This window comes from Aethalodelphis obliquidens, unplaced genomic scaffold (assembly GCF_003676395.1).
Source record: "Aethalodelphis obliquidens isolate GAN/ISIS:26980383/991018 unplaced genomic scaffold, ASM367639v1 scaffold85, whole genome shotgun sequence".
Lineage (NCBI taxonomy): Eukaryota > Metazoa > Chordata > Mammalia > Artiodactyla > Delphinidae > Aethalodelphis > Aethalodelphis obliquidens.
In genome coordinates, this window is record NW_020838029.1 from 6,955,153 (window position 1) to 7,025,182 (window position 70,030).

The 70,030-nt window shown below is 43.5% G+C and overlaps 3 protein-coding genes and 1 pseudogene across 12 annotated transcripts; 3 read left to right on the forward strand and 1 right to left on the reverse strand.

Annotated features, from left to right (window-relative positions):
• LOC113613151 (60S ribosomal protein L35a pseudogene) overlaps positions 1–234 on the forward strand; it is a 333-nt pseudogene extending 99 nt beyond the window's left edge.
• Positions 235–1,119: 885 nt separating this feature from the next.
• On the reverse strand, positions 1,120–16,454 carry ZMYM3 (zinc finger MYM-type containing 3). Of its 7 annotated transcripts, none has more exons than XM_027093637.1 (25): positions 16,426–16,454; positions 13,936–14,621; positions 12,909–12,952; positions 12,512–12,584; positions 11,788–12,082; positions 11,377–11,554; positions 10,805–11,023; positions 10,362–10,512; positions 10,013–10,128; positions 9,759–9,845; positions 9,481–9,631; positions 9,056–9,228; positions 8,688–8,853; positions 7,941–8,038; positions 7,696–7,858; positions 7,307–7,419; positions 6,992–7,166; positions 6,661–6,807; positions 6,115–6,218; positions 5,617–5,785; positions 5,180–5,331; positions 4,471–4,585; positions 3,629–3,883; positions 2,722–2,839; positions 1,120–2,605 (listed from the first exon to the last, which is right to left on the reverse strand). In XM_027093637.1, exons 2-25 carry the CDS (start codon positions 14,600–14,602, stop codon positions 2,413–2,415), a joined length of 4,122 nt encoding a protein of 1,373 aa, XP_026949438.1. In that variant the 5' UTR covers positions 14,603–14,621; positions 16,426–16,454; the 3' UTR covers positions 1,120–2,412. The 7 variants fall into 7 exon arrangements, with proteins under 7 accessions (XP_026949438.1, XP_026949440.1, XP_026949437.1 ...); XM_027093639.1 differs by lacking the exon at positions 16,426–16,454 and adding an exon at positions 15,827–15,991 and having other exon boundaries at positions 12,512–12,578; XM_027093636.1 differs by lacking the exon at positions 16,426–16,454 and adding an exon at positions 15,827–15,895.
• A 10,744-nt stretch (positions 16,455–27,198) lies between these two features.
• Positions 27,199–40,931, forward strand: NONO (non-POU domain containing octamer binding). 4 transcript variants are annotated; one of them, XM_027093642.1, is made up of 12 exons: positions 27,324–27,410; positions 28,093–28,149; positions 32,827–32,986; positions 34,123–34,316; positions 35,551–35,852; positions 36,746–36,841; positions 37,037–37,233; positions 37,577–37,661; positions 38,091–38,193; positions 38,774–38,813; positions 39,042–39,151; positions 39,886–40,931. In XM_027093642.1, exons 3-12 carry the CDS (start codon positions 32,836–32,838, stop codon positions 40,018–40,020), a joined length of 1,413 nt encoding a protein of 470 aa, XP_026949443.1. In that variant the 5' UTR covers positions 27,324–27,410; positions 28,093–28,149; positions 32,827–32,835; the 3' UTR covers positions 40,021–40,931. The 4 variants fall into 4 exon arrangements, with proteins under 4 accessions (XP_026949445.1, XP_026949444.1, XP_026949446.1 ...); XM_027093644.1 differs by lacking the exons at positions 27,324–27,410; positions 28,093–28,149 and adding an exon at positions 27,199–27,260; XM_027093643.1 differs by lacking the exon at positions 28,093–28,149 and having other exon boundaries at positions 27,290–27,410.
• A 111-nt stretch (positions 40,932–41,042) lies between these two features.
• Positions 41,043–45,338, forward strand: ITGB1BP2 (integrin subunit beta 1 binding protein 2). The gene is made up of 11 exons (XM_027093646.1): positions 41,043–41,629; positions 41,887–41,936; positions 42,026–42,082; positions 42,160–42,305; positions 43,183–43,277; positions 43,384–43,442; positions 43,585–43,655; positions 43,775–43,874; positions 44,145–44,258; positions 44,507–44,569; positions 44,931–45,338. The coding sequence occupies exons 1-11, from the start codon at positions 41,566–41,568 to the stop codon at positions 45,156–45,158; spliced, it is 1,047 nt and encodes a 348-aa protein (XP_026949447.1). The 5' UTR covers positions 41,043–41,565; the 3' UTR covers positions 45,159–45,338.
• The last annotated feature ends 24,692 nt before the right edge of the window (positions 45,339–70,030 follow it).

Here is a 70,030-nt window from a genome sequence, read left to right on the forward strand (position 1 = left end):
TATGCTCGAGATGAAACTGAATTCTATCTAGGCAAGAGATGTGCTTAGGTGTACAAAGCAAAGAACAACACAGTAACTCCTGGTGGAAAACCTAACAAAACCAGAGTAATCTGGGGAAAGGTAACTCGCACTCATGGAATCAGTGGCATGGTTCGTGCCAAATTCCGAAGGAACCTTCGTGCTAAGGCCATCTGACACAGAATCCGTGTGACGCCGTACCCTTTGAGGAGTTAAACTTATTGAAAAGTAAATAAAGTGTGGATTTGTTTTCTTGTTAAAAAAAAAAGTATCTAACTTTCCTAATCATCAAGGCTAGAAACCTTGGTTTCATGCTCGATTCCTCCCACTCCTCCATAGCCTGCAGACTTGACCTTCACAATGTCTGAAACTCATTTTGAATTCATCCTCTCTTTTGCTTCTCTATCCCCATCGAGGCTTACAGAATCTCTTAGCCACACTCCTTTCACTGCTGTCCTGCCTTTCAGATCTGCCCCGGCTTTCAGATCTGCCCCACCTCCGATCCTTCATATTGTCCTAGGGATCTCCTCCCTAAAGCAACAGATCTGATCCTGTCCCTCCCGGGTTAGAAAATCGCAGCCTTTGATTGTGCTGGTCCCCCAACCCCTCCTACCTACACTTGGAGGCCCAGGTCAAATGTCACCTCCCTTCGTGAACTTGCACACAACCCCCCTGTAAACTTGAAATGAGTTCCTTATTCCTCTGCTCTCCCATAGCACTAGGTATTTATTTCATTCTGCCGGTCTTGCAACTAACTGTGCACCGTTCTGTCTCCCCTCTAGCCCGGGAGCCTGCTGGGGATAGGATCCCGGTCTAGTTAATCTCTGTCTTCTCTGAAACATGGAATCTAGGTCCTTAAACATAGTAGGTCCTTAATAGACAGCTGCTGAATAAATTTTTCCCTTAAGTGTTTGGAAATTTGTTATAACAAGGCCCATACTCCTAGTGGGGCCGTTCAGTGAGCTGGGTAAAAATGATTCTCAACCTGTGGTGGGATACCTCACTTCTTTATACCTTGAGAGATCTGAAGTGGTCCAGCATTGCTCCTCTATATCCCTCACCTCTCCATACACTGCTCTCCCTCCCCCAGTGAAGGCAAAAGACAATTTTAACTCTTTATTTGAAACAAACAATTCCAGAGACAGAAGGTTAGTCGTGACAACAGCTTCTCACTACAACACAAGGGCGGGCATGGCTCACTGAAGGGACAGGCCAGGCGCCTCAGAACAATATATACAATTTAAACAGTGGCTAAACTGGTGACAGTTATAAAAACACAAAAAGGAGGCGGGGGAACAGCAAAGCCAACAGGGAAAGAACTGGGTACCCCCTTTGCCAGGTGCTAAGAGTTTTCTGGAACTACAGAGGCAAGATGGGGAAGAGAGGAGATGGAGGCAGTGGGGGCAGGACCCACGCCCACAGCTCCTCACCTATCCTTTGACTACAGATCCCATCCTGCATGACCCAGGGCCCCCACAGGCTTGGCCTGGCTCTCACGATGGGGGAAGAACAAGAGTGGGGAACCCAGCCCCAACCCAAGTCACAAGGTAGTTTTTGCCTTGGGAACTCTGTCCACTGAACTAAAGGGAAGCAGTTACAGAAGGGGGCTAAGCATGTTGACACCATGGCTCATGCCAACCTAAGATGGCAGAGAGAGACAAACACATAAACCAAGGGGACAGGAGTCTGCTCCCCATACTTAAAGAGTCATTCTCTGCCTTTGAGGGAAAGAAAGCATTTGGAAGATTTTTTTTTAATCGCAGCACCAAGGGTTGATGCTTGCAGGGGTGGAGAGGGGGAACAAGGTGGCGAGGAGGTTCCAACCACCAGTTATCTCATGGGAGGGGAAGAGTGCCTAAGCTCTGTGTTTTAGGTAAATGGTCCCCTCGTTACTTTCATGCTTTCTCTCGTATCTTTCATACAAGACCCTTTAGCTTGGTACCGGGGAAGAGTAGAGAAGGGGGTGGGCACAGGGCAGAGAAGGCAGCTGGGTTCTTCCCTTGGCCAAACCTAGGAACAAGGGCCTTTACCTATGTGGGATGGGTCAGGAAACCCAAAGCCAACAGGATCACCAGAGCCATTAACACTCCACCCAGAGTCTGGCCCCAGGAGAAGGGGTTTACTCTGAAACATAAAGAAAATGGCCTAGCTGGTTTTTGCCCATCACTGGGAGACCAGTCCCTCAGTACAGAGAACTGGGGCCCTGCGGTTGTCAAGTGGTTTGGGAGAAGACAAAAGCCAGGGATTCCTAGGGAAGGCAGGGAATGGATGAGTAGAAAAGGGCAGTCAGGGCCCTTCAGAATGAGTAGCATTGGTTCCTGGGCCAATCGCCCTGTGGGACGTGGCCACGGGACAGACATTGGTGTGAAAGATGGATCCGGGAAGCACGTGGGCTTAGTCCAGGTCTTCCTCCCCGGGACGACCCAGCTCCTCATAAATCTCACGCACAGCCAGAATACGATTGAGCATGCTCTCCAACATGCTGCGGTCCATGGGGATCACAGAATACCAGAGAGGTGACTCGGCGATGCAGGACCGCTCAGGTTGCAGGTAGAACACATCGTTGCGAGTCCGGAGGCTTTCGGGACTGCAATGGTGGGGGTGGGGGTGGGGCGGGAGGACAGAGATCAGTTCCTGGGCGAAGTAGAGCCTGTGGGTCCCCCCGCCCCCGCTAATGCCATTCCTGCGAACCTGCCAACTCACCATTTTGAGAGATAGAATTCATAGAACTTGACAGGGCAGCGGAGGGGATTCATGCGGTTCTCACGCTGCTCTAAGATGGGGGCTTCGTCTTCTCTCTTCCGTTTCCCAGGACCGGTGTCTGTGAAGGAGACGAATGAACCAGACTCCTTAAAAGTGCAGTCTCAACGAGGCACCTCCAAGAGCACAGTCTAGGGCACAGGGGGAAGGCCTCAGGACACAAAACAGTCTCATGGAGAAATAAAGGCAGAAGAAGAGTCTGTCAGTCTCTCTGTACCAACCCAACGCTCTGCAGGGTGTTGCTCTGCAGTGTACCCTGGTTTTCATTGCTAAAGTCTCCATCATCTTCCCCAAGTTGATTTCCTGAAGAGGTGATCTCAGAAGTTACACGGAAAAACTGACAAAACGACCCTACTGCAAGATTGGGGTTGCCTTCTGGGATAAACAGCGATGGCCCCAGCCCCTGGCACATTAGTCCTGGTAGAGGCTCAGGTTCAGAAGGGACCTTGGGAACAGATTCCAGGGCCAGAATGGAAACCAAGGTGCTGTGGCAGTTATGCCCACTAGCAAAGAGCGATGCAAAGGCTGTCATTCACTCTTGTCAACTTTTCCCCTCAGCCAAACACACCTAACAGTTTCCCACCTGTCCAACACCCAACCCCCCAGCCCCAAAAGTAAACTGCCCTGAAATGAGGAAAAGTGGGAAACAGGCAGCTTGGTGACCTCCTATTTATGCAATAGCCACTGCCCATCGGATTGAAGGACTGGCTGTTTTCATCTTTTCTGCAAACCCAGGAACGGAAGGATAGAGAAGCTAGGGGCAATGGAGAGGGCCAACCTGGTGGCACGGTGGGGCACGGAAGGGGAAAGTAGAGAGGGGGGAAAAGCAAAGGAGGGGGCAGCTTCGTACCTCGCCCTTTCCTCTGGCGGACAGGGGCGTAGTAGCGGATGCTCACCACCTTGGTGGTGCCCCGAGGGGTGGTACACTTGCGGGACTGCCGCACCACGTTGGTGAAGGAGAGCTGCATGTGTTCCTCAGCCGTCTGCAGCCCAAAAAACTTAGTGTTGAAGAACATGAGGGTGTTGAGAAGGACAAAGGGCGAGTAGACCCCCAGCTGCTTACACTCCCAGAGGTGCTCTTCCTCCACTCGGGAGAACACCGTATCTGCAATGGGCAAGGGGGAGAGGCTGGTCAGGAGGGATTGACTACACAAACCCAACCACTTCTGCTCCCACATGTCCGGCTCACAAGCACTGGGCACGCCAGACTCATTCGGTGAGGGACCAGAGCACGTAAAACCCTGACGCCTCGCTATACTGCACAGGAGGGCTGGATTTTGGGGTTTGTTTTGGTTCGGTATTGGGTGGGGGGTTTTTGGGGGGGATATTATTTTTTAACAGTTTCCACCTGCATTCAGAGCTTTGCTCACCATCCTCAGGTTACAGGCAGGTCGACGTAAACCTTGAGGAGCCCCACAACTTCTTCCTTTTTTTCCTTCACTTACCACTCAAACCCTGGTCACCATTTTGGGTCCCAGAGATAGCTCTTCAGACCTAAGTCTTCATCCCCTCCTTATGTTCAAGGACAGGGGCTCTGGCTCCTCTAGCTCTTAACCCTGAGGGACCCCACTACACACGTCTATGCTCAGACCCTTCTGTGAAGAGTGGCAGACCCAAGAGCCCTGGACTCAGAATGGTGCACTGGAAGAAAGGAGGAAAGGGCGGAGGGGTTGCTAAGTCCCTGTCCCTTACTGTTGGGGAGGAGTGTGGGCTGCCAGGTACTCAGAGACTTGTTGAGTTCTTGAACAAAAGTCAGGTAGTAAAGGTCCGTGAAAATGTTCACCATTCGGTTATTTTCCAACAAGTACTGGAAAAAGAAAAACAGACACACATAGAGCTAGACTCTAGGCCCTAGAGGAAAGACGATGAGACCGAAGGCCCCACGCATGGCGACCTTGACCGTTAGGAGCCCATGGGAAACAGTTGCTGGATTTAGTGATCCAGAGTGGTTTTCCCCAGGTATACCTACAGCTCTGAGGAGCTGAGGCCTTGCTGGAAGAGGAGGAAGTCTGGAAGAGATGTGTCACAGCCGCTTCTTCACAAGCCCAGACCCCCTTGTCAGCTGAGGCATGGCTGACGTCTCCCAGTGGGAACCAAACATTACCCCACCACTCAGGGAACCCAGCTCTGCCCATCCCTCCCCTCCTAAAGTGAGTTTCAGGATGACAAAGGGACCCGCAGAGCAATGAAGACTGCTCCTTGGTCAAAAGTCCTGGAACACAGCTTTGATTTTAGAAGAGTATTCTCATTTCTTGTCGTGTCTAGAGTAGGAGATGAGAGGCAAGCTGCCTGTTCAAGGCAGGAAACAAGGTGAGGAACAGGGAGTGGGACAGGATCATTTCTGGTGGGACCCTGCCTGCTGTGTTAAGTGACGGCAAGTGAGGCAGGGCGCAAGGGGTACCTGTTGGATGCCAAGACACAGATAGTAGATACTGTCAGGTTCATATCGTTCACCGTTGGGTCGAGTGATTTCTCTCACAAACTGGGCCAGACCGTAGTTGAGCTCAGCAGCTGAGCAGGCCAGAATATCCTCTTTGATACGCATAGGTTTGGCTGCAGTGATACACAGTGGAGGTGGCTGGCATTAAGACAACTGCACATTAAGAATTTCCTTTAGCTCCACCATTAACCCCTTCACCCCTTAGTCACGTCCAGCTCCAGAACAAACCCACCAATTACACAAAGAGCCCTCAGCCTTGAAACCTAGATGGCATCTCCCCTTATTCTGCAACTGCTCCCCATCTTCACAGGATACCCTTAAGTGATCACAGCCTTATCACTTGTAGACATCTACAGCTGAATCACAGCTCTGCCCCTGCTCCCCGCCTGGGTACTTACGGCCAAAGCGCAGCTCATCACCCTTGCTGGTTTCTCCATTGGCGTATTTCGACTGCACCCAGCACTTCCAAGCATTGACACCATATGAATAGTTGAGTCCAGTACAGCTAGGCTGGCTGCTCATGGAGTCCCGGGAACAGCTCTCTGAAAGCACCAGCCGCTTTTGACCCTGGAGGGGAAGAGAAAGGAGGGAGTGGTGGAGGTAAGGCCAGGGCACCATGGAAGCTAGTCAGGACAGTGTTCACCACCAGGGGAGGTGGGGACTGATGAAAGAACACAGCAAGCTTCCACAGCGCAGAACCCCAGGAACAGCTCTTATAACCTCTGATGAACTGGGGAGAGAGCAGAGTTTGGCTGTACCTTAGCACTCACAGTGGTGGAGAAAGGAGGCTAGGGAAGGCGAAACTAAGGCTGCTGACTTGGCTACGAAAGCCACCCCCCACCCCGCCCTTTGAGCCTCCATCCCTCTTTTGTGGATACAGCAGCCCCAGCCCTCACCTTCCTCATGGTTCGGGGAAGGTCTTGTTCAGTAGACACGTCCTCAGGCCCTACCAGGCCACAATCAAACAGGAAATCTACGCTGGGGTTAATATCTAAAGGATCTAGAGGGGAAAGGAAGAAGAAATCAATTTTCTAAGACCTCAACCCTGTAGTCCTCCCACCCCACCCCTGCTACTTGTTCACCTGACTCGAGATGAGCCTCCCAGACAGCTTCATCGTGGTCACCAGGACAAAGCTATATACTGAGAACGTGCTCAGAGGCACATACACACAAAAACTCACAACAATGGGAACGTTCCTAGCACTACTGAACTGTAAACTTTTAAACATGGTTAAGATGGTAAATTTTATGTTATGTGTTTTACCACAATTAAAAAAACAACAAGATTCAAGCATAGAATAGTCTGCCTGTCCCGGTATCTCTGGCACCACTCCCTGTGACAGTCTTCTGTTTAGGGTCATGCTCGGGGTAACAAGGAACACTCCTTTCCTGATAGCGCAAATGCTACTGTACACAGCGGGCACACCCTGAATCCTACTCACTTTTGGGGAAGTCCGCCTCCAAGTCTTGCCCAGGCTCATCCAACACATTGGCCATCTTGACGGCCATGGCCAGGACATCATCCCGAGCTGGCCCAAACAGGTCGCAGTCTTCCAGAAGTCCCTCTGCACTCTGGTTGCTCACGAGATCTGGGAGGCAGAGAGGTTGGCTTAGTCCCTGCAGCTCCTACTTGGCGCCCTCAACTGGCTTTCAGGGGCTGATCCCAACTATTCCCCCATCCCGCCAGGCACCGAGATCACCACTCTCCGCCCCCTTAGGCAGAGACAGACTGGCAGCACCCTGTCTCCCTCACCGCCGCTGTCCATGGCATACCACAAAGGTCAGATGAGGCCTTGTCTAACTCCTCGGCCTCTGCAATCATTTCTGCCATAGCCAGGATGTCGGCCTCCAAGGGGTTAGAAGGGATCTTCACCTTCAGCTCCTCGATGGTCTCCACAATCTTGTCTGTGCTCTCCAAGGTAGTGGGCAGGAACATGGGCACAGGCACCTGGAGGCACGAATCCCAACTAAACGCCAAGAACCATACCAGCAGATGAGAGGAACGGCTGGTGAGAGGGAGGGGGCAGGGTGGGTCTCAAGCCTGGGAGGGTAAAGGAGGCCCCCACCAGGAAGGGCAGGAAAACTTACCGGGATAGGCATTGAGAAAGGCACCGGGACTTTCTGGCAGTACAGATGCATAGGCACTGGCACAAAGATGGGCACTGGGATGGGCAGCACGATCACCTGTGGCTTCCACTCTTCTGCTGACAAAAAAGGGGTCTTCTCAGAGCGCCTGCCAGATGGGTCACATCTGACCCAGGACCTGGTGCTTGTTACCCCCGCAAAGCTCTAACACGTGCTCAGTGTCACAAAACTGCCCTTGAACCAAATGTTGAGAGACAACTCTGGGATTCTAGGACGACAATATGCAGGACGCTTCGGCCACCTAAGAAACCCCCTTGTCCAGCTCCCAGGCACAGGGCTGGAGGCCCAAGACCATGGAATACAGCCTGTGGCGTCTCGGCACCCTCACTCACCTGTCTGACTCCCTTTGGACTTCATTTCCACCTTGCAGGAGACCCCCCGATTCTGCATCAGTGGTTTACACATGGCAGCTTTGTTTTTGCGGGGTGTTGCTGGGGGCGGTGGGGGTGGAGGAGGGGTGGGAGCAGCGGGGGCTGTTCGGATCTTCACAGGGATCTGCAAAGACAAAGGAATTTTAGTGCTGCTGACTACGGTACCCTCCTCTGAGACCATCCTACCCCCTGGCTTTTGCCCTGACCTTGCCCAGATTCCCATTTTCCTCTGAGGTCTTTACAGTGTTGCTGTTCTCCACTTTGGTCTGAGAGGGTGTCTGGGGCTTCGCCTCAGAAGACTGACCTGTAGATCAAAGCAAACGAAAGCTCTCAGCTGAGGCACTAGCTCTCCATTTTCCTCACCCCTGCTCCAGGAGAGCTTCATTAAGAGAACACCAAATACGAATGGGAAGTCTCAAATTTTCCCTCCACCCCCGCCCCCAGGTCTAGTCTTCTCTAGGTCCCAGCAATAGTGGCCAAAAAGATTCTTTGCTCCTGGATGCCAAGGATGAAAAATAGTGTCCCCCCAATGACCCATAATTTAAGGCCTTCCATTTAGATGGCCCTCAGGAGTTTAGTACCCCTGGAGTGCGGAGGGGCCAGGGTAACATTCTAGAAACAACAGCCTTCACTCTCACTAAAGGCAGAGCTTATGCCAACACTTCCTTCTCTCTTAAAACTAACCACAGCCCCCATATGCCCCACCCTACCTGGGCAGGTACCCATTCCCTACAATAAATCCTTTATAGAAAATCAGTAGGATCTAACTCTCAGAACCTTGAAACGAGACTCCTCTAGTACCTCTACAGTCCGGAAGCTGAAAGAGAATGCAGTACCAGGACCTCTGGCCAGGGATGAGGTGAAAGCGGGAGAGGAAGAAGAAAGGGGCCAGGCCCAGGATCAGAAGAGTCCAGGCCAGTTCTAACAGACTGTGCCCCCTGCCCAGGACTCACTGTTCAGGAGGCTCTCGGGTCCACTCTGGGTATCCAGGTTGGGTTGGTTCTGCTGGCTGTAGAAACGTAGCAGACATTGTTGGTTGCAGAAATGACGGATCTGCCCACGCCAGTGGATGGTCTCCAGCAGCTTCCCCTGGCGCTTACAGGCATGGCACCGGGCAGCCTGAGGGTGTCAACAGGATGGTCAGACCTGCCTCCCTAAAATGTGCTGGGCCCTTTGCCCTGGGATAAGCCGTGCTGCTCCCCTTGGAGGCTGGGTAAGCCGGAGCCCCCTCCCTGGAGATCAGCCCACACCCTGATGGCAGCACAAGAGCCCATGCTCCCTGCCACCTTTTCCCTCCTTTGTAACGTGCTGCCCCCCTTACCTTGCAGTACCACAGCAGGTACTTGCTCTTACAGTCCTCGCTGCAGAAGTCCCAGGTGCTGCCGTCCAGTTGCTCGGTGACTCCGCGCTGGCAGGTCTGGGAGCAGTAAGTACAAGTGATACAACACAATCCCAGCTTCTTAGTGAAGTCCTGTTTGTACAGCAGCACACAGCCTGGAAAGGGGGCGAGAGGGAAGAGTCCAGAGACGCAGAAATCTCCATGGCCGTGAGACCCAACCTTTTCAAGGCGGTGCACCTGAAACCTCTAACAACCTCCCGTGCCCAAAGCCTGGGGACAGACGGGGTAGAGCATCCTGAGCAGAAGGCCCTGGCCCCGCAGACCACACTGCAAGCCCTCCTTACTTAATCTGCCATTCTCCCCAGCTGTGAGGTACAGAGCCCTCTGCCCCTTCCCCATCTCCTTACCTTCGCTGCAGAAGCTCTTCTCCACCCCACTGAATCGAAGCTTCTCATGCAGGAGTTTCTCCTGCCGGCAGTGCTCACACTGGGACACCACACCCCGAAGACGCTTGAAGTCCTCACAGCAATCACGGCAGCAGAACTGGAACACCTGGTCCTGGGACAGGGGCACAGGGCGGGGAGGACAGGGCTGTGACATCTGGACCTGGCGAGAGCCAAGTGGAAGGACCCCTTCAGACAGATGTCTCTGTGTAGCGAGATGTGGGTGGGGGTGGGGATCTTACCTGCCAGTCCAAGACCTCAGGCTTGCCACTGAAGAGGCTGTGGCAGTAGTGACAGCTCAGGTGAATGCCCCCCTCGGGGCTTGCGCGCTGGAGGGAAGGAAGACAAGTAAGGGAGGGGCAAGATGTGTGTGGTGGGCGGGTAGGGGTAGGGGAAGTCAGGCTTGTTCTTTGCTCTGCCCAGGCCTACCTACCCCAAATCTCATACCCTCTCTACGTCGCCACACCCTTTATCCCTGGTCCAGGGTTTGGAGTACCTGGAACTTGGTCCAGCAGCTGGGGCTGCAGAACTGGTAGACTGTGCGATCAACCTTGTTGTAGTAACAGGGGTCAGAGAGGCTGCGGCGGCAGAAGCTGCAGGGTCGGGGAGGGCCTGGGGCATAGAGAGAAAAGGAGAGAGAGAAAGAGAGAGAGAGAAAGAGAGAGAGAGAGAAAGAGAGAGAGAGCACACAGAAGGTGTAAGGCAGTGCAGAGATGGAACAGGAAATCCACGGGAAGATGTGGTTGGGGCTGAAGTCGGGCAGCAGGGGTTACTTTAGAAGAAGGGAGTATGGGAGGTGGAAGGAAGGCCAGCAGGGGTCTCAGAGAAGAGGGCTTTGCACCTACCAGTGAGCCCTGCCTGCTTCACTTTGTAAGAGGTGGTACAGCACAGGGAACAGAACAAGCTGGTCTTGCCATTACGGTCCACATGGGATAGCATCTCAAAGTTCTTACACAGGGTCTTGCACCAGACACATGGGTACACCCGTGTGTTTTTCTGTGAGGATGGGGAAGGAGAGGCTGAGGCTGGATTTGTCCCTTCACTTTTATTTTTTTAAATTTTTAAAACATGAAATATTTCAGGCATACAAAAAAAGTATAGATGATGAGATAACAAAGACCTGTGTATCCACCAGCCAGCTTCAAAAATAAAACATAACAGATACAATTGAAACCCCCTTTATTCGTTTTATTTCTCCCAGCCCTCGACCCATCAGGCACCTTTATTTCTCACCCAAGGACCGCACCCCCTTCCACAGCCCTCTAATGCACTACTCCCTCGGCCCCACCTTCTTGTACGCCCCCAAGCAGGTTGTGTTGCAGAACCGCTTTTGTTGGCCCTCGTGGAAGAGGAGCTCGGGGCCAGGGCTCCCGGTCTTGGTGTAGATGTAAGCCCCACACTGGTCACAACAGTTGGTTTTCAGTCCCTTGTTGGCCCGGAATTTGGAGAAGCAAGAGTCGCTGCAGAGCCGGTGCACCACGCTGCCATTGCTGACCTCGTGCAGGACCTGCCACATACACACACACACATACCCTGAGCTAGGGCCTGGCCACCACCACCCACCCTAGTGCAAGGACGGCCCGCCCCGCCTCACCCTAGACCTTCACAGCAGACAGTGGGCCCAGGGACCCCCCAACCTGCACATCGGGCTGCCGACTTGATGGTGAGGTCCTGGGAGGCAAGGAAGGCCAGCTGCACACATCCTGGAGAAGCTCTATCCTTGAATACGCTCCCTCACGATGGCTGCTACCCCTCCCCACTCCCCTCTTCCACAGGGCCTGGCCCCTGCAGCCCCAGGATTGCAGGGGCAGCTCAGGGCTGGCCAGGCTCTGTAAATTAGCCCCCATCGAGCTTCCTCACCTCTCCAGTCTTCTGGCATATACTGCAGCGAGTGGCATCGGCGGGATCCCCAGACTGGGGGATTGGGCGCTGCTGCTGGGCCTCATACAGAGAGAGACAGACAGACGTGCAGAACTCATGGAAGGAGCCTCCTGAACCAGTCTGCGCCACAACTGAGTCCTTGGTGTTCCAGATCTCCCTGGAGGTGGGGACAGGTTTGCACATTCACTCAGTACCACCCTCTCATTTCATCAGCCTCCACCCCCCTCCTCTGGGATCAATGACCACAGAACCAAAATACTCTCGGACCCCCTCCCTAAATCACCTCTCTCCCAGTTCCACTTTGCTAGGTTCTTGCTAACATAGTCTCTGTCTCACCCTTTACTCCCAGCCCGATCCCTGCCCTCCCCACAGCCCGGGACCCTCACGTACTTCTTGCAGAAGGTACAGGTCTTTTTGCCGGAGGGCTTCTTGGAGAAGGTGGTGAGACAGGATGAAGAGCAGAAGAGCTGTGGCAGCCCCTTGCGCTGGTAGGCCGTCTGGCCCTTCTGCAGTGGTGTCCGGCAGTGGGCACAAGTCATCTTGGTGCCTACCGCTGAGCGCCCAGTCCTCTGTGCCACGCTTGAGCGTAGGGACATGCGAGGAGAGCGCCGGGGCCGGAATGGCACAAAGTCCTCATCGTTGGGGTCATCTACCATGGCATCAGAATCCTCATCTGACACTGGAACTGAGGAAGAGGGGGGAGGGGCGGGGAGAAAAGGCTGAGGGACCAGGCCTCCAGCCATCACCTGACCAACAGGTAGCTCAGCTGATCCTGGGATCCCCAATCCCTGTAGTTCTTGGCTTTATACCCCGCCCCTATTACATTGGAATCTCAAGCCACCCGGTGTCACTCTCCCTTAGTTACTCTGTAACCTCCCAGGGAGGGGAAGGAAGGGATCCAAGTGAGAAGATTCAGGGACAGGGATGGCAGAGCTGAAACAGGAAACTCCATTCTCACTGCTCTTGTTTTCAATTTCCCCCACTGCCCCTGGTTCCCATGCCAACCCAGAGCAGAGACAGGCGCTTTGCACTCTGCAGAGTGCGGCACTACAGGAGCCCTGAGATCCGTGGCCGCCACATCCCACTGGGTCACACTTCCTCAAGGCCTACTCACTGCTCTCAGTGGAATCCACAACCTCAGGTTTTGGAGGCTCTACTCTTCTAACGCGCTCGCTTCTCTTCTGCACCTTGGAAACATGGGGAGGGGAGGAAAGCTGACACCAGGGCCAGGCTAAAGGGCCAGCTGCACTAGTACAGGGTTTGGGGGGGGGGTACAGAAATAGGAGGGGGAAGGGAGAGTAGGGATCCTTGGCCCTGCCCTTAGGAGGAGGGGAGAAAAGGAGGCTGGACCTTCTCCTTAAGAAGCAATAGACACAAGCACTCCCTCCCTCCTCCTAACTCTCCTCACACACACCCTCCACAGAGCAACATCTGGGAGGGAAAATGAAGGGTCTGTCCTTCCCAGAGCTACAGGGGGAACCAGACTCCTTCCAATCCCCTCCCCCCCTCACCCTCTCAGGCGGCTTCTCACTTGCCTTCCCAGTCAGGCCATCTCCTGCAAAGGAAGCAGAAAGCAACCTAAATCTTGAGCCTGCCTTCACCACCCCCCCCCCGGCCCAACCCCCACCTCCATTCCTGGGGAAGAACTTACTCAAAACTGAAAGGGAAAACTCGAGTGCCTGTGGCTTCTTGGGGCCCCTCTCAGGGTTACCTTGAGCTCTGCACTAAGGAGGGGGGGCGGCGCGCAGCTATTCTCCATGAAAAAAATCCTACCTTCCCACCAGCTTTCTGTCCCAATCATTGGGAGTTAAGGAAATACAAGTAACACACCTTTCATCAAGCATTTATAGTTTATCAACAAAAACAAATGCAACCACCCAAAGGTAGCAAGGGAAAAAGGAAGCATTAATGTATGGGGAGGTTCCCCTGGACTCAGGTGGTTATATAAGCCCTAAGACCCTGGTCACAGCCTGGGAGAGGCACAACACTAGGCAGAATTGGGGAGAAATGAGAGCCTCTCAAGTCTAGGCTGGCCCTCCCCTATCAGAGACACAATCCTAGGCCCTGCATGTCTACCATTCCTCTGAAATCACTATGCACTTGGTGGCTCCAGAGCCTAGTTATCATTCATCAAACCCAGAAACCCCAGTCTCATTTAGAACAAAACAGCTAGAAAGATCTTAGAACCAAGAAGCCTGGTGTCCTCCCCAAATCCCGAAGGAAGGAGGACCCTGGTACCAAAAGCCCACTGGGGGAAGAAAAAGGGAACCTCTGCCACCGAACCCAGTCTTCTCAACTCACCCCCTGAAAACTCACTCCTATTTCTCCTCCACAGCCACTGAGCTCCCCCTACCCCTACTTTCCTTAACCTTCTTCACCACACCCCCACTCCTCCTTCCAAACTCCCAACTCCTCCATACACATCCCTACGCTTATCTCTCCACCCTCCTCCCACAACTTCTTCCCCAAACACACAGCCACCCTCCTTACCCCCACCCTCTCCCCATCCTTGATTTTCCAGCTGATCAGGCAACCTACCTGGCAAGGAAGGGTGTGCAGGGGGGCTAGGGCCCCCAGGTTTAGTCTGAGAACTGTTGATTCCATCCCCCAGAGTCTCTCCCACTGAAGGGCTGGGGGGGCCATTTGGGCTCTGTGGCTGCCCTTGGGGAAGCTCCTCCTCCTGCCCAGGGGAGCCCCTTCGCCCTGTAGCTATGGAGGTGGTCTCCTCCTCTTCAATATGTGGGGACTGCAAGGTTATTGGAGAATCTGGAGCCAAAGGCTCTAGTAGCCCCTCAGGTGAAGAGGGATTTGCCCCAGCCCCTGGGTCAGGTGGCACGACCTCAGGGGTCTGGCCCCCTGGTCCAGGCTCTAGGGTCTGATCTCCTGCATCCCATGCAAGGGTCCCCTCAGGACCATGGTCCACCTCTGGGGGGGAGGGGGCTTTATAGAGCAGCCCTCCCAGCCCCAGCAGCTCAGTGGCTCCATCCAGGACTCCAGGGTCTTTTTCCAGGCCAGCAGGGGTATCAAGCAGGTCCAGGGTTCCTGAGGATGGAGAAGGGCCAGGGGGGGCCCATCCTCGAGTTGGGGCAGTCTGGGATTCCAGTAGATCCTCTCCAAATTCCATGTCAACTGGAAGGTCTCCAGCCAGGGGCTTCTCTGGCAGGGTCAACGGGTCAAACGGACTGGGGAAATCACTGGGGTCCATGAGGATGACTGGATATAGGCTGTAGGTTAGGGGTAGAAAAGAGGACAGAAGAGGTGGTCTTCGCCAGAATTCCTTCTTATATAGGCTCTGGGACACACCCCATCATCCACTTGGATTTCTCTTGAATCGCCCCCACCACAACAGACAAGCATTTCCACAGGCTTTAGTGCAAATGACCACTCCCCCCACCAACATACAGCGCCCCCTGTGGGGAGAGGCGTTCCCCGCCCTGGCCCTGTGCCCCACTCGCCAGGCAGTCCGTCGTTCCACCCGCCCGCCTAGCCCCCGCCACCCCACTGCAACTCCCAGTTCCCCTCCCCCCTCACCTTTCACTCCCCCCCACAACGCGGGCTGAACGCCCCCTTAGAGTCTCCCAGGGCCGCTGCCAACAGGAGCCTTTCCCGCCCCCGCGTTCTCAGTTTCTATCCCCTCCCCTCTCTCCTAGAGACCCCCAGTTCCCCAGTCTTTACCCACCCTGTCTGGCCCCACCCCCCCTCCCCGCGTTGCATGGTCCTCCCTCAGCCCTTCCCTCGCCCCCACAAACTGCCCTTCCTAACCCCTCCCCCCCCAGTTACCTTTCAGGGTCGCCCACTTCCTCAGCCCAGTCCCCCTTTCCTATTGCTCCCCCAGTCCTCCTTCTCCTGTTGCCCACCCCCCACCTCAGGCATTTACAGGAAGACATTTTGGAGCTACGATCTCTCCTTAGACCCCCCTCCCGGCTACTGCGAGAACCCGCCTGCAGGTTCGGTTCGGCTTTATCAGGCTCGACCCCTACCTGCGGCAGGGTTAGTGTAAAGGCTACAAGCCTAGAACTGCAGACAGCGACGGCCCCGCGCTCCTTCTCCACCTCCCTCCCTAGCAGCCGGGACAGGGGTCGCGGCCCCTTTAAATGGCAGCGCCGCTCACAGCGCCCAGCGCTCTGCACCAGGCGGGCGGGCGGCGCCAGCAACCAACCCCATTGGCTGGCTCGAGGAGGGGGCTCGCGAGACAGCGCCGGCCCCCGGCGCGAGACTCCCAGCCCAGTGGATGCCTGGAAATTGTGGAGTGGAACGTCGGCACTGGAGATGGAGCTTGAGCCCCCGCCCGGGGCCCCGTTAGTTGAGGAGGAAAAGCTAGCCTCCGGAGCTTGGAAGCCCGCCCCCGGGGAAGGCGGCACCCCCTCTCCACCAAAGGGCCGAGTACACTAACCCACAAAAAACAGATCTACGCACCTGCTTCCCTTACCTGGCTTGAGAGTCTGGCCCCCGTCAACACCCGTGCCCGCCCTACCTCCTGGAGCCCACTCTACCCGTGATCCCCTCCTCTCATTCAAATGGTTCCCGGTCCCCTCCCCCTCCCCGTGTCTCTCTCTGCTTCCCACTCGTGTTCAACCCCCCGGCGTCCGCCCCCCTCAACAGTCCCTACCTACGCCATGCCGCAGGCGCCTGCCAAGATTACCCTCCCCCCCAACCCCACCTCTCCGGGGCCCGCCCCCTGGGCGACTGTTGGGGTAATGAGTGACAGCGAAGGGTGGGGGGAGGCAGTGACCCAACCCTCACGTGCCCCTCCTCCCCTTGTCTGCAGCCTCGGGCCCCCCTAACCATTCTGAGACTCAGAGTTGTGGGGTGTCTTAAGCCTGGTCTCCAGCCACCCAGGGCGAGTTAAATGGCTCTGGCTCAGTGACAACGCCTATGCAGTAACCGTTACTGCCTGATGACCCCAAAACCAGGTCCTGCAAAGACATTCCCCCACTCCTTCCACGGTCTTAGGGTAAGTTCTGAGATCTTCTCCCTGAGTCTTCGCGCAGGAGCCCCCAGCGTTATCTCTTCAGTAGTTTTCCTCACCGATGCCGACAGCTCTCCTTCCTCCTTTCTCTGTCTCTCTGTCTCTGTCTCCCTCCCTCCCTCTTTCTGTCCTTGTCCCTCTCTCTCTCCCCCCCCCCCACTCTGGCGCGCACTCTCTCTCTCCCGGTCTCTTTTTGTCTCGTCTCTGTCTCTCAGGCTCTCTTAGGCACGAGCACGCACGCGCGCGCGCACACACACACTCCCTCTCCTGGATGGTCCTTAGCGTGTGGGTGTGGCTGGGGTTGAAGCTAGGGAAGTGGGGTAGGGGGAGGAGGCATTAGCATTAGGCCTACTGGCTTTAAAAAATGTGTGCCAGGATCCATTCTCAGTCCCCATTAGAGTTAGGGCACTTTACAATCCCCGCTCTCTCCACTTTCCCACTCCGACCCCTAAACGCTGGAGGGTATTTAGTATCTGAGATACTAGAAGAGGCTCAGGCTGGAAGGGAGTCCCATCACATTTTTAGGTTTGGTGTCTAGTGCCTGCTCTGGCCTGCCTCTTTGACCTGGGCCTTTCTTCCTTCCCACACTAAGCCTCTGCTAGCCTTGTAGTCCTCCGGAGTTTTATCCTCCCTTATCTCATTCACTTTCTCAGAAACCTTATCCTTCCTGGCTCCCCCCATGGCCTTGAGGTTATCTTTGCTCTCTCCTATATACAGAGATAAAAGCAAGAGTTTTCCCCTTTAGGTTTCCCAAACGCAGCTTTCTCTTTATCTTAACCAGTATACTGTGCACCCATCTCACACCTTCTGCTTATTTCTGTGTCCCTGTACCTCCTTTTGCATTTTCAATTTGTTCCATCTCAGTTGGGTCACGTCGTTCTTTTGTATTGCCTGCCCTTCTCAACACATGCTTGGATCCTTGACTGCTCTGGTTGTGGAGAATGCCTGGTTTCAAACTGAGGGGAGACAATCTAAAGGGGACTGATGGTGTATTCAGAGGCAATGTGTGTGAGTTCTGGAGACAGATAGACCAGAATTCTAATCTCAACTCTGCCTGCTTTTTAACCAGTTGACTTTGGATTTGTCTCTTGTCAAGTCACCAGGTCTTATTTTTCTCATCTTTAAAACAGAGATAAGAAAACCATCTAAATGTACAATAGAAGATTGGTCAAATCAATTTTGGTTATATTCATACAATGGATGTAGTAATTAACAACCGTTACTACAAATTACTATTTTGCTGCAAACATAAAACTACTCTAAAAGATTAAAGTCTACAGGGGCTTCCCTGGTGGCGCAGTGGTTGAGAATCTGCCTGCTAATGCAGGGGACACGGGTTCGAGCCCTGGTCTGGGAGGATCCCACATGCCATGGAGCAACTAGGCCCGTGAGCCACAACTACTGAGCCTGCGCGTCTGTAGCCTGTGCTCTGCAACAAGAGAGGCCGCGATAGTGAGAGGCCGGAGCACCACAATGAAGAGTGGCCCCCACTTGCCACAACTAGAGAAAGCCCTTGCACAGAAACGAAAACCCAACACAGCAAAAATAAATTAATTAATTAATAAACTCCTACCCCCAACATCTTCTTTAAAAAAAAATAAAGTCTATTAAAAAAGCAAATGAGACATGAAAACGCTCCAGATACAATGTTACATTTTTTACAGGAGTTAAAATATGATACCAACTTTGTAGAGAAATTCTATATACATGTATACTTAGAAAAAGACTGGAAAGAAATACTGGGGATAATGATACCGCATAGCAATGCTACTAAGATTGAGGTGTGCACTTGCCTGACATATAGCAGGTGTTTAATAGATACTTGTTACTATTATAAGAGAAATAGAGCTGACTTATGAAAGGTTTGGGACTTCACACCCTGGAACCTTCATGTCCTTAAAATAAATATCTACTTTTTCTCTTTGAGTAAGCCAAGAGTGCCCATAGTTGATAGGTTTGAGTATGTATCAGCCACAGATGAAAAGCTCTAACATAAATGGGCTGATGGGGGATGACAGGGAAGGTGTTGAGTAAGAGTATGGCCTGCAATTCAACACTCTCATTTTCAGCCTTGTTACATTTATGGCATAGTACTCAATTCTGTTACTTGTTATTCACCATTTATAAAGCACTCCTAAAGCTCTGTAATACTATAAGACAGGTAAAAACTCAGTCCCTGTCTTCATGAGAGTTCTTTCATTTTAATTATATATATACTTTTCTGATTACAAAAATATAAATGTTCACTGTAAAAGTTTTGGAAAGCATAGAAGATCTGAAGAAGAAAGCAATGATCACTTTTATCCTATCCATCATACCTGGAGATAACCACTACTCTTTTTGATGTATATCCTTCCAGTCCTTTGTTTTCTTTTTGCATATTTTTTTTTACAAAATTGGAATTATCTTGTACAATATGTTCTACAACATAATTGTAATGGCTGTATATTATTCCATCATTTGCATGTGCCATGCTTTACTGAACTACGCTGGGTGTCAAACTTTTATTATTTTTTTATGACAGGCAAGGCTACATGTAACTTGATCAAACAATTGGATCTATTCTATTTGGCAGCCATTTGATTAGAGTGAAGTTCACTCTTTAGAACCGACTCTGGAAACATATGGATTCTTATTTAATGTCTTATACCATTCTAAATTACCATGGAATGAAGAAAAGGAAATATCCATTTAGAGAGACTTTGGGGAACTGCTAGACCGTGAGCTCCTCAACAATAGGGACCAGTTCTTACTCATCTCTGTCTCCAGCATCTAGCATAGTCCTTGATATGTTTGTTGGATGAATGAATAAGGGAGAGAGAGGGGAAAAAAAGCCTCAATGAACTCAAATTGTAGTAATATTTCTATGATATAAGGAAAGAGGTAAGAGTGAAGCAAGAGGGGAGCAAAGGCAGGCAGGCAAAGATAAGGAATCTTCATCTTTATCTTTAAAAAGAAGAATACTACTCAGCCATAAAAAAGAATGAAATAATGCCATTTGCAGCAACATGGGTGGACCTAGAGATGATAATACTAAGTGAAGTAAGTCAGAAAGAGAAAGACAAATACCACATGATATCACTTATATGTGGAATCTAAAATATGATGCAAACAAACCTATCTATGAAACGGAAACAGACTCACAACATAAAGAACAGACTTGTGGTTGCCAAGGGGGAGGGGGTTGGGGGAGGGAAGGAGTGGGAGTTTGGAGTCAATGGATGCAAACTATTATATATAGAATAGATAAAAAAGAAGGCCCTACTGACTGTACAGCACAGGGAATTGTATTCAATATCTTGTGATAAACCATGATGGAAAAGAATATAGGGACTTCTCTGGTGGCACAGTGGTTAAGAATCCACCTGCCAATGCTGGGGACATGGGTTCCATCCCTGGTCTGGGAAGATCTCCCATGCCTAGGAGCAACTAAGCCCGCAAGCCACAACTACTGAAACCCACGTGCTCTAGGGCCTGCGTGCCACAACTACTGAGCCCGTGTGCTGCAATTACTGAAGCCTGCGTGCCTAGAGCCCATGCTCCACAACAAGAAAAGCCACCGCAATGAGAAGCCTGTGCACCGCAACAAAGAGTAGCCCCCGCTCACCGCAACTAGAGAAAGCCTGCGCACAGCAACAAAGACCCAACGCAGCCAAAAATAAATAAAAATAATTTAAAAAAGAATATAAAAAAGAGTGTGTATATATGTATAACTGCATCACTTTGCTGTACAGCAGAAATCAACACAACATTGTAAATCAACTATACTTCAATAAAAAATTAAGCAGAGAGTCAATAACACTGCTTCAGTGAAAATTATCAAACGAATATTCTATTGAGAGCAAAATTCTTTTTGTATTGCTAAGAAAGTTTTAAAACACAGTATTATTTGAAACTTTAAAAAAAATGAAGAAAAATCAGTGAAATGTAGTAAAAGCGCGCCTATTCCTCCTTATCAGCAAGTCCAACGGTGGCAGTCTGATTTAGTGTGATTCTGACTACACGCCACTCTTTAACATTCACTCTCTCCTGTCCAAACATCTCTCCCAATTTGGGAGGCAACATATCCTAATTCACTCCACAGGAGGTCAACTGACTTTATGAGACACACACCCTAGGGTCTATATGGGTTCCAGGATCTCTACAGGACTTTCTGCTATGGTGCTGTCCCTTGGGAAATCAACTTAGGTTATTATTACTTCTTTAGGTCCCACTTATACTTTCTTTTTTTTAATAAGAGCTTTATTGAGATAGAATTCATATACTATACAATTTGCCCATTTAAAGTATACAACTTAATGGATTTTAGTATATTCACAGATATGTGCAACCATTAATGACCACAGTCGATTTTACATTTTCATCATTTTAAAAAGAAACCTTGTACCCTTTAGCTATCTTCCCCCATCTCTCCATCTCCCAAAGCCTTATGCAAGCACTGTTCTACTTCTTTTCTCCATAGATTCCCCTATTCTGAACATTTCATATAAATAGAATCATATAACATGTGGTCTTTTGTGACTGGCTTTTTCCACTTAGCATGTTTTCAAGGTTCATCCATGTTGTAGCATGTATCAGAACTTCATTACTTTTTTATGACTGAATAATATCCCATTGTACAGATATACCGTATTTGCTTAACCATTCATCAGTTGATGTACCTTTTGGCTATTATGAATAACGCTGCTATAAACATTCACTTTTACAAGCTTTTATGTGAACACATTTTCAGTTCTCTTGGGTAGGTAACTGGGAGTTGGGACTTCCCTGATGGTGCAGTGGTTAAGAATCCGCCTGCCAATGCAGGGGACATGGGTTCGAGCCCTGGTATGGGAAGATCCTACGTGCCGTGGTGCAACTAAGCCCGTGCACCCTAGAGCCCTGTGCGCTGCGACTACGGAGCCCACGCACCTAGAGCCCATGCTCTGCAACAAGAGAAGCCACTGCAATGAGAAGCCCACGCACCTCAACGAAGAGTAGCCCCCACTCGTCGCAACTAGAGAAGGCCCGCGTGCAGCAACGAAGACCCAATGCAGCCAAAAAAAAAAAAAAAAAAGATAACTGGGAGTGGCATTTCTGGATCAAATGGTAACTTTATGTTTAATTGTTTGTGGAACTGCCAAATTGTCTTCCAAAGTAGCTGCACTATTTTATATTCCCACCAGCAGAGTTCCAGTTTCTCCACATCCTTGCTAACACTTATTTGATTAATCAAAGCCCATTTATTTAGCTCTTCTTTAATTTCTTCCAACAATGTTTTATAGTTTTCAGAGTATATTTTTGCATTCTTTTGTTAAGTTTGTCCCTAAGCATTTTATTCTTTTTCATGTTATTGTAAATAGAATTGTTTCTTAATTTCATTTTCAAATTGTTCATTGCAAGTAAATAGGAATTCAATTGACATTTGTATATTGATCTTGTATCCTGCAACCCTGCTGAACTCATTTATTAGTTCTAATCTTTTTTTAGTGGATTTCTTAGGATTTTCTGTATACAAGATCATGTCATCTACAAGTAGAGATAGTTTTACTTCTTCCTTTCCATTTTGGATACCATTTATTGCTTTCTCTTGCCAATTACCCTGGCTAGAACCTCTAGTACAATGTTGAATACAGGTGGCATCCACTTATAGTTTTTGTACACTAGGCCATTCCCTTTTTGTTTTTTGTTTTTTTTGATTGATGTTACCTGTTTATCTAGTTACTTGGTAATTTACTGAGGATAGAAGTCATCCTTAGTACTGAAAAACCCCACATTATTATGTTCAGTATCTTAAAAATATTCAATAAGTATTATGTGATTGATAATGATAATTAGAAAAAAAATTGACCTCTCAGAGCCTTGCTTTGACACTTTTCATCTGTTGCTTGGCTGGCTCCTCTCACCTTAAACCAAAATGCACTAATTGACTTACCCTCTGCCTCTATTTCCTGTCCTGGTTATAACCAGACAACCAGGCACCCAAACCAGAAACCTTCAAATCATTCTAGTCTTCTACTCCTTACCTCCTATGTTTAATTGATTAAGTCCCCTTGATCCTACCTTCTAATTATTTAGATTTGGTTTCCTCTTCTCTATCCCTACAACCACTGTCTTAGTTCAGGCCTTCCCCACCTTTCACCTGAAATTATTATTATTTTATTTTATTTTATTTATTTATTATAAATTTATTTAGTTTTGGTTGCGTTGGGCCTTCGTTGCTGCGCGCGGGCTTTCTCTAGTTGTGGCGAGTGGGGGCTACTCTTTGTTGTGGTGCATGGGCTTCTCAATGTGGTAGCTTCTCTGGTTGTGGAGCACGAGCTCTAGGCACGTGGGCTCAGTAGTTGTGGCTCGCAGGCCCTAGAGCACAGGCTCAGTAGTTGTGGCACATGGGCTTAGTTGCTCTGTGGCATGTGGGATGTTCCCGGACCACAGCTCGAACCCATGTCCCCTGCATTGGCAGGCTGATTCTTAACCACTGCACCACCAGAGAAGTCCCTCACCTGAAATTATTATGATTGTATTCTAGCCGGTGTCCTTATCTTCTAGCTTATCTCCTCCAATCTTTTCTACATACTGTTGCCAGGGTGATTGTGGTAAGCTGAGTAATACTCGCCCCCCCCCAAAAAAGAAAAGATATCCATGTCCTAATTCCTAGAGCCTGTGAATGTTACCTTATATGGCAAAAAAAAGTAGGACTTTGCAGATGTGATTAAGTTAAGGATCTTTTTTTTTTTAATATTTATCTTTTGGCCGCACCGGGTCTTAGTTGTGGCATGTGGGCTCTTCATTGCCACGTGCGGGATCTTTAGTTGTGGCATGCAGGATCTACTTCCCTGACCAGGGATCGAACTCGGGTCCCCTGCACTGAGCATGGAGTCTTAACTGGTGGACCACCAGGGCAATCCCAGGTTAAGGATCTTAAGATGGGGAGATTTTCCAGGTGGTCCCTAAATATAATGACAAGTGTTGTTATAAGAGAGAGGCAGGACTTCCCTGGTGGCACAGTGGTTAAGAATCTGCCTGCCAATGCAGGGGACACGGATTCGATCCCTGGTCCGGGAAGATCCCACATGCCATGGAGCGACTAAGCCCATTCGCCACAACTACAGTGCCTGTGCTCTAGAGCCCGCGAGCCACAACTACTGAGCCCACGTGCCACAACTACTGAAGCCTGTGCGCCTAGAGCCCGTGCTCCACAACAAGAGAAGCCACCGCAATGAGAAGCCCCTGCTCCTCAACGAAGAGTAGCCTCCGCTCGCCACAACTAGAGAAAATCGACAGGCAGCAACGAAGACCCAAGGCACCCAAAAATAAATAAATAAATTTATTTTTAAAAATAAAAAAATAAAACTTAAAAAAAGGAGACAAAAAAAAAACAATCTGTGGGGCTTCCCTGGTGGCACAGTGGTTGAGAGTCCGCCTGCTGATGCAGGGTACACGGATTGGTGCCCTGGTCCGGGAAGATCCCACATGCCGCAGAGCGGCTAGGCCCGTGAGCCATGGCCGCTGAGCCTGCGTGTCCGGAGCCTGTGCTCCGCAACAGGAGAGGCCACAACAGTGAGAGGCCCGCGTACCGCCAAAAAAAAAAAAAAAAAAAGCAATCTGTTTCATGAAATCGTATGATTTTTTTTAACATCTCTGTTGGAGTATAATTGCTTTATAATGGTATGTTAGTTTCTGCTGTATAACAAAGTGAATCGGCTATACATATACATATATCCCCATATCTCCTCCCTCTTGCGTCTCCCTCCTACCCTCCCTATCCCACCCCTCAAGGTTGCCACAAAGCATATGATTTTAAACAGAGGTAATTTACCAGTGATAAAATATGAGACCTATAAATGTCTTTTAATTCATTCCCTTTACCAATCTACTCGTCCTCAACATGAACAATATGCTTCAGTATACTGAGTAGTAATGAAAAGAAAAACCATAAATATGAGTATATTATTCTCAGCTGACTTCCTCAATGCATTTTCCAGTGGTATCTTTTTTTTCCTAGCATAGATTAGCAATGAATCCACACCACGCAAAGGATCTTGTTCATAACATAAAGTGTGCATTTGGTGGGGGGACACCCAGCATCAGTGAAAGCCTCATAAAATAAGGGCTTGCTATTCTTTGGGATTTCAGTCAGTGCACATTAAAAAAGTATCTGTAGTTGCTAGCACTTTTATAGCCTCTCAGTGGAAGTTAACAGTGGCCAGAAGGGACTAACTTTATTTTGCTTTTAAAAGAAGGCATGAAAACACGTCCACCAAAACTCATGGACCACATCTACAGAGCTGATAAGGGACTAGTTTAAAAAAAAATTCAACACCTTGTTGACAAGGCTCTCAGGGAATTTAACCCGGAAGTTATTCTCTTTTTCTTAACCACTGTGCCACCAGGGAAGCCCAATATACTTCTGTGTATTTTTGAATGTTTCCTTCAATAAGTATATATTACTTTTAAAATCAGAAAAAAAACCCATTATTTTTACAAAACCCTTCAATATCTCTCCATCACCTACAGATTAAAGTAAAAAATTCTAAGCATGGCACAGGCCCTTAATTGTTTGGCCTATGTCTATCTCTCTAGGCTAATTTCCTGTCACTCAGCCTCCCCACTTCTCTTCAGCCATGACAAATTACCTAAAACATAGGTCATTCTGTCTCTGACCCTTTGCACACTGATCTCTCTGACTTCAACTTCTTAGTTAAGACCCAATTCAAAGGTGCTCTTTTCTGTGAAGGCATTCTTGATCCACTCAAGCAGAGCTACCTTTACCTCTAATATGATACTATTATTTTATTTGCCTACAGTATTAAAGTTATTTGTTTACATTAACATTTCTCTGCTTATGTTGTGATTGCCTTGAGGAGCTACACAAAAGTACAACAATTTTTCTTTTCATTTGTTATTTTAGTTTTTCAATGGTGTAAACAGCTGTCGTGATTAACAAAGTATAAGTTCATTAAAATGGTATTGAATCCATAGTAGCTTTATTTATTTATTTATTTATTTATGGCTGCATTGTGTCTCCGTTGCTGCACGCGGGCTTTCTCTAGTTGCGGCGAGCGGCGTCTACTCTTTGTTGTGGTGTGCAGGCTTCTCATTGCAGTGGCTTCTCTTGTTGCTGAGCATGGGCTCTATGCGTGCAGGCTTCAGTAGTTGTAGCGTGTGGGCTTCAGTAGTTGTGGCATGCAGGCTCAGTAGTTGTGGCATACAGGCTTAGTTGCTCCACGGCATGTGGGATCTTCCTGGACCAGGGCACAAACCCGTGTCCCCTCCATTGGCAGGCAGATTCTTAACCACTGTGCCACCAGGGAAGTCCCATAGTAGCTTTTTTGTAACTATGTATTTTTTCACTTAACAGATACTAGAAACCATCATGCTGGAGTCTCTAAAATATTAGATATGAAAAGTCCTCATAGATCTTTATGCATTTATATGGAAAGATAGCTAAAGTATTTTAAGTGAGAAAGTCATGGCTCAGAAAAGTATGTATAGCTTAATCCTACATGTATAAAAAGGTATGAAGTTTTCCCTTTGACCAGGACAGTACATAGAAAATAGAAATGCAATAATGTCATAATTGTAATCACTGGGATGAATAGAGGGAGAGACTTTTCTCTTTTTACTCTTGGGTATTGTTTGATTTTTTTTTTCTGTAAGCAAGAAAAAATGGCTTTTTCAGAATAGAGGAATTCTTTTTTCATAATAGAGGTGTTATTTATTCTCAAAAATAACAATTCCATTGGTCTAGATATGTCCAATATGGTAGCCACTAGCCATATGTGACTACTTAATTTTAGCTAATTAAAATGAAATGGAATTAACAATTCAGTTCCTCACTTGCACTCATCATATTTCAAGCCCTCAATGGCCACATATGGCCGGTAGCTACTGTATTGAACAGAGAAGATATAGAACATTTCTGTCATTGCAGAAGGTTCTAGACAGGCTCTAGATCACTGTGTCCCCACATAAGGTGGAGCCAGTCGGAACACCCTGAAACCTTGAGTGTGAATTAGTTAATTAGTGGGAATTAACTACAAACACCTATCACTTGAGTGTTGTAGCCCTTGATTAACCACAGGGCTAGTTAGGCGTTACTGAAAAATGAAGGTGATTACCTAATTGGCATCCTTTGGAATATAGAATCAGTCTGATCTGGAGGCCTACAATGTATCCATGGCAATGATGACACCTGTTGAGTCTCTGTAAATCATGAGAATAGTGATGTTTGGACTGCTGGGTTCCCTGGTTACCATGGAAATGAGGGTACTGGTTACAGTTCTTTGTAATCACACAGAGACTAAAGTATCGATCCCCCCTCCCCCATCCCTTTCTATAACCATAGCCATAGTGATGACTATTTCAGCTGGGCTTTAGGAGTAAACCTGGCAGCAGGAGAAGCAACTAGAAAATCAGATTAAGTAAGGAGTGTCAGAGTGCAAGCCCTAATGAGGAAGTGTGAAAAAAGAAACATGGCGGGGCATTTTTTCAGTAGGAAAAGTCTAGATCTACTACACTGAATACAATGACATTGTTACTCTAGCTTCTTGTACAGGCGCAGTGCAGGAATTCTCAGAGCACGCCTACGCGCACATTTTCTCCCCTTCTGTTTCACTCTCTTTCCACTTTCCTCTCTCCCTTTTTTCCCCTCTCCTTTCCCCCTCCCATCACTTGGTCTTTCGGTCTTTCAGTCAGTCCGTTGATGTCTCTCCTTCCAACCCTTTATCCCCCTCCCCCCTCCTTTTCCGCCTCTAGCGGACGCAACTTGCGCATGCGCACTCGGTACAAAGCCTCGCTCTTTGTCCCCAACTGTCGTTCACACGAACTCAAGTCTTTCGCATTCGGTAGCCAATAAGATCGAAGAAATCGTGGAAAACCGATTCCGCCTCTGGAGATAAACGTTGATTGGCAGGTAAGAAAACCAATAGAGAACGCCACTTTGTAGCCCTTGGGAGCCACAGAGCTCCGTCGTCTGGTTTCCGGCGGTCGCGCGCTCTTTTCTCGGGACGGTAGAGGCCGTGTAGCGTCGCCTTTACTCTGAGGAGAAAACAGTCGGTAGAGGGTGAGTTTGGGGACGACTTAGTTCTTGTTCGAGAGGGGAGTAGGATTTTTCGCGACAGTCGGTGAAGATAGAGGCGAGAGCGAGGCTGGGTTTGGAGGGAGTTGGGCCGTTCGTTCCGAGGCCTCTTAAGGCCTTGTCCCCGCCGCCACACGGCCTCCTCAGCCCACCCGCGGAGGCCCATCGCTCTCCCCTCGCCTCGCCTTCGGCTCTAACCTGGTTCCCGTTTCCCTTCCCGCCTCTTTTCTTTGTGCGACACATCTTGGAATCTGAGCCCTGTCAGTAAGTTCCCCGGCCCTTGAGCCGACCTGGGCCTGAGGGTGTGGGGTCTATTATCCGAGAGCCCTGAAGTCGCGGCTGCAGGAGGAGGCGCTTTGTCGGGTGCTCCTCCTCTCGACCTCTTGAGGCCATTAATTCCGGAGGAGAAAGCGCCCCCCCTCCCAGCGATGTTTTTTTGTAGAAACTCTTAGCTGGGAAGTTCATCTGCTAGTCCAGACCTCGCCGCTTTCCTAGGCAGGTTCCTGGAGGCTTTTTTTTTTTTTTTTGGTCTTGTTGCCTAGCTACTCGACCCATCTATGACATCACTTTTTAAAATGAAAATGAATGTTATGGATTTTCTATTGGGTATTTTACATTTGGAAAAATTATTGTCGAAAGTTGATGCTTTTCTTTGTGTTCTTAACAGAGAAGTCGAGGTTAGAGAGGACTGGGAGGCACTTTGCTATCTTCGGTGGAAGTTGAGGTAGGTGTAGGGGGTAGAGTTGCCAGATGAAATACAGGACACCCCGTTAGATTTGAATTTCACGTAGGCAACAGATTATTTTTTAGTATACGTTGCATGGGACTTATACTAAAAATCATTCATTTTTTAACACCTGAAATTCAAATTTAACTGTAGTGTGTTTTTATTTGATACGTCTGGCAACTGTAATGGGAGGGTGCTGGTTGCACTTACATTGTTTCTTTGTCCGACTTCTTATTACTAAAGGTCTTAAGAGACTCTTAGGAAAGGACCTTACCATGCCGGTGCCTCCTACAGCTTTCAGGCTGGTCCACATCCAGGCAGCCATCTCCGTCTGGTAGATTTTACTAGATTTACCCCCACAGTTTCCACTAAAAAAGTTGATCCTTTTCCTGAAAATTAAGGGGACATTTATTTAGATTTCAGATATATGTGATGTAGTGTTTGGTCTGTACCTGAACAACATTTGTGCAGTTGTGTTGCAAATAGCACCAGTTTTTCTAACATAAATATGTGTTTTCTCTCAAGAAAGTCCATCAGGGTTAGACTTAAGGGCAGATAAGTAGACAGAAATCCTTACTAATGATCTTTATGCTGTGTTCTTTTCTCAGAGGCCCAGTGGTTAGGGGGCAGTGAATTTATTACCAGGATACCTGCACATACTTACAAATTATATTGGTGGTCATCATCAGAAGTACATTATAGGGACAACACTTACTGAGTACTTGCTACTTTGTGGGCACTGTTTTAGGTGATTTATACAATATTTAGTGTTCACCGTTGAATGCCTGCTTGGGAAATAAAAAACTGAAGGGAAAGATTATAAAGATTGGCAGTATGGAGACATTTATTCAACACAAAGGTAGGCAGTTTGGTTGTAAAAATATTTTTGCTAGAATGCAGAAGAGCAGGGGAAGAATGTAATTGATGACATTTGTCTAACTGGAGCACCCACCATATGTAGAATTAAGGGTAGTGGTTGCCAGCAGGAACAAGTGACCTCATTTAGTCAAAATAACCAGCCCTGTGAGATAGATGTAACAGGTGAGGAAACTGAGGCTCAGAAGTTAAGTGACATTTTAGTAAGTTTTTTGGATTCTGAACTCTAAAATCAAGGTGAGCTTGATTACACAGTTTGTAGCATAGGGATGAGTATGAGCTTTAGAGTTCAACAGACCTGAGTTCTACTCCATGCTCCATCACATTTTTGTGTGACCTTGGATGTGCATCAGTTTTCTTATTCAGAAGAATGATAGTTATGAGCATTAAATGAGATAATACGGACTTAGCACAGTGCCTGACATATAGTGGTCAATAAATATCTGGTATTATCATCTTAACTACCAGGCTACACTTTCTAAAACCAAAAATAACCTCCCTTGAAGTAATTCTAAATGGTTTAGGACATCCCAGTGCTCAAGATCATTTCTACTAAGTTGTAAAATGGCTTTTTTTGAAATGGAGTGGTGAGGTGTGGTTAGGATGTAAATATAGAGTTTTTAATATTTCAGTTTTGAGTGGATCGCTATAAAGATTTCTGTTAACATATACATTGTGGGTTCCTGAATGGGATGCAGGGTATTGAGGCTGGGGCCACTGATTCTTATATTAAAGGCTGGAGGAAAAAACAAAGAGGCTCCTTGGATTCTAGCCAGAGGTAAGAACTAGTTGGAGAAATGGCTGTGGATAATTCAAGTTTCTGCTGTAGGCCACTTTGAGGTCAGGGGAATGGAGGTGTTTGATTCATGGGATTCAAATAGGAAAAGATCTGGTTCTAACGCCCACTTACCTATCCTCACCTGTAGCTGGAGTAGACTTTAAATTTTGTAGGAAATTTTTAATTTCCTACTTTTATATCTTGTTTTTAAAAACATTTTTTAAGGTATCCCATTTGCTGTGAAACTGGTACACTTATTCATGGTGCTTAAAGTTGTTACACTATGTGGCAAGAGTCACAAAGGCATTTAATTATTCTATTTTTAAGAATTTATCCTAAGGAAATCAACAGAAAGCTATAAGCAAGAAGGTATTTATTTCAGCATTTTAATAGGAAAAAGCTGAAAACAGCCTAAATGTCTCATAGGGAGTAGTTTATAGTAAATTAGTGTACATCCAATTGGACTTTATGTAGCCATTAACAAGTATAATTAAGTTGACACTATAGAAATGGGGAAAGGGTGAATATACAACAATGCATTTATGATTACAGTTTTGAAATGATAGTGTATGTTTTGAAGGTAAATAAGCAAAAATGGAAATTGTGGGAGGAATATTTAGTCATGGAGGTGCCCCAAGATTTAGCTGTGAGCATTGTTTATAATGGTGAAAAGTTAGAAACAGCCCAAGTGTCCCAACACAATAGGGGCTTGGTTGACAGCTGAATACTTCGTCTGCCAACAGTAAATGTAGAAGATTTAGTGACATGGAATATACCATTTAGAAAACATACAAATGTATAAATCAGTGACTGAAAGGGTATACCAAAATGTTAACAGTGACTTTTGTAGTGGTGGGTCTTCGGGGTTTTCTTTATTTTTATTTCTACGTTTTCTATGTTAAAGATGTATTTTGTACCTTATTAATGAGAAACAAAAGATTAATGAAATGATACAAATGAGAATTCAAGTCTTGGCTTGAATGTCAGGTTTCTAGTGAGGCTAACCTCACAGGTCTATTTAAAATTGCAATCTTCCCCCTTCCACTCCCTGTCCATTTTTTCCCCCCCTCCACCCCCTTTTCTTTATTTTCCCCTACACTTAACCTCTTCTTAAGTACTGTGTAATTTAATTATTATATATATTGTTTTCTCTCCCTGGAAGGCTATCACTGCTGAAGGCAAGAATCTGCTTTGTTCATTGAGGCATCCCAAGCACCTAGAATAGTGCCTAGCAAATAGGAAGCATTCAGTGAATATTTGTTGAATGAATTAGTTTAAAAAATTAGTAAAAAAATTATCAATCTACAAGCAGGACAGATTTCATTTTTGCCCACCTTCTGTTTCTTATCTACATTCATGCATTTAAAAAAACACTTCCCCTCTTAAAGCATCAAATATTTTTCATGTTTACATGGTCTTTATAATTTTTAATGCTGTGTAACATTCCATTGTATAGATGTACCACAATTTATTAAAAACACTGCCCCTAATTTTGGGTACCTAAGTCATTTTTATCATTTTTGTTACCAGAAAGCCCATAACAGTGAGTATTTCTTGGATGTAGTTTTAAATTTTAAAATGATATTCTTAGGATAAATTACTGGAAGTAGAATTCCTGAGTTAAAAGAATAGGAACATCTTGATAGCTCTTGTTACCTATTGTCTTATGAAACAACTTTTGGATACAGAACTTAATTGCATTGATGTTTTCAGTTTTGGTGGGATATGATATAAAATGTATTAGAAAGTTTTTATACACATAGAAGTATTCTTATATACCCATAATCCAAAATCAACAGTTATTAAGCCTTTGTCACATTTTTTTTTTTGTCTGAGGAGTATAATTTCTTTTAAAGGAACCATGTTAATAATAGAGTATTCAGGGAAAAGGTCCTTTTCTGCATCTTTCCTTCAGTTAAATCTGACTGGAGGGTCCTGTGTTGAGGGGAAAAGATTCAGGATTGATTTTGCCCTTTAATTTACTGGAGAACTGCCTTTGGATGAGGAAGATGGTCCTCACTTTGTTAACCTGATCCATTAGGAAATTTCCATTTTAAAACCATCAACTTTTGTATTCAGTCTGGATTATACCAGGAGTTTTCATTTAATTTTATGCTGCTTTTTTTTTTTTTTTTTTTTTTTTGGCCACACCTGTGTGGCTTATGGGATCTCAGTTCTCCAGCCAGGGATTTAACTCAGGCCACAGTAGTGAAAGCCCAGAATCCTAACCACTAGGCCACCAGGGAACTCCCTTATGTTGATTTTTAAATGACAGAATTTAAGATTTTATGATTGTATAATTTTGTATTTGCTGCTTTTATTGCTTTGGTAGTCGTTTATTTTTCCATTGTGATTAATAGCAGTATTTACCTAGTGTTTACTATATGCCAGTACAGAACTAGTGTTTTCACATACTCATTAATCTTTATAGCTACTTTGAGAGGTAGGTATTTTTATTGTTCCCTTTATAACAGCTTAAGAAACTGGTGCAGAAGTAATTTACTAAGTAGTACATGGCTAGTAAGTAAGTATTAGGACCATGCTTCAAATCTAAGTATATCTAACTCCACAGCCCATACTTTTCCTGCTGTTCATTCCACAGTATCTACTGTAGGCTAGGACTGCAAGGTACCAGAGAAGAACAAGACTTATTATTAGTCCTTGTGATAACTAGAATCTGTTTTAGTCATTGTGTTTTAAAGTGTGCTTTAATATTATGATAAGGCCAATTTTTAGGGAGTAGATTCTTTTGGGAAAGTAGTTTCCTATTAATCCATATAGTTATTGAACTGGAAGTTTCCTCAAGTCATTCTAGTGCAAGCTGTTCTTATCTAGTACTTGTCTAGTTTCTATGTACAACATAACTGCTAGTGCTGGTGGTTTTTAGATTTTTGAATTGTACTCCTTTGCCATACTTGTTAAAAATAATACCAAAGGTGATTAATGACATACAAGTCATCAGGAAGATGGCTGATTGTGCTCTTAGCACTGAATGTATTTGACCTACCGTTTCTTTTTAGGGTGCAAAAATGCAGAGCAATAAAACTTTTAACTTGGAGAAACAAAACCACACTCCGAGGAAACATCATCAGCATCACCATCAGCAGCACCACCAGCAGCAACAGCAGCAGCCACCACCTCCACCAATACCTGCAAATGGGCAACAAGCCAGCAGCCAAAGTGAGTACATGCTAGGTAGTGGGGTAGAAATAGGTCCCTTCTTGGGAATAGTTTCTGGATTTTTAGATTAGATTCTTGGGATTATAAAGTAATGGGCCTTTGTAGCACACCTTTGTTGTTCTTTTCTCTATTTACCTCTTAATACTTAGGATAGAAAAAGGCTGATTCTCTGAAATAAGGAGCAGACGTGTAGGATAGCAGTTGAGTACAGGTTGCTTTGCTGCATTGGCACATTCTGTTGCTAGACAGATGGCTGCATGCTTTACCTCAGAGCTTGGTTCTTAGAGGTAAGCATCAGATGACTAGTACATAGAGAAAATATAGAAAAGGTCTTTAAGACTTAATGGAGAAGAAATTTGGTATTAAGTATTATATTTTTATCTTGGGGCCTGTGCCACCCCATTTTTTAAAAAAATATTTATTTATTTATTTGATTGCACTGGGTCTTAGTTGCAGCAGGCAGGCTTCCCAGTTGTGGCATGCGAACTCCCAGCCTTGGCATGCATGTGGGATCTAGTTCCCTGACCAGGGATCAAACCCGAGCCCCCTGCATTGGGAGCCTGGAGTCCTGTACACTGTGCCACCAGGGAAGTCTCTGTGCCACCCCATTTTTAATCAGAGTAAAAGGTCTTTAAAGGTATGTTTCCATCCATTCAGCAAATTTTGAGCACCTGTTGTGTGCCTCTAAGACTACAACCAACCTCAACCCTCTTTTATTTCCAGAGATTCCTACAAAGAATACTCTTTCCTAACTCATTCTTTTCATTCCATTACCCCAAGCCTGAAAGAATGGGAACTGTTAAGGTTATGAAGATTAGTGAGGGATTGGGAAATGGAACAATTATGTTTTAAATGTAAAAATCTGATCTCTTCTGATCTAGGGCTCCTTGACTTGCTTAATTTTCTCTTTCTGTCTCTGAGTTAGTCCGGGGTGGCTCCTGGCCCATAGTAGAGTTGTTAAGAAGTCTCCCCAGATCTCTGCCTACTGCTTTCACATTCTAAGGTGCAATTTACCGATAAGTGGTTAGTGGATAGATTCCATTGGGAAATGGTGTTTGACTTCTCTACAGCAATTATATTGCCCATCTAGCGGCAGTTGTAACTCTTTGAGAATGTGACTGTGTGTCTTCTCTCAGATGAAGGCTTGACTATTGACCTGAAGAATTTTAGGAAACCAGGAGAGAAGACCTTCACCCAGCGTAGCCGGCTCTTTGTGGGCAATCTTCCTCCTGACATCACTGAGGAGGAAATGAGGAAACTATTTGAGAAATATGGGAAGGCAGGCGAAGTCTTCATTCATAAGGACAAGGGCTTTGGCTTTATCCGCTTGGTGAGCAACTGTGGGCTTTTAGAGCATGTGCTCTAAAAGGTGGGGAAGCTGGGCAATGATGGATATGGAAAGTTAGGCAGTAGAAATAATTCTCAGATGATGTTAAAAGCTTATAGTTACAGTTGGCGGAACAGGACAAAAATGCAGATTTTATTTTAATTTTTCCTCATAGGTTTTTGTTTTGTTTCAAGGACAACATAGGTTTATTTGCCTAGGACTCTGGGGATAAAGTTTGCCCTTTGGAACTTTTTTTGTTTTAATTCGGAAATTTCAAACATACAGAAGTGGAGTGAATAGTATAATGAACCTGCATGTACTCGTTACCCAGCTTCAGTAACTATCAACTCATAGTTAATTTTGTTTTATCTCTACCCTTCTATTTACTGCTCCCCACAAATATTTTAATAAATTAGACTTTTTTCCAAAAAAAAATGAAAAAAGGTTTTTATTTTAGTAATGATCAAGGTTTATATAATTTATTTCCAAAGCCCTTACACATATGTTATCTCACTTAAGATTCGTCAAAACCTTGAGGGAACAGTTTTATTTGTATCTATTTTTAAAAAAATTTTAAGTGTAGATCTTTTAAAAAAATCTGATTTGATTTAGGAAATTTGTTTAAGTGCATGGGGGAAACGTTTCTGGGCATTATCTATCTCCATAAATGAGGGACATAATGTGCTAGCAAGATCACTGGATGTTACGGTCAGAACTAGTCTTCGTTCCAGATCTACCACTAACTATATAGGCAAGTCATTTTTTCTAGGGCTCAGCTTCCTCTTCAGTAATGTGGAGGGTCCCATCAAGGTCTGTGGTTCTAAAGAGGCCTCTTGTAGGGCATAGTGATTCTGGTTAAACTTGTATGTAGCTAGCAAAAATTAAAATAATTCTGGCTGCTGTATTTTAAGGGTAGGCTTTATGATGGTCATTCTTGTCCAGATGATCTGTTAACACTTCAGGGAATAGCCTATGATACCAGTGACCATGTAAGTGGTATTAACTCTAGAATTTACAGTTGATATATTGCAAGGCCATCAGAAATTAGGCTAACCAAAGAGTTATCTGAAACACCTGACTCCATTCTTCCAGTTCTATCCATGTTTCTTTGTATGCTTGTTGCCAAGGGTTTTTTGGGTTTTTTTGGAGACATTGAGCTATTCTTCTTGAGGCTCTTGATGGCTGTGTACGTGATCTTTGTCCAACTGAGTTATTCTGACTTTCCTCTGCTTCCTAGGAAACACGAACCCTAGCAGAGATTGCCAAAGTGGAACTGGACAACATGCCGCTCCGTGGAAAGCAGCTGCGTGTGCGCTTTGCCTGCCATAGTGCATCCCTTACAGTCCGAAACCTTCCTCAGTATGTGTCCAATGAACTGCTGGAGGAAGCCTTTTCTGTGTTCGGCCAGGTGGAGAGGGCTGTAGTCATTGTGGATGATCGAGGAAGGCCCTCAGGAAAAGGCATTGTTGAATTCTCAGGGAAGCCAGCAGCTCGGAAAGCTCTGGACAGATGCAGTGAAGGCTCCTTCCTGCTAACCACGTGAGTGAGGGGTCATTTTCAGAAACATACCTTAAATGCTACTTCCTTCTGTGGTCTGGGGAGCTAGCCTCTAAGAACCATGTTCCTGTGTTCATTTAAAGACTTTTGATATAATTCAGCTCTAGTAGAGTTTTCAGTGTACTCTTAAATTAATGGAAATGGTATGAGGATTTAAAAATAAACCTTTGCAGTCTTTCAGTAGGTTGTCATTTAATCAGTGTTAAGTCTCCCCTTATGGTGAAGTTTTAGAACTCTAAAAAGTTGTTTTGTGCATGTAGCATCTCTCTTAGTATTTACCCCAAGTCGTTACCTTGAGTTCTGTAGATACCATATATAAAGGCTGCACTTGGAACGTCCCTGATGGCCCAGTGGTTAAGAATCTGCCTGGCAATGCAGGGGACATGGGTTTGATCCCTAGTCCGGGAAGATCCCACGTGCCACGGAGCAACTAAGCCCATGCGCCACAATACTGAGCCCACACACCACAACGACTGAAGCCCGTGTGCCTAGAGCCAGTGCTCTTCAACAAGAGAAGCCACCATGATGAGAAGCCCCCACACCACAACGAAGAGTAGCCCCTGCTCACCGCAACTAGAGAAAGCCTATGCGCAGCAGCAAAGACCCAATGCAGCCAAAAAAATAAATAAAATTTAAAAATAAATAAATAAAGGCTGCACTTAAGTCCTCCACCTACTTAAAGACTGTATTCAAAGATCTGAAACCTGACTCTATCCTGTCAACCCCAGATTCCACATGATGCCATTAAAAGGGCGTGGTTACTTAGGACTGGGTATAAAAACCCCTTCAGAAGTATGTTTAATTGTCCAGTCCTGACCCCTAACTAGTTCACTGTGCCGGTATAATTTGATTAACACTGAGCGTCTCTCTCCCAGATTTCCTCGACCTGTGACTGTGGAGCCCATGGACCAGTTAGATGATGAAGAGGGACTCCCAGAGAAGCTGGTTATAAAGAACCAGCAATTTCACAAGTATGTGGTCCTGATAGATTCCCTGTTAGGTATTTGCCTGTTCTTAAGGAAGCTTGTAAAGAGATGTGTAAAAGAGGCACATCTTTGCTGTATGTGTTCACTGGCAGCCATCGTCTTGGCCCTCAGGAGGAATGTAGTGTTTTGTTGGGAAAATCTTGGACAAAAGTTTTAGTAACCTAGGAACCTTGTGTATAGGGAGCGAGAGCAGCCACCCAGATTTGCACAGCCTGGCTCCTTTGAGTATGAGTATGCCATGCGCTGGAAGGCACTTATTGAGATGGAGAAGCAGCAGCAGGACCAAGTGGACCGAAACATTAAGGAAGCTCGTGAGAAGCTGGAGATGGAGATGGAGGCTGCTCGCCATGAGCACCAGGTCATGCTAATGAGGCAGGGTGAGTATCGGCCTGTAAGTCTTATAACTAGAAGAAGGACAGAGTAACTTTTTTCAGGAGTTTCTTTATCAATCAGTAGAGAAAGGCCTAAACTTCAACTTTTATTCTCTGAAATATTTTGTTGATCTTGGTAGGCAAATGAGCTTGGAGATGTGGCAGAGGATACTGGATTCTGTGGAGAAGGAAATAATAGGTTTGACTTCATTTTTGGAATCTGGATACCTCGGATGGCCACTCAGGGATTAAATATCCCCTTTGCTTTCTGGATCTATCTTTATGGAAAATTACTGGGCCTAAATGAGGATCATGAAGAATATGCTCAGTCAGTCTGTTGTTTTCATAGATTTGATGAGGCGTCAAGAAGAACTTAGGAGGATGGAAGAGCTGCACAACCAAGAAGTGCAAAAACGAAAGCAGCTGGAGCTCAGGTAACTCTTTTCTCCAACCCTTTTTATCTGACAACTTTAAAATGTAATGTCTCTCTCCTGTTTCCTACCACCATGCTACCTCATGCATTTGTAAATATGTTGGCAAATATTTCCTGGCTGCTTCTCAAGTTCTCCCTTTAGATGGGAGATGTTTCAGGTACCCATGGTTCTAGGAATTCCTGGGACTGCGCTAAAGAGGAAAGCAGCTGAGTGCTGGTCTTATGAGACTGGCTCCTTTGGGAAAGAACTTTTTTCCCTGAAGGACACATCTGGGTTGTTTTAGGGCTGGGCACATTTAACAGTGAGTTTCCTGGAGAGCTATGATAGTTTTCAGTAGGCTCTTGATCTCCTTGGCTGAGTCCCCTATTAAGATAATCTGTTCGAGTTTTGGAATGCCTCTGCTTAAATATCTTGGTGACTTCTCTGTAGGCAGGAAGAGGAGCGCAGGCGCCGTGAGGAAGAGATGCGGCGGCAACAAGAAGAAATGATGCGACGACAGCAGGAAGGATTCAAGGGAACATTCCCTGATGCGGTATTATCTCCCATGTGCCCATGATATGAAAAACTCATCATGAATTGTCCATTAGGACTATTAAAAACACACTAGGCTATGACCAATTTTTCCATTCTATGACACTCCTTATAGAAAGAAGCATTCATAGGAAGGAAAGGTAAGGTTTGAAGAGGAGCTCTTGCCTCACAGGCAATTTAGGATGAAAAGCTGGGAGGCCATTGTATGCTGTTTAAACTCAGTGACTGCAGGATCAGATAGACCCAGTCCTGTAGCAGCCTTGACTGGTCTTCTGATGTCCTTGGCAGCTGTACAGGTTGGAGCCCTAGAAGAAATCAGCTATGTCTCTCCTTTTCTTTCATCTTTCCTTCTGTTCCTAATAGGAAACTCTGACTTGTGTCCTAGTAGCTCTAATCTTGAATTCATTGTACAGCTGTAATGAGTTCAAGGAGCTGTTGTTGATGTTCTTCCTCAGCTTGGTCTCAGTGCACTTAGGATGTGTTATCACTGTCTACTTCCCTTAGTATGTGGGCCTCAGTGGATTGTGGTAGAATGAATGCAGTGCTGTCGTGGACTGTCTTGAGTATTTTTTGTTTTTCAGAGAGAGCAGGAGATACGAATGGGCCAGATGGCTATGGGAGGTAAGGACTTAAGGGGTTAATGGCTCTGATTTCCTTTTTTGTCTCGTCTCTGGTAAACTAGGTAGCTTCTCCTACCTAGTCCAAATTTAAGAGGCTTGACATTTCTGGGAGCATCATTTTGGTGGGAGGGTAACATGTCTTAGCCCAGAGATCTTGAATTATTTCCTTTGGCGTAGGAAAAGACTGACAATCTCTGTCTCCTATACTGATCACACTGCTCTGCTTTAGGTGCTATGGGCATAAACAACAGAGGCGCTATGCCCCCTGCTCCTGTGCCAGCTGGTACCCCAGCTCCTCCAGGACCTGCCACTATGATGCCAGATGGAACCTTGGGATTGGTAATAAACTGCAGGGCCTTATAGTAACTCTAAATGGTAATAGGAGGAGGAAAGACTTTGCCTTCGTGATCCCTGGGCCTGCCACAATTTTGCTACAGATAACAGTTTTTAGGATCACTGTTATCCATGAAATATTACCTCAAGATCTTTGTTTGGAGTCTTGTGCAAACCCAGTCTCAGACTATATTTTACCCAGGAGTTAAGCAAATAACTGTCTGACTGGGTAGTCTTGATTGACTGTTTAGTTGCTACCCTGGGTGAACAGGTTCTTCTTTGGAGGGAAGGCAACGAAGGCTAGGCATTATCACATAAAATAGATGTGAGTCCAAAAGCTTTATGGCTCATACAATCCTGAGGTGGTTTTAGTTCTACTGTCAAAATGTTTCAATTAGATAGGCTTAAGGTTGCTGAAGAGTGATGGCCTGCCCTCGTCCATATACCTGGTTCAGGAAAAAGGACTTGGCTAGCACTTATCCAGCCTAGGAATTTAGTATGTAATATTGCTTAGCATGTAGAAATACGAATAAAAAGTTAAAGGTAGGATGGTTGGGTAGGACTGTATTTCAGGCTACTTTCCTCTTAGGGATAGCCACTAGAGTTCTAAACAGGCTTGGTCAACCCTACCATCAGGAGCCTTGAATAGTTGGGTGGAAATGGCCTCCGGGGAGGGACTACAGATGGGTGGGAAGCTAGGGCATAGGTTCTATTATAACATTGCTCTCTTTCTCTTTAAGACCCCACCAACAACTGAACGCTTTGGCCAAGCTGCTACAATGGAAGGAATTGGGGCAATTGGTGGAACCCCTCCTGCATTCAACCGTGCAGCTCCTGGAGCTGAATTTGCTCCAAACAAACGTCGCCGATACTAATAAAATTGCAGTGTCTAGTTTCCCAAAACCCTTAAAAGAAGGACCCTTTTTGGACTAGATGAATTCTACCCTGGAAAAGTGTACTAGGTGAATTCTACCCTGGAAAAGTGTTAGGGATTCCTCCCGATAGTTAGGTCTTCCCTGCCTGTAGTACTCTAGGGAGTATGCTGGAGGCAGAGGGTAAGGGAGGGGCGATATTTAACAAATCAGTTCTGTGTGGTATATCCTTTAACTAACCAGTTCTGTGTGGTGCATTCCTAAAGTCTCATGTGATTGTTGAGAGCCTGAGGGGCGGGGAGCCATGACAAAATGGATCCAGTTAGGGCCATTAATCTTAATCATTCCACTCTTTGTCCACCCTGTTCTATTTGCTTTCTTGTCCTTACACCCCCCATCCCAGAGACACTGCCACATATACCACAAAAACCAAACATCCCCCAATGACCTTGGCCCCATTGCTCCATTCACTCCCAGGTGGGAATTCAGGCAGATGTCCACAGAGGTCACAGGCAACATACATACGGTTCTGTTATATCCCATATATTATGCCTTTGTGTCCTAAGGAAGACATTTTCTCTTAGAGATTTTCATTTAGTATATCTTTAAAAAAACTGTTGTGTTAAACTTGCCTCCATCTTTTTCTTGGGTAAGGACAACTCAGAAATGGCCCTTTTGTGTCTATGATATTGCTGTTCACAGCTTTTCTTGATAGGCCTAGTACAATCTTGAGAATAGGGTTGCTGTATGCTGAAGGTCAGACAGTAGCTCTTAGCTTTGCCTATCTTAGGTAGTTATGCTGTGCATTTTTTATTGGTGTACCATGATTGATTTGTCCCTGATACCTTTGGAGTTTTTCTGAGAAATGAAGTAATGCAACATCAACTTATTAAAATACATTTTAAGCCTTTTAATTTTCTGTGCTGTTTTTGAAGGGGCAAGGAGGGAGGGGAGTTCTGTCTCAGATGAGCACAAGGCTATAAGAATAATCCTTTATGACCTTTTGCTTAAAGTATTAATCATCTATCCAGGCAAACATGGGGAGGTTGGATGCATGCTATGACTGAAGTGGTTGACAAAGATCCGGGGCTATTGGTGGTACACAGAAGTAATGAGGATGGGAGGAAAGCTGCTGCTCTGAAAGGGAGAAAATGGGCTGGAGGAATTGGGATACCTTCAAGCTGGGAGGGGGCTCAAAATTGGTATTCATTTCTGAGCAGCTGCTGGTATGTCAGAGGCTTGGAATTGGCGTGGTAAATCTAAAACCGTCTCAGCAGTGGTTAGCTGACCTCACCCAAGTTCCAAGCCCTACTCTGCTTGATCCTTTTTTCTTGAGCCTCAGAGCTAAAATGTTCCTGAGCTCTTTCCTATTGGCTGGGCAGACCAATTGAAGTTCCCTTGCCCATGTTAGGAGGTGTACGCCTCCTGAACTAAAGATAGAAACAGCTGGCCCTTCCAGGCAGCTAAAAGCCTCCAGACTAAGAGGTGTTCCCCACTCGGCAGCCAGACTCCTTGAAACACCCTTTCAATAATTCTACCAACGCCTCCATGTCTCTACTCTGCCGTAACAAAGGCTGTGGGCAGCACTTTGACCCCCAAACCAACCTTCCTGGTGAGTAATCCTGACCTTGCCAGGAGCTCTGTGAGTGCTGGGGGAGTTGTCAGCTGTGGGCACTCTGTTAAAGGAAGAAAGAAAAGAAAAATTTAGTGTACCTGCCATAGTTAATTGGTCTGAGTGATTTTCAGTCTTTACTGATTTTTTTTTACATCATATGGAAAGACTGTAAGCATATAAACCTGGAAAAAAGGTAAGAAGTGATGTTTGGTATAGTATCTTTCCTTCCTTGATCCTTCTACCGGTATCCACAGATTCCTGTTGCCATCACCCTGGGGTCCCAATCTTCCATGATGCACTTAAGGTGAGGAATAGGCAAGGGGGGATAGCAAGAGCATTTCGCAAAAGAAATATAGCCAGGAATCTAAGCTGAGCTGGATCTCTTGTTATCAGGGTTGGTCCTGCTGCCGGAAGCGAACTGTAGATTTCTCTGAGTTCTTAAACATCAAGGTAAATTCTTTACTTCCTGGGATTCTGCCCCTAACAGAAGGATTCTATCCCTAATCCTCTTTCCTTATCTGTACTAGGGCTGTACTGTGGGACCACACTGTGCTGAGAAGCTCCCTGAGACCCCTCAACCTGAGGGCCCTGCCACAAGCAGTTCACTTCAGGAGCAAAAACCTCCGAATACGATTCCAAAGTCAGCAGAGACTTTGCGCCGAGAGAGGCCCAAGTAAAGAGGAGGAGGTCCCTGGGTTTTTCCTACATTAACGGAGCTTACTAGGGGTGATTAATGGGTCATTGAGGTTTGGGGACTAGTCACTAGAGGTGTCAGGAGACCCAAGGGTCAAGGCTTGGTGTATCTTTGGTGCCTTAGGTGAAATTTGTGTCCGGAAATAATGTCCTTTGTGCTAAAGTGGTACGGGGTGATGGGATAGGTATTCTGTGGGGTTTTTTTGTTTTGTTTTTTGGGGGGTTTTTTTGGCCGCTCTGTCTGGCATGTGGGATCTTAGTTCCCTGACCAGGGATTGAACCCGTGCCCATGCAGTGGAAGCACAGTTAACCACTGGACCGCCAGGGAAGTCCTGGGATAGGTATTTTGAATCAATAGAGTAGATAGCCTCTCGTGAATACATACTTAGTTATAATACAAGGGGGATTGTTGAGAATGACTTTTTTTTTCTTTTGGAAAAGAGCTTTAAAATAAGGTTTGCATCAAGAAAAGGATGTAGTAGTATTGGCAGCCAGGAGACTGCAGAGAAGAATAAGTTAATTTTGTGGAAATAGTATGAGCAACAGAAGAAAGTCATATTAGGTCTATAACTAATTAGATGAAGAAGAAGAGGGAATGATGCAGTTCTGCAGAGAAATATGGTTGGATTTAGAGCAACTGAATAGATGGGCAAGAGGAGCCCTGGAGAATTCCCCAGGGTTCAAGGATTTGGCATGTCCACAGAGAAGAAAATTGGCAATGGGGTTGCTACCCATCTTCTCTAACCCTGCTCCACTTTCACCAGACTTCTTCGATTCCATTACCAGTGGTGGGAAGGTTGGCGCTGTTGATCACGGTTAGTGGGTCAGGACTAAATCACCCCACCCATACTCCCTAGGTCAGAGTTGCCTCCAAAGCTGCTTCCGCTAAATATATCCCAAGCCCTGGGAATGGCACTGGAACAGAAGGAATTAGACCAAGAACCTGGAGCAGGTAAGTGGGTCTTTAGTAGGACAGGCTTCACAGGCAGGAATTTAGTGAAAGTGGCAATTGGGTGGAGGAAATGAATAGGGTTCCTGACTCTGTTTCCTTTGCCCAGGACTTGACAGTAGTCTGATCCAGACTGGTGCCAGCTGCCAGAACCCAGGATGTGATGCTGTGAGTGAGAGTTTGTGGAGGACTCAAGCATGTGGTTGAGAGATGCCATGCCTGAGGGATAACTGGGTATAGATATGAGGCTGCATAGGGTACATTTTTAAATGACCCAATTCTTTTCCTGATTCTCCTTTATCTGTCTTAGGTTTACCAAGGCCCGGAGAGTGATGCTACTCCATGTACCTACCACCCAGGAGCACCTCGATTCCATGAGGGGTGATGGAGGGGACTGGGTGGGCTGTGAGACAGGTTTCTCCCAATGTTGACCTTAAGATGGAAGTGGGGGCTTGTGGGGACGGGAAAGGAGAGTCAGTTGAATTCTATTCCTACCTCAGGATGAAATCTTGGAGTTGTTGTGGTATCCAGACCCTGGATTTTGGGGCATTCCTGGCACAGCCAGGGTGCAGAGTTGGTAGACATGACTGGGGGAAGCAGGTAAGTCCCGACTTTCCTGAACTCTTGATTAGAACCCAATTCCAAAATAATTTCTTCTCCCTGTACCTCATGGCCAAGCTCTGTATCTTCTCCCTTTTGCATGGACCAAATAAGATTCTGCTCCTTATCCTTTACCAGCCCAGTGGTTTTGCAATATGAGGTAGTGTTAATCTTTCTGACACTCTCTGTCTCTTCTCCACATATACCATGAGAACGCCCCTTGGGTTAAGAGTTCATTCTTACCACTCACTTTTCACGTCTTCTTTTTAGCTGCCAGCGTCTTGCCGTCATGATTGGCACCAGACAGATTCCTTAGTAGTGGTGACTGTATACGGCCAGATTCCACTTCCTGCGTTCAACTGGGTGAAGGCCAGTCAAACTGAGGTGAGGAACGTCTGATGCTGGATGGGAAGCCAGTGAATTGGGTGATATTATAATCTTACAGGCAGAGTCGTCGTAGGCAGTAAACATGTAGGCTCCATAGTCCTCTGAGAGGAAGGTAGAGCTGTTAGGTCAGGGTTATCTGGCTGACCCGTGGATGTAGGGATTACACCACTGGCCTGCTTCTCTGTCGTAATTACTTGTTCTGACCTTCTGGGATTGTTACTACCCCTGTAATTCTTTTCTCTCAGCTTCATGTCCACATTGTCTTTGATGGTAACCGTGTGTTCCAAGCACAGATGAAGCTCTGGGGGGTAAGTAAAGATAAGGGGGCACAGGAGGGGGAGGCAGATGGGGTAAAAAGAAGGGCCAGGCTGGAATGAATAGAGGGTGTCTTGAGGGAAGGAGTTGTAGTGGGAAAGTGGAGGTTTTCTCTTCATTTGCTTTGATATTCTCTCTCTCTCCCTCTTCCTCCCTCTTTTTCTCCCTCTCCCCCCCCAACTCCCCTTTCTTTCCTCTTTCTCTCTCTCCCTTACTTATTTCTTCCCTATATTTTTCCCCACCTTGCATTTTTTATTTTTCTCCCTGTCATTCATCACCATCCTACCCTGACTCCAATCCCTTTGATTTCCTCATTTTCTCTTCTGTGTTCCACTATCTTTCCCTCCTCCTCAGGTCATAAACGTGGAGCAGAGCTCTGTCTCCTTGATGCCATCTCGGGTTGAAATCTCCCTGGTCAAGGCTGACCCAGGATCCTGGGCCCAGCTGGAGCACCCCGATGCACTGGCTGAGAAGGCTAAGGCAGGGGTTGGGTTAGAGATGGATGAGGAAGAATCTGAGGATTCAGATGATGACCTGAGCTGGACAGAGGAGGAGGAAGAGGAGGAAGTGATGGGGGAGTAGTGACACCAGACAGTCAAGTGTCTAGATAGGACCTCAGTGACTCCCTTAGGATCTCAGAGACCAGGATATGGTTGGCCATGTGGTGTCATTGAGCAGCAGGAGGCAGAAGGAGGGGAGAACAAAAGTGTCCCAACCATTCTGTTTTTTTCCCTTAAATAAATCTTGTATTCTGCAGTTTCACATAGTGTCGTTCTCTCACCTCACTATCTAAGATTGTATTCGTTCCCTCCAACTTCCGTGTGTGTGCAACACACATGTGTGAAAAAAGCACATGTAATCAATTCTTCACAACCACCAAGTATTTACTGAGTACTTACTATGTGCCCAGTTATATGTTAGGTGGTTTAGAGGTATCTGAGAAACAGAAGACTCATTCATTCCTCTCAGGAAAATTGTAGTCAGGCTGACAAGTCAAGGCTCTACATGAGATAATAATAAACATTATCAGGTAGTTTAACTGAGTGCTAAATTGTGCAGTACAGTTTTGAAAAGCTGTAGGAGTTGAGAGAATGGAGTGATTAATGTGGACTGTAGTAGAAAGGGAAAGCTCCATGGAAGAAGTACATTTTTTACAGCTTTAATTAGATACAATACACACCCCATAGAATTTGCCCGTTCAAAGTGTAAAATTCAGGGTTTTTTTTTTTTAGTGTACTCAGAGTTGTACAACCACAATCAATTTTACAATGTTTTCATCACTCCAAAAATAAACTCTGTACCCATTAGCAGTCACTCCCAGTGTCCCCCCCAAACTCATAGCCCTAGGCAACCACTTATCTACTTTCTGCCTCTGTGGATTTACCTATGCTGGATATTTCATATGAATGGAATCATACAATATGTGGTTGTTTGTGACAGGCTTCTTTCACTTAGGATAATGTTTTCAAGGTTCATCCATGTTATAGCATGTATCAGTACTTCATTCCTTTTAATGGCCAAATAATATTTCACTGTGTGGATATACCACTTGTGTTTATCTCTTCATCAGTTGAGGTATATTTGGGTTGTTCCCACTTTTTGGCTATTATGAATAACGCTCCTATAATAATGCTCCCATGCATTCATGTTCAAGTTTTTATGTGGACATATGTTTTCATTTCTCTTGCATATATACCAAGTGTAATTGGAATGTAATTTCTGGGTCAAATGGTAACTTTTAACCTTTTGAGGAACTGCCAGACTGTTTTCCAAAGAGGCTGCACCATTTTACATTCCCACCAGCAGTGTATGAGGGTTCCAATTTCTCCACATCCTCAATAACACTCTTGTTACTTGTCTTTTTTTATTACGGCCATCCTAGTGAGTGTGAAGTAGAATCTCATTGTGGTTTTACTTTGACTTTCCCTGATGGCTAATGATGCTGAGCATCTTTACATGTACTTATTGGCCATTTTTGTATCTTATTTGGAGAAACGTCTATACAAATCCTTTGCCCATTTGTTAATAGGGTTGTTTGTCTTTTTATTGAGTTGTATTTTAAAAATATATTCTGGAGACAAGTCTCTTGTCAGATATATGACTTATAAATATTTTCTCCCATTCTCTGTGTTGTCTTTACACTTCCTTGATGGTGTCCTTTGATACACAAAATTTTTTAATTTTTATGAAGTCTAATTTATCCATTTTTCCTTTGGTTGCTTATGCTTTTGATGTCATATCCTAGAAACCATTGCCTAATCCAAGGTCATGAAAATTTACTCCTATGTTTTCTGAGAGTTTTATAGTTTTAGCTCTTACATTTAGGTCTTTGATCCATCGAGTTAGTTTTTGTATCTGGTACGAGGTAGGGGTCCAACTTTACATTTTTGCATATGGATATCCAGTTGTCCCAGGACCATTTGTGGAAGAGACTATTCTGTCCCCATTGAATTGTCCTAGCACCCTAGTTGAAAACCACTTAACCATAAATGTGAGGGTTAAGAAATATATTTTGAATGGAAATTTGAAGAATGAGAAATTTGGATAGATATGGAAGAGTAGGGAGAGCCAGGCTTGGGTAGGAAGTTGTTCTATTTTACTTTTTGTGTTTTATTATAAATTCCAAAGCAATACATATTGTCACTGTAAAAGACTCAATGCAGAAGTATATGGAGTAAGAAGTAAATGCTCCTCTTCAGATTCTCTCCAAGCTTAGTCCTTTTGCTGTTTGTAACCACTGCTAACATATCAGAGGGTATTGGTTCCCCAACCAGGGATTGAACCCATACCCCCTGCAGTGGAAGCGCAGAGCCCTAACCACTGGGCCACCAGGGAATTCCCTCAGAAGGGTATGTTTAAGCAAGGGAACAAAAAAGTCAAGTGAAGTGTCGCTAGATTGGCAAGAGCCTAAAATGCTAGATCAAGGATTTTGAACATGATTTAAAAGAGAGTTAAAAAGGCATTATAGGCCTTTTTTTTCTTTTAATTGATTTTTGGCTGCGTTGGGTCTTTATTGCTGTGCACGGGCTTTCTCTAGTTGCGGCGAGTGGCCGCTACTCTTCGTTGCGGTGCAGGCTTCTCACTGCGGTGGCTTCTCTTGTTGCGGAGCACAGGCTCTAGGCATGCGGGCTCAGTAGTTGTGGCTCGCGGGCTCTAGAGCACAGGCTCAGTAGTTGTGGCGCATGGGCTTAGTTGCTCCATGGCATGTGGGATCTTCCCGGATCAGGGCTCGAACCCGTGTCCCCTGCCTTGGCAGGCGGATTCTTAACCACTGCGCGACCAGGGAAGCCCGGCCTTTTCCTTTTAAAAGTAGATTTTTTTCTTTTTGGCTGCGCCACATGGCTTGGAGGATCTTAGATCCCCAACCAGGGATTGAACCCAGGCCCGTGGTAGTGAAAGCGCCGAGTTCTAATCACTGGACCACCAGGGAATCCCCTTAAATGTAGATTCTTAATTTAGGGGACTGATATCTCTTTTTTGAGTCTCGCTTGAGTCAGATTTACTCCCTCAGCTGCCTCGTGGCTTGTGGGATCTTAATTTCCCTATTAGGGATCGAAGCCGGGTCCCAGCAGAGAGCACTGGGTCCTAACCATTGGATCGCCAGGGAATTCCCGAAAATAGGATTTTTCTTGACAGTCAGGTTTTGCTAGTCTATAAAGTGATAACATATTTACCATACCATTGCATCAACTTTAGGATTAAGGAAGATTGTATTCACCTGCTGAGGGAGTAAAGTATCATGTATAGAATGCCACTGTGTGGGGCACTTCTACCCACATTATTTTATTTAATCCTCACATCTGCTCTGTGAGGTAGGTATTATTATCCCCAATTTTTATAGATGAGGAAACCAAAGCTCATAGAAGGACATAGCTAGCCTGAGGTCACATGGCTACTGATTAAAACCTCAGTCATTGTTCTAGAGCCATCTGAGAATATCCAAAAGCTAAGGACCCAACGGGGATCTTAGAAGAGGAGCTTGATATCGCATCCCTGTAGCCTAGCAGAGTCCCTTCGACAAGCCTATCTGGGAACCAGCGAGGCCCTTAGTTGATCAGTGATATCTCACACTGATATAACGCTTTCCCAACCACTTTTTGTCTCTGATCACCTCATCCCTAACCTAAGTGGGACCCCTGGGCACTTTACCTCTCACTTCATCCAGATCAGTAATTATCTCCCAGTTACACCAGATTTAGTGTTACTGACTCTGGGACCCCTGCTTCCACTGTCCTCTTTTTCCCTTTCTGCTCCCAAAGTCCAAGAACACTGCTAGAGGGAGAACCAAGCAGACCAATATGAATTCATGCTGTCCAGTTTCAACTTGGCCCTTGCAGCTGCTCAGCAACCCTTTTATTTGTCTCATACATTCCCTGGCACTCTCCCCACAGAGGCTGTTCCAGAACTTCTTCTTTCTCCTCAGACTACAAATTCCAATCTCCCTGCTTCTACTTACACAGATTTTATATTAGACACTTTCATCTGATTAACTGTCCCTCCTGCAGCAAATCAGTAATATCTTTCTCCCTTCCAGCCCTGTCCTCTAGCCATCCAGTTTCCTTCCTGGGAAAGCAATCAATGTTCTTGATCTCTTATTTATCCTTTCAGAGATACTTTATGACTCTACAAGCAAAAATACGGAAAGGAGGGAACTTGTACTGGTTGTTAAAGATAAGTAGGATTTGGATAGGTGGAGAGACAGGAGATGATATTCCAAGCAGAGGAAACATCCGAGGCAAAGGCACAGAGGTGAAAATGAGTACAATATATTTAGAAAACAGGGTATAGCAAGTAGAGTAATCCCCTGAGAAATAATCCCACCTGCTGCCTCAAGTGCTACCTCTCCTTTTCTAGTTCTGACTTCAGCATGATCTGCTTTCCTGACTGTCCTGCTCTACATACCAGCAGAGTAGAAATCTGACACTACATGGCCCCTCACTCATTCTATCTTGCCTGGACCTCCAGTTACTATTTATCGAGCCATCTGTTTCAGTCCTGCTAAAGAGGTCCTAGCTCCTTCCTGAGTAAGTCTCCGGGCCAGACACCTTCCATTTCTTTGGTCACATGGACAATTTCCTCACACCATTGAAAGCAGGACAATGAATATAGAATATGCATTGTACAGACATTACTGATCTTACCAATATATACAACAAACGGAGGTCAAGGAAACATGTTAATCTATACAACAGAGATGGAATTGGCAAAACCCAGACTGTGAAACTACTGAAAAACAGTCCAACTTCCTCAACAAAAATATTGCAAGGAAAAAAAGAAATGAAGGGGAACCTTCAGTTTAAAAGTGACATATAATACATATCCACCAATCACAATGTGTGGACTTTATATGGATACTAATTGAAACCAAAAAAGCTGTAAAAAATTCTTTTGACATTTATGAAACTATTGGAAATTTAAATGCTGACTTGGTATTTGATGATATTAAGGAAATATTGCTTATTTTATGTGTGCTAATGATATTACCATTATGATTTTTTTTAAAAGGATCCTTAACTTTTAAAGATACATACTGAAATATTTAGGTATGGAATGATGTCATGTCTGGGATCTGCTCCAAAATATTACAGGACGGAGAAATAGATGAAACAAGAGTGCCCAAGAGTTGATACTAGTTGAAGCTGAGTGTTTGGTAAATGGGGATTCATTATACTATCCAGTCTACTTTTTTACATGTTTTAAATTCTCCATTAAAAAGCTTTTTAAAATGTTACTGAATTGTCAAACATCTGATGAAAGTTTATGTACTAGTCTGAAGGAGTGGAACAGGAGGAGCTGGAATATGAGAAGAGGAAGGTCTGGAACAGCCTCTGTGGGGAGAGTGCCAGGGAATGTATGAGACAAATAAAAGGGTTGCTGAGCAGCTGCAAGGGCCAAGTTGAAACTGGACAGCATGAATTCATATTGGTCTGCTTGGTTCTCCCTCTAGCAGTGTTCTTGGACTTTGGGAGCAGAAAGGGAAAAAGAGGACAGTGGAAGCAGGGGTCCCAGAGTCAGTAACACTAAATCTGGTGTAACTGGGAGATAATTACTGATCTGGATGAAGTGAGAGGTAAAGTGCCCAGGGGTCCCACTTAGGTTAGGGATGAGGTGATCAGAGACAAAAAGTGGTTGGGAAAGCGTTATATCAGTGTGAGATATCACTGATCAACTAAGGGCCTCGCTGGTTCCCAGATAGGCTTGTCGAAGGGACTCTGCTAGGCTACAGGGATGTGATATCAAGCTCCTCTTCAAAGATCCCCATTGGGTCCTTAGCTTTTGGATATTCTCAGATGGCTGTCAGACAGCTCTTAGCAATGACTGAAGTTTAAACAGGTGGAATTCATCACTAAAGCTGGAAATTCTGCAAGACACATGGTGGGAGGAGTAATTACAAAAAAAACCCTACCCTTTACTATGATCTAAGCACTGTAATAAAATATGTATATATATATATATATATATACACATTTTTTCTGTTATCTCTCTATATTATATATATCAAATGAGATTTTATATTCTCATTTAATTCTCACAACAATGTATTAAAAGCATTATTATTTTTTTAATAGTTGAGGAAACTGAGCTTCAGGGGGGTTATGTAATTTTCTCTAGGTCACATAGCTATCAAGTGTCAGAGCTGGGACACAAATCCAGGTTTGAGTAGAAAGCCTGTGCTCTTTGGTGTCCAGCATACTTTCCAGCAAACACCTCCTTCCATTAAATCACTGTTATTTTGCCAGTGACATCCGTTAATAAAATTATAGATGTGTTCACACCAAAAAGAATTATACACTGAATTGAAAGCTTTTGGTAGGTAAGAAGTTAATTGACTAGGGTGGAAGAGATAGATACTTGGAGGCAGTGAAACCAGTTGAAGATAATCACAGTGGTGCAGGGGAGAAAGATGAGACCTCAGACTAAGTGGGTGTGGTAGTAAGAATGGAGGAGAGAATAATGGATTTAAGAGATATGTCTTAGTTCAGGCTGCTATAACAAAGTACCATAGACTTGGTGGCTTATAAACAACATAAATTTATTCATCACAGTTCTGGAGGCTGGAAGTCTGAGATTAGGGTGCCAGTATGGTCAAGTTCTGGTGAGGGACATCTATCAGGTGGAGAGCAAAGACACGAAGCAAGCTCTCTCATGACTCTTACAAAGGCACTAAACCCATTCATGACCTCATCTAATCCTAATTACCTCCCCAAAGCCCCATCTCCTAATACCATCACAATGGGGGATAGGATTTCAATGTATGAATTTTAGAGGGACACAAACATTCAGTCCATAACACAGGTAGGAGTGAAAGTAATGTGGCCATTGCTGGTCTTCTGTGTTCCTTGAACTTATGCAACTCACTCCTTCCTCAGTGCCCCTGTACTATCTGTTCCCCCTACCTGGAATAATCTTCCTCCAGGTCTTTGAATAGCTGGCTCTTTCTTGTCACTCACAAGTCTCAGCTCAAATATCACCACTCATGATAGAGAAACAATTCATTATTTCAAAATTTAATCAATAAAGGGAGAGAATCAAGCATTTATCCTTCCTTTCCTAGATGAACTGGGTAACAAAATAGTAGATGAAAGGACATGTTTTCCAAAACGATTCCAATTAATAAAAAGAAATGAACTTAGAATATCACCATTTTGCAATCCTTGATAAAGAGATAGTGAGCATCAGCAGCTTCTAAGATTATAAAAAGACATCAGACATTATGTCTATCCTGTAGTCATACGAAAGGGATGGAACCTCAGTTTGATCTAGTCTTTGGATCCAGCTGCCAATTTGCAGGAAATACAGATAGAGTAACTGCATGATGCCTATGCAATTGGCAAACTGCTGAGTGAGAAGTTTCACAGGTCAAACTTGAGTTCTTCCATAAAAAAAGGTAGAGCCTTTCTTGACCATCTTCTCTAAATAAGCACCCACTCTCCAAGTTACTCTCACATTACCCTGTTTTATTTTCCCCATATCCCTTATCATCAACTGAGGTTTCCTTACATGAGAAGCAATATAGCATAACAGTTAAGAGAACAAACTATAACATCACGCTGCCTGGGTTCAAATCTTGACTACTTACTGGCTATGTGACCTTAAACTACTTAAGAGCTATGGACCTCAGTTTCCCCAACTACAAAATGGGATTAATAACGGTGCCTATGTCATAGGGTCATTAGGAATATTAAATGAGATAACATATCTATCTCATAGCTTATCACAGTGCCTAGTACAGGATAAGCATTATAAATGCTAACAATATTATTGCATAATTATTTTTTTGCTTATACATTATTTCTCTCTTTCACTAGCATATGTCTTTCTTCACTATACCCAGCACCTAAAACTGCCTAGCACATATATAATATGTGCTTAATAAATGTTTGTTGATTGAAGGGCCTGAATTATGGCGGCAAAGAAAGATATGAAGGAAACATATAAGGTATTGTTTTCTTAATAGATCTTTATTGGAGTATAATTGCTTCACAATACTGTGTTAGTTTCTGTTGTACACTAAAGTGAATCAGCCATATGCATACATATGTCCTCATATCCCCTCACTCTTGAGCCTCCCTCCCATCCTCCCTATCCCACTCCTCTGGGTTATCGCAAAGCACCGAGCTGATCTCCCTGTGCTATGCTGCTGCTTCCCACTAGCTAACTATTTTACATTCGGTAGTGTATATATGTCGATGCTACTCTCACTTCGCCCCAGCTTCCCCCTCCCACCCCGTGTCCTCAAGTCCATTCTCTATATCTACATCTTTAGTCCTGCCCTGCCACTAGGTTCATCAGTGCCGTTTTTTGATTCCATATATACGCATTAGCATTTGGTATTTGTTTTTCTGAGTAATTTCACTCTGTATGACAGACTCTAGGTCCATCCACCTCACTACAAATAACTCAGTTTCATTTCTTTTTATGGCTGAGTAATATTCCATTGTATATATGTGCCACATCTTCTTTATCCATTCATCTGTCGATGGACATTTAGGTTGGTTCCATGTCCTGGCTATTGTAAATAGTGCTGCAATGAACATTATGGTACATGTCTCTTTTGGAATTATGGTTTTCTCAGGGTATATGCCCAGGAGTAGGATTGCTGGTGGCACAGTGGTTGAGAATCTGCCTGCTAATGCAGGGGACACAGGTTCGAGCCCTGGTCTGGGAGGATCCCACATGCCACGGAGCAACTAGGCCTGTGAGCCACAATTACTGAGCCTGCGCGTCTGGAGCCTGTGCTCCACAACAAGAGAGGCTGCGATAGTGAGAGGCCCGTGCACTGCGATGAAGAGTGGCCCCCGCTTGCCACAACTAGAGAAAGCCCTCGCACAGAAACGAAGATGCAACACAGCAAAAATAAATTAATTAATTAATAAACTCCTACCCCCAACATCTTACAAAAAAAAAAAGCAGCCAGCTGAAATGTCCTGACCAAGAAAGACATCATTAAAAAAAAAAAAGTAGTTCTATTCTATTTTTAGTTTTCTAAGGAACCTCCATACTGTTTTCCAGAGTGGTTGTATCAATTTACATTCCCACCAACAGTGCAGGAGGGTTCCCTTTTCACCACACCCTTTCCAGCATTTATTGTTTCTAGATTTTTTGATAATGGCCATTCTGACTGGCGTGAGGTGATACCTCATTGTCGTTTTGATTTGCATTTCTCTAATTGTGATGTTGAGCATCTTTTCATGTGCCTCTTAGCCATCTGTATGTCTTCCTTGGGGAAATGTTTATTTAGGTCTTCTGCCCATTTTTTAATTGGATTATTTGTTTTTTTGATATTGAGCTCCATGAGCTGTTTGTATATTTTGGAGATTAATCCTTTGTCTGTTGTTTCATTTGCAAATATGTTCTCTCATTCTGAGGGTTGTCTTTTTGTCTTGTTTATGGTTTCCTTTGCTGTGCATAAGCTTTTAAGTTTAAGTCCCATTTGTTTTTTTTAAATAAATTTATTTATTTTATGTGTTTACTTTTGGCTGCATTGGGTCTTCGTTGCTGCGCACAGGCTTTCTCTAGTTGTGGCGAGCGGGGGCTACTCTTCATTGTGGTGCTCAGGCTTCTTATTGCAGTGGCTTCTCTTGTTGCGGAGCACAGACTCTAGGCATGCAGGATCCATAGTTGTGGCTCATGGGCTCTAGAGCACAGGCTCAGTAGTTGTGGTGCACGGGCTTTGTTGCTCCGTGGCATGTGGGATCTTCCCAGACCAGTGCTCGAACCCATGTCCCCTGCACTGGCAGGTGGATTCTTAACCACTGTGCCACCAGGGAAGTCCCCCCATTTGTTTATTTTTGTTTTTATTTCCATTACTCTAGAAGGTGGGTCAAAAAAGGTCTTGCTGTGGTTTATGTCAAAGAGTGTTTTTCCTATGTTTTCCTCTAAGAGTTTTATAATGTCTGGTCTTACATTTAGGTCTTTAATCCATTTGGAGTTTATTTTTGTGTATGGTGTTAGATAGTGTTCTAATTTCATTCTTTTACATGCAGCTGTCCAGTTTTCCCAGCACCACTTATTGAAGAAGCTGTCTTTTCTCCATTGTATGTTCTTGCCTCCTTTGTCGTAAATTAGGTGACCATATGTGTGTGGGTTTTTTATCTCTGGGCATTCTATCCTGTACCATTGGTCTATATTTCTGTTTTTGTGCCAGTACCATACTGTCTTGATTACTGTAGCTTTGTGGTATAGTTTGAAGTCAGGGAGCCTGATTCCTCCAACTCCATTTTTCTTTCTCAAGATTACGTTGGCTATTTGGGGTCTTTTGTTTTTCCCCAAAAGTTATTATTTAAAAGGAAGAAAAAAACTTGGACTTGATTTTTTTTTTCTGATAGGGGAGGGAAGGGTATAAAATAATTACTCCAAGGCTTCAAACTTAAGTAACGGTAGAAGGCTAGTACTTTTAACAGAAACAGGAAAACTGAGAACTAGAACTAATATTATTTGAATAATCCGCTAATGAATTTTATTTTAGGTACGAGTTTGAAATGATGGCAAAGCATAAGAGTGGAAATGCTAGCAGGCAGTGAATTGTAAATGCAAAATTAGAGTTCATGAGAAAAGTCAGCGCTGAAGATAGATTTGAGTATCATCTGCCTCAATGTGACACTTAAACATTCAACTTACTTTGTATGAGCTCCCTTCATCTTTAAAAAAACAAAAAAACTCGCAGATGTGAAAAAAATGGAAAATACAATATTTGAACACTTAAATTGTTCTCAGGGAAAGTCACTGTTAGCAGTTTGGTGTGTATCATTACAAATATTTTCTATATATTTACAAACAGATATTGGCATATAACATGTACAGACAGTAAAAATCTGAGCAGATACCTGCATTTATATAGAGAAATTTGTTTTTTCTTTTTGGCCAATTTGGAATCATTCTATAATATTTTTCTGTAACTTACTTAATCATTAAGCATATCACTTTATTGTACTTTAAGATATTTCCATGTCAATATATATAGATCTCTGACATGCTTTTTTGTGTTGCATAGTACTTTATCATATGGATATGCCATGATTTATTTAACTATTCCCCTGTTGGTGAACACAAGTTGTTTATAATTTTTTATTGTTACAAATTATGCAGCAATGAAAATCGTTATACATGTATCTTTGAATATTTGTGCTACTATTTTTTGAGGATAGATTCCTAGAAGTGGGATTGCTGGAAGGAAAGTATATACATCTTTACACATCTAAAGTGTTAATAGATACTGCTCAATTTCCCTCCACAAAGGCTGTTTCAATTTATATGGTCACCCAACAGTGTATGAGGTACCATTTTCCCTAATACCCTCATCAATACTTTATGTTATCATTAAAAAATATTTTTACCAACCAGATATGCAAATAATGGTATCTCATTTTTATTTTGCACTTCCTCTGGTTACAGGAAAGGGTAAGCATTTTTTACTGAATACAGTAGTCCCCCTTATCCATGGTTTCACTTTCCACAGTTTCAGTTACCCTCAGTCAAATGTTGTCTGAAAATATTAAATGGACAATTCCAGAAATAAGCAATTCATAAGTTTTAAAAAATTTTATTGAAGTATAGTTGATTTACAATGTTGTATTTAATTTCTGCTGTATAACAAAGTGACTCAGTTATACATATATACATATATATATGTATTCTTTTCCATTATGGTTTATCACAGGATATTAAATACAGTTCTCTGTGCTATACAGTAGGACCTTGTTGTTTATCCATCCTATATATAATAGTGTACATCTGCTAATCCCAAACTCCCAGTTCTTCCCTCCCCCACCCCCCTCCCCCTTGGCAACCACAAGTCTGTTCTCAATATCTGTAAGTCTGTTTTTATTTTGTAGATAGGTTCATTTGTGTCGTATTTTAGATTCCACATATAAGTTTTATCATATGGTATTTGTCTTTCTCTTTCTGACTTACTTTGCTTAGTATGATAATCTCTAGGTCCATCCATGTTACTTCTTTATCCATTCATCTGTCGATGGACATTGAGGTCGTTTCCATGCCTTGGCTATTATAAATAGTGCTGCTATGAACATAAAGGTGCATGTATCTTTTCAAATTATAGTTTTGTTTGGGTATATGCCCATGATTGGGATTGCAGGGCCATATGGTAGGTGTATTTTTAGTTTTTTAAGGAACCTCCATACTGTTCTCCATAGTGGCTATACCAATTTACATTCCCACCAACATTGTAGGAGGGTTGCCTTTTCTCCACACCCTCCAGCATTCATTGTTTGTAGAACTTTTTTTTTTTTTTTTGCGGTATGCGGGCCTCTCACTGTTGTGGCCTCTCCCATTGCGGAGCACAGGCTCCGGACGCGCAGGCTCAGCGGCCATGGCTCACAGGCCCAGCCGCTCTGTGGCATGTGGGATCTTCCCGGACCGGGGCACGAACCCGCGTCCCCTGCATTGGCAGGCAGACTCTCAACCACTGCGCCACCAAGGAAGCCCTGTAGAACTTTTAATGATGGCCATTCTGACTGGTGTGAGGTGGTACCTCATTGTAGTTTTGATTTGCATTTCTCTAATAATTAGCGATGATGAGCATCTTTTCATGTGCCTATTGGCCATCTGTATGTCTTCTTTGGAGAAATGTCTGTTTGGGTCTTCTGCCCATTTTTTGATTGGGTTATACGTTTTAAATTGAACACAGTTATGAATAGCAAGATGAAATCTTGTGACATCCCACTCCAGATGTAAATCATCCCTTTGTCCAGCATATCCATGCTATATACACTACCCTCTTATCAGTCACTTAGTAACCTCCTGGAGGTTATCAGAGGTCTCAGTATCACAGTGCTTGTAATCAAGAAACCCTTATTTTACTTAATAATGGCCCCAAAGTGCAAGAGTAGATGCTGGCAATTCGGATATTTTCTTACTGTACCTAATTTATAAATTAAACTTTATCATAGGTATGTATAGGGGGAAAGACGTAGTATATATAGGTTTTGGTACTATCCGTGGTGGTTTCAGGCATCAACTGGGGGTCTTGGAAAGTATCCCCTGCAAATAAGGGGGGGTTTACTGTATTAATGTACAGAATTTCAATTAAACTCTGTTTTCAGCCCCATATGTCATGTCCATCCTCTGCTGTACCTGGTGTCTTGTATCTTTCCATAGTTTTACTGGTAAAATGGCCCCTTCTTATCTGTATCCTTTGTACTAGACCAAAATTTCTTCCCAGCTACTATTTCAGCTACCATTTCTCTTGCATCTAGAAAACCCCAAGAACTTTTTGTCCTTTTGGGTTTGTACATATTTTATATATTATTTTGGTACACTTTCAGTGGTGCCTCAGACAGGATTTGGAATGCTGTATTTGTTGTATACTAAATTCTCACACGTAACCGCCTCTCTATTCAGTTCCATTCATATATTTGTCTATTCTTGAACCATATCACAGCTTTATATAATAATTTGATATCTAGTAGGTAAGTCTTCCCTCATTTCTATCTTTTAAAAGTTCCTTGGCTCTTTTTATGTGTTCTTCCAGATGAACTTCAGAACCAACTTGTTCAGTACTCCCACCCTATCCTCTCAAATCCCAAAGAGATTGTTATAGGAATTTATACTTCTTTGAAAAAAAATTTAAATTATGAAACTTCTCATTCAGGAATATTATACATCTATCCATTTGTCAAATATTCATACCTAGAGCCTTCGGTAATATTTTGTAATTTTATTCATGTCATTATTTTGTACGTTTCTTGTTAGGTTTATTCCTATCATTTTTTTTTTCACTGCTGTGAATGGGATCTTTTCCCCCATTATATTTTCTAATTGGATATTGTTTTTATAGAGAAAAGTTATTGATTTAAAACTTAAACTCTATTTCTGTTTAATTTTAATAGTATATCAGTTCATTCTCTTAGATTATCGATATAACATATATAAACAAGGACATTTTATGACGCTTACTTTACAACATTTTTAAATTTTATTTATTTATTTATTTTTGGCTGCGTTGGGTCTTCGTTGCTGTGCGCAGGCTTTCTTTACTTGTGGCGAGCAGGGGCTACTCTTTGTTGCAGTGCGTGGGCTTCTCATTGCAGTGGCTTCTCTTGTTGCGGAGCACAGGCTCTAGGCGTGTGGGCTTCAGTAGTTGTGGCACGCAAGCTCAGTAGTTATGGCTTGCAGGCTGTAGAGCGCAGGCTCAGTAGTTGTGGCACACAGGCTTAGTTACTCCACAGCATGTGGGATCTTCCCAGACCAGGGATCAAACCCATGTCTCCTGCATTGGCAGACAGATTCTTTTCTTTTCTGTTTTTTTTAAGAGAAACAGGAACTCTCATTTATTGCTGGTGGGAATACAAAATAACACAGCCAGTTTGGTGGTTTTTTTACAACTTTAAACGTATTTTTACCATACAATCCAGCAGTCATACACTTTGGTATTTACCCAAATGAATTGAAAACTTACAGCGGCACAAAAACCTCCATGCAAATGTTTATAGCAACTTTATTCATAATTGACAAAGCTTGGAAGCAACTATGATGTCCCTCAGTAGGTGAATGGATAAACTGTGATATATCTAGACAGTGGAATATTATTCAGTAGGCAGGCGGATTCTTTTTTTTTTTTAATTAATTTATTTATTTTGGGCCGTGTTGGGTCTTCGCTTCTGTGCGAGGGCTTTCTCCAGTTGCGGCGAGCGGGGGCCACTCTTCATCGCGGTGCGCGGGCCTCTCACTGTTGTGGCCTCTCCCGTTGTGGAGCACAGGCTCCAGACGCGCAGGCTCAGCGGCCATGCTCATGGGCCCAGCCGCTCCGCGGCATGTGGGATCTTCCCGGACCGGGGCACGAACCCGTGTCCCCTGCATCGGCAGGCGGACTCTCAACCACTGCGCCACCAGGGAAGCCCAACATTTATAACTTATCTTCTCTTGTCTTAATGCTTTGACTAGAACCTGGAGAGCAACGTTCAGTAATAGTTGTGAAAGCAGGTGAATATTCTTGGTTTTGTTCTGACTTTAAGGTGAATGCCACTAGTATTTCACTATTAAGTATGATGATGGCAGTTGTTTTCTCTATTCTTTATCAAGTTATAAAATTCTCCTGTCCCTAGCCTACTGAGAAAATATTTTTAAGGTACTACAAGCATAAGGTAAAATATTCAAATGGTACAAAATGGTATGTGAAGAGTTGCCCATTTGTATTCCCTAGTTTCCCAGTTCCCTTACCGAGAAGCAATTCCTATTAACAATTTTTAGGTGAACTACCAGAGATAAATTGATGCAAATATAAGCATATATGTGAATATGTTATTTTTTACACAAATAGTGGCATACTATAAACACTATTCTAAACCCCGATTTTTTTTGTTGATAAATCAGCTGTCAGTCATTTATTTGTAGGTAATCAATCTGCCTTTTCTTTTTGGCTCTTTTTCCCTACTTTCATTATAGAAAATTTCAAACATACAAGAGTAAAGAAAATAGTATACTGAATTCCCATGTACCTGTCACCTAGCTTCAGTAATTATTAACTCATGGCCAATCTCGTTTCATCTATATTTCACTAACCCCTGCTCCTCCACCCACACAAGATTATTCTGAAGCAAATATCCCACATCATATTATTTCATCTCATCCATAAATATTTTGGTATGTATCTCTAAAATATAAGGACTTTTCTTAAACATTACAACAAAACCACCACTTCTAAAAACTTAACAATTCTTTAATGACATCAAATGTACAGTCATTGTTCAAATTTTCCTGATTGTCTCATAAATGTTTGTGTGTTTATTTTTACTTTGTTTGAATCAGGATCCAAATACAGGCTATACACTGCAATTGGTTGATATGTTTCTCAAATCTCTTAATCTATAGGTGCCCCTTCCTTCTCCCCCCCCCCTTTTTTTTCTCCCATGGGATTTATTAGTTCAAGAAACTGGGTGGTTTGTCCTATAGCATTTTGCATAAAATGGATTTTAGTAATTGCATCCCTGTGGTAATGTTTCCCTGTTCCTTATATTTCCTGAATATTGATTAGAACTAGAGGCTTGATTAGATTTAGATTTAGGTTCTATTTTTTCCTCTATTGAGGGGCAACAATATGTCATAGGTAGTATTGTATACTTCTATAAGTAGTATACTTCTAAAAGTCTTTGATGTTCTTAAGTCTCATTAAAATGTGTCTGGGTGGGGATTTCTTTCTTTGTTTTCTTTTTCCTGTTTGGGATTCCTGAGTTTTAAGCTTGGCATTTTTCATCAATTCTCAGCTATTTCTTTTCAAATACTGCTGCTCTACTGTTTTCTCTTTCTTTGCCTGAACTCCAATTAGACATCACCTGTAAGTATGGGGTTTTTAAAACTAAGGCCGTAGGCCACGAGGGATCAGATGACTTCAGAGCAAAAGTCTGCTCTAGCAATTACCCAGTAGAGTTGTAATTGTTTCCTCTGCTTTACTGCCAGTGCGCCATATATGTGTATATGGACAGAGATATATATCTTCATACACACTTAAAATATGTCTTGAAATTCATTCCATATCAGTATATAATTTACCTCATTTCTTTCTTTCTTTATTTTTTTTTAAGATTTTTTTTGATGTGGACCATTTTTAAAGTCTTTATTGAATTTGTTACAATATTGCTTCTGTTTTAGTTTTTTGGCCACAAGGCATGTGGGATCTTAGCTCCCTGATCAGGGACTGAACCCACACCCCCTGTATTGGAAGGTGAAGTCTTAACCACTAGACCACCAGGGAAGTCCCCTCATTTCTTTCTTTTTATTGATTGAAGTATAACTTGCATATAGAAAAATGTACAAATCTGAAGTATATGTTTTTGTGTATGTATACATCTATGAAACCTCCCCCAAGTCAAAATGCAGAACATTTCCAGCACTACAGAGGCTAGCTCCTTGTGAACTCTCTCAGTCATTATTCAGTCCCAAGATTAACCACTTTCTGGCTTCTATAGTCATAGATTAGTTTTGCTTTTATTTGAGTTCCATATAAGTGGAATCATACAGAGTGTGTACTCTTTTTCATCTGGCTTCTTTCATTCAGCATCGTCTGTGAGCTTCATCTATTTTGAATATATCAGTAGTTTGTTCTTAGGAATTCCCTGGCGGCCGAGCGGTTAGGATTCCAGGCTTTCACTGCCGGGGGCCTGGGTTCAATTCCTGGTCAGGGAACTCAGATCCCTGCAAGCCACGCAGCGTGGCCAAAAAAAAAAAAAAAAAAAATATATATATATATATATATATATATGTTCTTTTTCATTGCTGTGTAGAAGTCTGCTTTCTTAAAATGAACTTCCATTTTATGGATATATCATAATGTAGTTAACAAATCCTCTATTGATGGATATATAAATGGTTTTCAGTCTTTTGTTACTATAAATACTACTGCACTGCATGTGTTTATTCATGCATCTTTGCCAATATGTATATCAGTAGGATAAAATCCTAGATGTGTAAGTGCTAAGTGAAATATTATGTGCGTTATTAATTTTAATAGATTTTGCCAAATTGCCTTCCAAAGAGGATGTACTAATTTATAAGTCCACCAACAGTATATTTAAGGATGTGTTTCCCAACATCCTTGCCAACTATTAACAATTTTTTTTTATTGAGGTATAGTCGATTTATAATATTATATTAGTTTCAGGTATATAATAGTGATTCAAAATTTTTATAGATTGTCACATTTAAATTATAAAATATTGGATATATTCCCTGTGCTGTACAGTATATCCCTGTAGCTTATTTATTTTATACTTATTAATTTGTGCCTCTTAATCCCCTACCCCTATTTTGCCCTTTCTCCTCCCTCTTCCCACTAGTAACCACTAGTTTTGTCTCTGTATCTGTGAGTCTGTTTCTGTTTTCTCATATTCATTCATTTATTTGATGTTTTAGATTCCACATATAAGTGATAACATACAGTATTTACCTTTCTCTGTCTGACTTATTTCATTAGGCATAATACCCACCAGGTCCATCCATGTTGTTGCAAGTGGCAAAATTTCATTGTCTAACACATCTTCCTTATCCATTCATTTGTTGATGGACACGTAGCTTGCTTCTATATTATGGCTATTGTAAATAATGTTGCTATGAACATTGGGGTGCATGTATCTTTTCAAATTAGTGTTTTCGTTTTCTTTGGATATATGCCCAGGGGTGGAATTGCTGGATTGTATGGTAGTTCTATTTTCAGTTTTTTGAGGAATCTCCATACTGTTTTCCACAGTGGCTGCACCAATTTACATTTCCACCAGCAGTGTACTAGGGTTCTCTTTTCTCCATATCCTCGCCAACACTTGTTATTTGTTGTCTCTATGATGATAGCCATTCTGACAGGTGGTATCTCATTGTGGTTTTGATTTTGCATTTCTTTGATGACGAGCAGTGTTGAGTATCTGTTGAACCTCTGTATGTCTTCTTTGGAAAAATATCTGTTCAGGTCTTCTGCCCACTTTTTAATCATGTTGTTTATTTTTTTGTATTGAGCTGTATGAGGTATTTATATATTGGGGATATTAACGCCTAATCAGTCATATCATTTGCAAATATTTTTTCCCATTCAGTTGGCTGCCTTTTTGTTTTCTCAATGGTTTCTTTGTTGTGCAAAAGCTTTTAAGTCTAATGAGGTCCCATTTGTTTATTTTTGCTTTTGTTTCCTTTGCCTTAGTTGACAGATCCAAAGAAATATTGCCACAATTTATGTCAAAGAGAGTTCTGCCTATGCTCTCTTCCAGGAGTTTTATGGTTTCTGGTCTTATATTTAAGTCTTTAATCCATTTTGAGTTTATTTTTGTATATGGTATTAGAGAATGTCCTACTTTCATTCTTTTACTTGTAGCTGTCCAATTTTCCCAGCACCACTTATTGAAGAGACTGTCTTTTCTCCATTGTATATTCTTGCCTCCTTTGTCATAGATTAATTGACCATAGGTGCGTGGGTTTATTTATGGGCTCTCTTTTCTGTTCCATTGATTTATTTGTCTGTTTTCATGCCATTACCATGCTGTTTTGATTATTATAGCTTTGTAGTATAGTCTGAAATCAGGTAGCATGATTCTTCCAGTTCTGTTCTTCTTTCTCAAAATTGTTTTGGCTATTTGGGATGTTTTGTTTTTCCATACAAATTTTAAAATTATGTGTTCTAGTTCTGTGAAAAATGCCATGGGTATTTTGTTAGGGATTGCACTGAATCTGTACATAATCTTGGGTAGTATGGTCATTTTAACTATTAATTCTTCCAATCCATTGACACAGTATGTCTTTCCATCTGTTTATGTCATCTTCAATTTATTTCATCAGTGTCTTATAGTTTTCTGAGTGCAGGTCTTTTACCTCCTTAGTTAGATTTATTCCTAGGTATTTTCTTCTTTTTGATGCAATTGTAAATTGTATTGTTTCCTTAATTTCTCTTTCTGATAGTTTGTTGTTAGTGTATAGAAATGCAGCAGATTTCTGTATATTAATTTGGTATCCTGCAACTTTACCAAATTCATTTATGAGCTCTAGTAGTTTTCTGGTGGTGTCTTTAGGATTTTCTATGTATAGTATCATGCAATCTGTAAAAAATGACAATTTTCCTTCCTTTTCAATTTGGATGCCTTTTATTTCTTTTTCTTGTCAGATTGCTGTGGATAGGACTTCTAATACTGTGCTGATAAAAGTGGCAAGAGTGGGAATCCTTGTCTTATTCCTGATTTTAGAGGAAATGCTTTCTGCATTTCACCATTCAGTACGATGTTAGCTGTGGGCTTATGGCCTTTATTATGTTGAGGTATGTTCCCTCTATACCTACTTTTTTTTTTTTTTTTTTGGCTGTGCTGCATGGCTCGTGGGATCTTAGTTCCCCGACCAGGGATTGAACCGGGGCGCTCGGCAGTGAAAGTGCAGAGTCCTGACCACTGGATTGCCATGGAATTCCCCTTTTTTTTATATACCCACTTTTTGTGGAGAGTTTATTTTTATCATAAATGGATGTGGAATTTTATCAAAAGCTTTTTCTGCATCTTTTGAGATGATTATAAGATTTTTATTCTTCAGTTTGTTAATGTGGTGTATCACACTGATTGATTTGTGGATATTGAACCATCCTCACACACCTGGGATAAATCCCACTTGATCATGATGTATGATCCTCTAATGTATTGTTGGATTTGGTTGGCTAATATTTTGTTGAGGATATTTACATCTAAGTTCATCAATGATATTGGCCTATAATTCTCTTTTTTTGTGATATCCTTGTCTGGTTTTTGTATCAGGGTGATGCTGGCCTTGTAGAATGAATTCAGAAGTGTTCCTTCCACTGCAATTTTTTGGAATAGTTTGAGAAGGATAGGTATTAACTCTTCATTAAATATTTGGTAGAATTCACCTGTGAAGCCATCTGGTCCTGGACTTTTGTTTTTTGGGAGTTTTTTAAATTATTATTACTGATTCAGTTTCATTACTGGCAATTGGTCTGTTCATATTTTCTATTTCTTTGTGGTTCAGTCTTGGGAGAGTGTACATTTCTAGGAATGTTCTTCTAGGTTTCCATTTTATTGGCATATAGTTGTTTGTAGTAATCTCTTATGATCCTATTCGTTCCTGTGGTGTTGTTTTTTTGTTTTTTTTTGGCTATGTTGGGTCGTCATTGCTGTGCGCGGGCTTTCTCTAGTTGCGGTGAGCGGGGGTTACTCTTCGTTGTGGTGCGCGGGCTTCTCATTGCGGTGGCTTCTCTTGTTGCGGAGAATGGGCTCTAGGCATGTAGGCTTCAGTAGTTGTGGCACATGGGCTCAGTCATTGTGGCTTGCGGGCTCTTGAGCACAGGCTCAGTAGTTGTGGTGCACGGGCTTAGCTGTTCCACGGCATGTGGGATCTTCCAAGGCCAGGGCTCGAACCAGTGTCCCTCACATTGGCAGGCAGATTCTTAACCACTGCACCATCAGGCATGCCCAGGACCCTTTTTTTTCTTGATGAGTCTGGCTAAAGGTTTATCAATTTCATTTATCTTTTCAAAGAACTAACTTTTTTATGGCAAGTTTGTAGGGTACAATTTTATTTTTTTAATTTAAAAAATTTTTTTAATTTAATTTAATTTATTTATTTATACAGCAGGTTCTTATTAGTTATCTATTTTATACATATTAGTGTATATATGTCAATCCCAATCTCCCAGTTCATCCCACCCCACCCCCACTTTCCTCCCTTTGTGTTCATATGTTTGTTCTCTACATCTGTGTCTCTATTTCTGCCTTGCAAACTGGTTCATCTGTACCATTTTTCTAGGTTCCATGTATATGCATTAATATATGATATTTGTTTTTCTCTTTCTGACTTACTTCACTCTGTATGACAGTCTCTAGGTCCATCCACATCTCTACAAATTACCCAATTTCGTTCTTTTTTATGGCTGAGTAATATTCCATTGTATATACGTACCACATCTTCTTTATCCATTCTTCTGTTGACAGGCATTTAGGTTGCTTCCATGACCTGGCTATTGTAAATAGTGCTACGATGAATATTGAAGTGCATGTGTCTTTTTGAATTATGGTTTTCTCTGGGTATATGCCCAGGAGTGGGATTGCTGGGTTATATGGTAATTCTATTTTTAGTTTTTTAAGGAACCTCCATACTGTTTTCCATAGTGGCTGTATCAATTTACATTCCCAGCAACAGTGCAAGAGGGTTTCCTTTTCTCCACACCCTCTCCAGCATCTGTTGTTTGTAGATTTTCTGATAATGCCCATTCTAACTGGTGTGAGGTGATACCTCATTGTAGTTTTTTATTTATTTATTTATTATTTGGTGCACCAGCTCCTTAGTTGCGGCACGTGTGCTCCTTTAGTTGTGGCATGCAAACTCTTAGTTGCAGCATGCATGTGGGATCTAGTTTCCTGACCAGGGATCGAAGCCAGGCCCCCTGCATTGTCAGCGTGGAGTCTTAACCACTGCGCCACCAGGGAAGTCTCTCATTGTAGTTTTGATTTGCATTTCTCTAATAATTAGTGATGTTGAGCATCTTTTCATGTGCCTCTCCATCTGTGTGTCTTCTTTGGAGAGATGTCTATTTAGGTCTTCTGCCCATTTTTTGATTAGGTTTTTTGTTTTTTTAAAATATTGAGCTGTATGAGCTGTTTATATATTTTGGAGATTAATCCTTTGTCCGTTGATTCATTTGCAAATATTTTCTCCCATTCTGAGGGTTGTCTTTTTGTCTTGTTTATAGTTTCCTTTGCTGTGCAAAAGCTTTTAAGTTTCATTAAGTCCCGTTTGTTTATTTTTGTTTTTATTCAAAGAAGTAACTCTTAGTTTCATTGATCTTTTCCATTGTTTTTTTTAGTCACTATTTCATTTATTTCTCTCTAATCTTTATGATTTCTTTCCTTCTACTAAATTTGGGTTTTGTTTGTTCTTATTTTTCTAGTTCATTTAGGTGTAAGATTTGGTTGTTTATTTGAGATTTTTCTCATTTCCTGAGGTAAGCTTGTATCACTATAAACTTCCCTCTTAGAACTACTTTTGCTGTGTCCCATAGATTTTGGATCATTATGTTTTCATTTTCATTTGTCTCCAGGTATTGATATTTTAAAAATTTCTTCCTTGATTTTTCAGTGATCCATTGGTTTGTTTAGTAGCATATTGTTTAGTTTCCATGTGTTTGTGTTTTTTTGCAATTTTTTTTCTTGTAGTTGATTTCTAGACTCATAGTGTTGTGGTTGGAAAAGATACTTGATATGATTTCAGTTTTCTTAAATGTATTGAAACTTGTTTTGTGGCCTAGCATACGATCTCTTCTGGAGAATGTTCCATGTGCACTAGAAAAGAATGTATATTCCGCTGTTTTTGGATGGAATGTACTATATATATCTATTAAGTCCATTTAGACTAATGTTTCACTTAAGGCCAGAATTTTCTTACAGATTTTCTGTCTAGATGATCTGTCCATTGATGTAAGTGGAATGTTAAAATCACCTAGTACTGTGTTGCTGTCAATCTCTCCCTTTATGTCTGTTAATATTTGCTTTAGGTATTTAGGTTCTCCTATGTTTGGTGCATATATATTTACAATTGTTGTATATTCTTGGAATGATCCCTTAATCATGATGTAACATCCTTCTTTGTCTCTTGTACAGTCTTTGTTTTAAAGTCTATTTTGTCTGATATAAGTATTGCTACCCCAGCTTTCTTTTGATTTCCATTTGCATGAATACCTTTTTCCATCCCCTCACTTTCAGTCTGTGTGTGTCTTTAGATCTGAAGTGTGTCTCTTATAGGCAGTGTATATATGGGTCTTGTCTTTGTATCCATTCAGCCATGCTATGTCATTTTTTAAAAATATTTATTTATTTATTTATTTATTTGGCTGTGCTGGGTCTTAGTTGTGGCACGCAGGATCTAGTTCCCTTACCAGGGATCAAACCCAGCCCCTTGCATTGGGAGTGTGCAGAGTCTTAACCACTGGACCACCAGGGAAGTCCCCACTCTGTGTCTTTTGATTGGAGCATTTAGTCCATTTCCATTTAAAGTAATTATTGATAGGTATGTACCTATTTCTATTTTGTTAATTATTTGGACGTTGTTTTTGTAATTTTTTTTATCCTTTCTTCTTCTTTGGTTCTCTTCCCTTGTAATTTTATGACTATCTTTAGTGTTAGTTTGGATGATTCCTTTCTCTTTTTGTGTGTGTCTCTATTACAGATTTTCAGTTTGTGGTTACCATCAGGTATATATATATATATAATCCATGTACATACACATATATGTGATTACTTTAAGCTGCTTATCTCTTAATTTCAAATGCATTTTAACAGCCCTGCATTTTTACTCCCTTCTCCCTATTATTGCTTTTTTGATGTTGTATTTTACATCTTTTTGTCTTGTGTAGTCTTTAATGACTTACTGTGGATATAGATTACTTTAGTACTTTTATTTTAAAACTTTCCTACAGCTTTGTACATGGATGATTTACTACCTTTACTATATTTGTCTTTATCAGTGAGTTTTTCCCTTTAGTAATTTTCATGTTTCTAGCTGTGGCCTTTTCTTTTTCACTTAGAGAAGTCCCTTTAACATTTCTTGTAAAGCTGGCTTGGTAGTGCTGAATTCATTTAGCTTTTGCCTATCTGTAAAACTTTTGCTCTCTCCCTCAAATCTGAATGAAAGCCTTGCTGGGTAGAGTAGTCTTGGTCATAGGTTTTTCCTTTTCTTCACTTTAAATGTATTGTGCCACTCCCTTCTTGCCTGAAAGGTCTCTGCTGAAAAGTTAGCTGATAGATTTATGGAAATTCCTTTGTATGGTATTTGTTACTTTTCCGTTGCTGCTTTTAATATTCTATCTTTATCTTTAATTTTTGCCATCTTAATTACAATGTGTCTTGGTGTGGTCCTCCTTGGGTTGATCCTGTTTAGGACCCTGTGCTTCCTGGACCTGGCTATCTGTTTCCTTTCCCTGGATAGGGAAGTTTTCAGCTATTATGTCTTCTAGATATGTTCTCTGTCCCTTTCTCGCTCTCTTCTCCTCCTGGGACCCCTGTAATGTGAATGTTAGTATGCTTGATGTTGTTTCAGAGGTCTCTTAAACTGTCCTCATTTCTTTTTATTCTTTTTTCTGTTCTGCTTCAGTGATTTCCCCTACTCTGTCTTCCAGCTTGCTGATCCATTTATCTGTATCATTTAGTCTACTGTTAATTCCTTTTAGTGTATTTTTCATTTCACTTATTGTATTCTTCATCTGTTTGGTTCTTCTTTATATTTTCTAACTCTTTGTTAAAAACTTCTAACTTCTCACTCTCTTCATCTATTCTTATCCCGAGTTCTTTGATCATCTTTACGATCAATACCTTGAACTCCTTATTGGGTAGATTGCCTATCTCCATTTCACTTAGTTTTTCTTCTGGGGTTTTATATTGTTCCTTCATCTGGAACATGTTCCTCTGTCACCTCATTCTGCCTAACTTGCTGTTTTTATTTCTATGTATCTGGGTGGTTGGTTATGT

Bases quoted from the DNA above. Each gene is read 5' to 3' on its own strand.
- ZMYM3 (XM_027093637.1), bottom strand. From the start codon at position 14,602: ATGGACCCCAGTGATTTCCCCAGTCCGTTTGACCCGTTGACCCTGCCA. The intron at 10,513-10,804 runs GTGGGGCCGAGG...CCATCCTCACAG, and splicing joins GCTTGGGGGCGTACAAGAAG to AAAAACACACGGGTGTACCC. The intron at 5,332-5,616 runs GTAAGTACCCAG...GTATCACTGCAG, and splicing joins TGATGAGCTGCGCTTTGGCC to CCAAACCTATGCGTATCAAA.
- NONO (XM_027093644.1), top strand. From the start codon at position 32,836: ATGCAGAGCAATAAAACTTTTAACTTGGAGAAACAAAACCACACTCCG. The intron at 35,853-36,745 runs GTGAGTGAGGGG...TCTCTCTCCCAG, and splicing joins GGCTCCTTCCTGCTAACCAC to ATTTCCTCGACCTGTGACTG. The intron at 38,814-39,041 runs GTAAGGACTTAA...GCTCTGCTTTAG, and splicing joins GGGCCAGATGGCTATGGGAG to GTGCTATGGGCATAAACAAC.
- ITGB1BP2 (XM_027093646.1), top strand. From the start codon at position 41,566: ATGTCTCTACTCTGCCGTAACAAAGGCTGTGGGCAGCACTTTGACCCC. The intron at 43,443-43,584 runs GTGAGTGAGAGT...TATCTGTCTTAG, and splicing joins AGAACCCAGGATGTGATGCT to GTTTACCAAGGCCCGGAGAG. The intron at 44,570-44,930 runs GTAAGTAAAGAT...CCTCCTCCTCAG, and splicing joins CACAGATGAAGCTCTGGGGG to GTCATAAACGTGGAGCAGAG.